This window comes from Miscanthus floridulus, chromosome 8 (assembly GCF_019320115.1).
Source record: "Miscanthus floridulus cultivar M001 chromosome 8, ASM1932011v1, whole genome shotgun sequence".
In the NCBI taxonomy this organism is placed as follows: Eukaryota; Viridiplantae; Streptophyta; class Magnoliopsida; order Poales; family Poaceae; genus Miscanthus; species Miscanthus floridulus.
In genome coordinates, this window is record NC_089587.1 from 223809878 (window position 1) to 223881093 (window position 71216).

A 71216-nucleotide genomic window follows, 5' to 3' on the forward strand; every position below is an offset into this window, starting at 1 on the left:
AGTTTTTATATTCATTCTACTTGGTACTAAAGAATAGAATAGCTGATATCTTGACACGAATGAAGTTTTAAAGGATAGAGTCACAATACAAGCAACTACAGATTTGCTAGTGTATTTCACAAAATCTGAATATGCCATCTTGCTTGACAGTATGGCACTAAACCATGTGGTGGAGATGGTAGTTAATGGGAGGGGTGAATTGGCACAAACATGTGTTCTAAATCAGGAGGGCTAATTTAGCATCTAGTTATGTGTAGTCATTTTAACAAACACATAGCATGTAGAATGTAGCTTACACTACACTTGGCCACAGCTCCGGTGTTCATATGAGCACATAAGGAACAATCTTTAGAAGTGCATCTGAAACTATCTGTGCACTATGGATAAAAATGCAAGCATGGTCACTGTCTAGTAGCAAGTATAATCTGTGCACCCCCAAAATAGCTAAACGAAACAACTAGATAAGCATGGTCAAGTAAATTCAGTAGCAACCTGATGCAGCAGCAGAGGTGTGTCCAAAAGCAATAGCTCCTGGAGCTTTCGAGCACCAGCTAAGTGTTGTGTTGTTGACTTAGTTGCTAAAAATGACTCTAGGTTGCAGAAGAACAAGTTATGACACGACCTTTCCATGGCATCATAGATTCCAGCAAGGTTAATGTACACACCAATAGTATCAAGATGAGAAGCACCGCACTCCTACTCCAGAACTGCTCTTGCCTCCTCCAACAACCGTGCAACCTCAACTACTGATAAACATAGGTGCTTATCAAAACCAGAAATCACAGCGGCGGCGACACTAAATGAAAACTTTTGAGATGTTGGAGATGCTGCTGCTGGTGCTCTATTTTTCCTAGAACAGAAGATAAGTACCGCTTCCTCAAAAAGTAAATAGAATAATAATAAAGGAAGTTGTATCGTGACCAGAGTTATTAAACATCGAAGCACCTCCATAAAATAAATTCTTAATCTAGAATATGTGCTTACTGATGCTGAATTCTGGTTTGATCAGCACTAAGCTATTCCATCTCCATGAGGTAGTATTTTTTTTCATGAACCAAAATCTTATTGTGTAGCGTCAAACAAATTTATAAAGCATCCAGCCAGACATCTTCTGAAACTAACTCACAAGTTTCATCTCAGAGAACTTTCTAATACAGTATGAGGCAACCTGGCATGCATCTTCAAATCTAAAACACATTATTTAGATGAAGATGGAGAGAGATTTGCTTTATTTTGCACACAGAGTTAGGAAAGTTCAGACCAGAAGTCTAATGATGCTAAATTAATGAATTAGCAAGAGTATATACATAGATGGTGAAATTACAGTTGAAATCTTATATGGTTGCATTTCCAAGACCATAAAATAAATTCTTAATCTAGAATATGTGCTCACTGATGCTGAATTCTGGTTTGATCAGCACTAAGCGATTCCATCTCCATGAGGTAGTATTTTTCTTTTTAGGAACTAAAATCTTATTGTATAGCGTCAAACAAATTCATAAAGCATCCAGCCAGACATCTTCTGAAACTAACTCACAAGTTTCATCTCAGAGAACTTCCCAATACAGTATGAGGCAACCTGGCAGGCATCTTCTAATCTAAAACACATTATTTAGATGAAGATGGAGAGAAATTTGCTTTATTTTGCACACTAAGTTAGGAAAGTTCAGACCATAAGTCCAATGATGCCAAATTAATTAATTAGCAAGAATACATACATAGATGGTGAAATTACAGTTGAAATCTTGTATGGTTGCATTTCCAAGACCATATCCTACCAAACCATATGGTTGCATCTATGGTGAATCCATGAAGAATATGATTTCTAAGATCAATGTAGGCTACCAAATATTAAAGAGGAGCATACATGCAGAGGGCCTCCATAGCCTCAACAAATATTCCGCATCACCAGCTGCAGATCCATTTTACAGGCAACCTAGAATTAGTTGGTACAAAATAACTAAATAGCCAACTGAAAGGTCCTAATGGCTAGAGGGGGGGTGAATAGCCTATTAAAATTTTCTACAACAACACTTAACAAACTGGTTAGACAATTATGAGGCGAAGCAAGTGTTGCGCTAGCCTACTAAAATAGCAAGCCACCTACCACAATTCTAGTTTATATAGTTTCTATCCACACAATAGCTATGACACTACACTAAGTTAGTGTGCTCTCAAAAGCTAACTAAAGAGCCACACTAACCAAACTAACAAGCTCTCACAACTAGCAACACTAAAAGAGCTTGACAACTAGTTTGCGGTAATGTAATGAGAGTGAGCAAGAAAGTTATACCGCCGAGTCGAGGAAGGAGCCAATCAATCACAAGAATGAATAACAATGAAGACCAATCACCTCGGAATCAAATGATGACACAATGATTTTTTACCGAGGTTCACTTGCTTGCCGGCAAGCTAGTCCTCGTTGTGGCGATTCACTCACTTGGAAGTTCACGCGCTAATTGGCATCACACGCCAAACCCTCAATAGGGTGCCGCACAACCAACACAAGATAAGGATCACACAAGCCACGAGCAATCCACTAGAGTACCTTTTGGCTCTCCGTCGGGGAAAGGTCAAGAACCCCTCACAATCACTATGATTAGAGCCAGAGACAATCACCAACCTCCGCTCGACGATCCTCACTGCTCTAAGCTGTCTAGGTGGTGGCAACCACCAAGAGTAACAAGTGAATCCCACAGCGAAACACGAACACCAAGTGCCTCTAGATGCAAACACTCAAGCAATGCACTTGGATTCTCTCCCAATCTCACAAAGATGATGAATCAATGATGGAGATGAGTGGGAGGGCTTTGGCTAAGCTCACAAGGTTGCTATGTCAATGTAAATGGCCAAGAGAGTGAGCTTGAGCCGGCCATGGGGCTTAAATAGAAGCCCCCATGAAATAGAGCCGTTGTACCCCTTCACTGGGCACAACACGGGGTGATCGAACGCTCTGGTCATATTGACCGGACGCTGGACCCCAGCGTCCGGTCGTGTGATGCACGCCACGTGTCCCCTCTCTTCAAATACTGAGCGCTCGATCTCAACGGTCAAGTGTTGACCGGACGCGCTGCTGTGAAGTGACCAGACGTTGGACCTCAGTGTTTGGTCATTTCTAGTAAGCATCCAAAAATGATTTTTCACGACCGGACGCGTCCGGTCATGCTCGACCGGACACACCCAGCGTCCGGTCACACGGCGACTCCCCTGTGCGCTGCCACGTTAGCAGGACCGGACGCACCCTATCAGCGTCGGTCACTAAGTGACCCAGCTTCCGGTCAGAGACCGACACTGTGCGCCCTCTGCTACCACTGACCGGACGTGCCAGTCCAACCGAGACCAGCGTCCGGTCACTTACAGTGACCTCCGTCTTTTCTATCTAGGACACTCCACCGGTGAAGTTCCTAACCCTTGCTCAAATATGCCAACCACCAAGTGTATCACCTTGTGCACATGTGTTATTATATTTCACAAACATTTTCAAGGGTGTTAGCACTCCACTAGATTCTAAATGCATATGCAATGAGTTAGAGCATCTAGTGGCACTTTGATAACCGCATTTCGATATGAGTTTCACCCCTCTTAATAGTACAGCTATCGTACCTAAATGTGATCACACTCTCTAAGTGTCTTGATCACCAAAATAAAAAGCTCCTACCATTTATACCTTTGCCTTGAGCCTTTTGTTTTTCTCTTTCTTTTTTTTAAGTCCAAGCACTTGATCATCACCATGGCATCACCATCATCATGTCATGATCTTCATTTGCTTCACCACTTGGAATGTGCTACCTATCTCATGATCACTTGATAAACTAGGTTATCACTTAGGGTTTCATCAATTCACCAAAACCAAACTAGAGCTTTCAATCTCTCTCTTTTTGGTAATTGATGACAACCCTTTCACAAATATATGAATTGAAATTCAATTGAATCCATGTTGATTGCCCAAGCATATTTACCATGTGCTAAAGGATATGGACAAGTTTCATGAACCTCAAATGGTAGCAATTGCTCCCCCTACATATGTGCTAAGAGTTTGGATTGTAGCTTGCACATATGCTTAGATAGGAAATATAGGAGACAATGTCTACCAAATAATGCTAAGGTATAAAAGATGGACCTTTGAAGTGTGATACCAATCAGAGTGCACCATTATACCATCCTTAGCACCATGGTTAGCTTGATACCACTTGGAAACACTCGGAAATGAAATCACTAGATAACCTATGCATGCTAGATTTTCATTTCATCATTCAAACCTACAACTAGCATACACCACATAAGCATGAATATTGAAATTTAAAACTTGTGCCATGCAAGCAAACATATGAAATGAACATTCAAATGCACCATACAAGTTCATGAGCAACGACGGGCGTGGGGTCCCGAGTTCCTCTCGGGGTGCGACAACGGTGTCCCCCTGCTGCTATGCTCCGCCATGGAGGTCCGTTGTGAGGCCCATCGCAGCGCGCCTCTGCGAGTGCTGAGCAAGATCCGAGTGTGAGAGGGAAGGAGAGAGAGAGAGAGGGAGGGAGAGGGAGGGGCGGCACGGGGGTGAAGCGGAGGGCGTGTGGTGGAGGTGGAGGACGGCGCGAGGGGAAGAGGAGGACGGTGCGCGATGGAGGCGAACGATGACATGAGGGATCAGATCGATCGCGAGAGGGAAGGAGAGAGAGGGAAAGGGAGGAGCGGCGCGGAGAGGGATCGCACGGGGGAAGTCGCGGTGGCTGGAGGGAAGTCGCGGTCGCAGGGGGTGAAGAAGCAGACCCAAAACAAATGTCGCACCAAAAAGTGTCCACGCTTTGTTCTTTTTAGTTATAGGAGATAGGAGATTTAGTTGTTGGAGAAGAGGCAAAATTTCAGCCCATTTTTTAGTTCATCCATTTTTTTTACCGTCTTCCTCTGACTAACTCAGTAAATATGGAAATTGTCTATCTGCACGTCTATCTATAGCTCGTGTTATATATATATGACATATGTATGGCATCTTTAAATAACTTGAATATAACTAGAATCCTAATCAAATACAAGATGTTTCGATCGGATTCCTTTTGTGTTTATTTTGGAAACAAGGCACCATGCACAGTATATGAACCAACTCGATCACGTTGCATCAAAACCTCTCACTTGTGCTTCTCCTTACCGATAAAAAATTATATATAGAAACCCATAAAATATACTGGCCTCTATAGGACACCCGTGCATACTCCTTGGCGACGTGTAGGACGACAAGGCTGGCCACGATCTGGGCATGTTCAAGGTGGCCTCGCTCGCGGCGTCGAAGAAGCCAAAGTCGCTGACGCCGACGCGTCGCGAATAGAGCGCTGCTCCTAGGAATCTCTCCTGAGGGAGGAGGTCATCCGGTGCCTGCGCGTGCTGTGACAACCAGTCATGCTCTTTGGCGAGGACAAAGTCGCCATGCCTTCGCCGTCTCTAGGACCTGTTCGAGGACCCCACCGCGATTGCCAACGATGACATGGGAGAGATAGGGGAGGGGCAGACCAACGGCTTCAACTTCCTCGTTCCTCCGCGACATCTAGGCGCTACTTGATCGGGCAACGGGCAGCCGGCACGCGCCAAGCACTTTGACCATGGCGGCGCACATGGATGTGCAAGGACCTTCCGTTGAAGCACATTGATGGTTAGTTTTTATTAGAAACAAAATCTATTCTTTTAAAACTTGGATCGGCCAATAGTCTAGCTAATCAAACCATCAACTAAAATATTGAGCACTTTAACAGACCAATACAATCTATAAATATTGTATTTTAATTCGATATAGGTTTAGTATTATGTGTGTCTTCACATCATAAAATAAAAAATTATTAAAATTTATAGAAAGGGTAATAAAGCATAAATAACTATATAGTATTCATGTCTTTGTTTCCCATAAGTATCTGACAATATTTTTTTTCTCCCGTTGCAACGTACGGACACTTTTGCTAGTATTTTAAAAAAAGAGAACATGTTAGAGGAAAGGCACTTTAGATCCCATTTGCGTGTCACAATTTTTTCATCAAATAGGAAAGTTAGATCATACATATATGTTAGATATAGATCCAATCGAAAGATATTTTCCTTACTTATCATATTACCTCATATGAGATATTTTCCTTCACAGACACCAACCCACCCCCTTCTCTCTATTAGGACTATAGTTTTTATGTGTAGTTTCTATAAGTATAGAACTATCTCATAGTTTTTGTGTTGGGAGCGACATTAGCTAACCAAACTAAGCCAACAAATAGAAGCCATCAAGGAATTTTTTAAAACAAAATAAGCGTTATTGGTGTGTGAAAAAAGAAACTAAATGTGGAGGTTGTGCGACGTGGGAGACGAGCCATCACTTAATACAACATTAACACAGAGGACCAAGACATCCACATGATCATAATGATCATCACTTAACATTATAAAATGAAACAATGCAATGAGAAAAGACAAAATAACAAGAAAGAGCAATAGCATTGTGTCGGTGGTATAAGTTCACCACGCCAACGTGAGGAAAAATAATAGGACACTGCGTACAACTCATTGAAACTAGTACAATCCATAGTCACAACAATGTGATGTTAATACCTAGAAAAATGAGTTAAAATTTTGATTTCACTAGCAAACTATAAGAATGAGTAGCTTAACTATCACAGTATATATGATTTACAAAATCTTGTGGCCTTTTGCCCTTTCCACGTTCTATACGTACTTTTGGTATGGATCTCACTACACAGATTTCAGATAGTGTCTTAGATAACATCCTCAATAGGAAAACAGATTTTAATAACGGATAACAACGATAGAATGATTTTGTATAGTGTCTCAGATAACATCCTCAGCAGGAAACACATTAGTAAAATAACATCGATAGAATGAGAATGATTAGGTAAGTTTGATATGACATCTTACCTTTATATAATTAACCACGCTGATTTGTCTTGCTCAGCCAAAATCATCTCAACAAGTAACAAAATATGATTTCAAAGATAGTTGGGAGAGTCCTTATTGATGAGGTTGTAAAGTTCGAATGCAATCAATCCTTAAACTTTTTTCTTAATGGTTTCCATCAACTTAATGGTTTTCGTCATTCCGCTAACATTTTTTCTTAATGGTTTTCGTCATTCCGCTAACAGATCTCATTTTTCTATCACTGATTGTACAGACTATTTTTCTTTTTATTGCGGTGATTTTTTGTACAGAATGAGAATGGTTAGGTAAGTTTGATATGATATCTTACCTTTATATAATTAACCACACTGATTTGTCTTGCTCAGCCAAAATCATCTCAACAAGTAACAAAATATGATTTCAAAGATAGTTGGGAGAGTCCTTATTGATGAGGTTGTAAAGTTCGAATGCAATCAATCCTTAAACTTTTTTCTTAATGGTTTTCATCAACTTAATGGTTTTCGTCATTCTGCTAACATTTTTTCTTAGAGCTCTTTTACAGTGGTTGGGGGTACTTCTTGGTTTCTCTTAGTTCCTAAGCAATTAATTAGCGCTAATTAATTTTATGAGTGGAAGGTTAATACGGTAATTGCGGCTCCCTCCCCCCGCTACCCCTCCCCCACGCGCGACCGAACCCGCACGCCTCGCCCAAGCAGTTCCGTGGACGCGAGGCTTCCCTGCCCTCGGCACCTCGCCATCGCGCGGCGCCGCCGCCACCGGCCTGCCCTCGCCACCACCGGTCGCTCCTCCCTCCTCCCCCCGGCACCCCTCGCCCACACGCACCGCCGCCACCAAGGACGCTCCTCTCCTGCTCCACGACTACAAGGCGGCGACGCACGAGCACAACTTTTTCTCGCTGTACGCCGCCGCCGCCGCCAAGGACGCGAGGCTGCGCACAAGACCTAGCCGCCGCCACCTCGCCCTCGCCATTGCCATTGCTTCGGGGACGCCATCGCTTAGCGCGGCGTCATCCGAGATCGATCCGAGCATGCCCCTGCCGCGCTCCGCCTCGGTTCAGTTCGGCCGAACCTCGTCGTCACCGGCCCGCTCGGCTCGATCGTGCTCTCACCGGACGCGATCGATTTGAAGGTGCGCGCATCCGTTGCTCCTCATTCGCCCTAGCACGTGTCGTGGTCGCCTCGTGATCGAATGCTTCTGTATTATGCTTGCATCTTTTGGGCTCCTGTCTACTGTCTAGTGCTGAATCCATGTCTTATATTTGTAATCTTGCCGTTACCGTGAATCCATGTAGCAAAGCAAATATTGACGCACAAGCAATACTCAGATCTAGGCAGTGCAATTTTGATTTGGGTAGGCACTTGGTGTTCCTCATAGGCTGCTGTGTTGCCAGATCGAAATTGGCCAGATCGGTTTGCCTTGTGTTAGATAGTTTACTCAATGTGTTAGTGGGGTCCCAAAAGTGCCAAATCGAAATTGACCGGATCGATTTGCCTTGTGTTAGATAGTTTACTCAATATGTTAGTGAAGTCCCAAACGATCTGGTCTACACTTTAGTAACCTACTCCGATCATATTAGATATTAGTTAGCTGTTTTCTACGAGTGCCACCTTGGCAACCTGCATTCTTGGATTCCAATTTTATTTTTAGTTCTCGCTATTCACGACTGAATACCCACCTTATAAAGTATCATAAATATTTAAACTGATACATAAAATAACTGTGTTGCTAAAGTGAAAGCAATAATCATACAGATAACCATAATTACAGCAGTGATGCCTTCCACTCCTTTGACCAATGTAAAGTATGTTGGCTTTGTTTCACCGAAGTACTGGCCCAGAGGAGCATACTTCTCATTTGATGAATGTATAAGCCGTGGAAAATCACACACAAGGTGGTTCCCTGCATGGAGGATTATACCAACAACGATTGCTGCTGCAATAGTCTGCCCATTAAAACAACAAAACAAATTATTTTATTAGTTTTCTTAGTCAAAGTCTCATATTTCATATGTTGCATCTAGTGAGTAGCTTTCCATGTAATTCAAATCCCTGTAGCCACTAAGTATAGGCCATCTTCTACTATGATAAAGCTATTCTTTGGTAGTTGGAGATGAGCAAGCATATTTTATCATTGAAGGCAAAAAAAAAAGAGAGGAAATACTAGATGTGTTTCTGTACAGAGAGGATGGATCACTTCATCAACCAGAATACATTTTGTGTTTTGCGTAATTGTTATGCTCTGCATATAATTCATAAATAAACTGTTACAGAATTAAGCATCCCACTGGACATGAGTAACTGAACATACTTTTTTTTAGATAAACTGAATAAATTTATTTGGCTCACAATGAATTGGTACAATAAGTACACACATAGAATAAAAGGTACAAGAAGGGCAAACACCTATATTCAGACTTCTACAGTGGGAGCCTCCCCTGCTGTATTTTCTGCTAAAAAAACACCTATATTCAGACTCACTAAGTACATGGTCTTTTTTTTTAGAAAAATAAGTTTAAGCACGTGAAAATAAAGTTGAATATCCTGCATCAACATGAACAGATGATGCAAATGCCCATTTACTTCCTTTCGGTCCTAAATTAACTGATTTAGGTATAAATTAACTCATTAACATGAAACTCTGAAACTATATTGGCAGGATAAAAAGAGGCACTGACAAACTAATGACTAACCTTGTGGAAGTTTATATTATCATCAAATGGTAATGCCCGTGCAGCCCTTGTATTTCTCAACCAAGTAATGGTGGTGTTACGGCATACTGGGAGGAGGATAATTGCCATGTTCAGTTTCAGGGTTTCAGCAGCGCCTTTTGCAGTGGTCACGCAGTAGCCCATCACATTAAAGACATACCTGTTGCGATACTGCATGAACTTCCAAGTGAACAGTCCGGCCATTATTCCAATCCATAATGCAAGTACACATAGGCGTTTCCAATTATCCTCCAAGTAGTAACTCAATGTAGTACTTATCTTGCGAATTGGACTCTTTTTCCTTAAGCCTGCTAGGTTCTGACTTAGTGCTTGGCTTGTGTAACTTAGCGCCTGACTGTAGTTCACAAAAATTCTTTTCAGGACTATTACAGCATGATCACACTCAAAAGTTTCATAAATATTTAAACTGATACATAAAAATTCTTTTCAGGACTATTACAGCATGATCACAAAAATTCTTTTGCACATCTCTTTTCTTGTTGGAATTTACTGTTCCCTGTTGCATAATATACAAGCATCTATACAGGAGGAAATGTCAGATCTTGAGTCTTTGCTGGAGTACAATGAAATTGTCAAGAAGTTATTTGCTAATGAAGAAGAAGAATTTCAGTTCTATAACAACTACGGTTTTGAGAAAGGATTTAGTGTGAGGAAAAGCTATTGTGAGTGGGACAATGGCCACAATGAGATGACTCTTCGGAAGTTCGTTTGCAGTCGTCAAGGTTTCCGTGATGAGAAGCAACTGAAGAGGGCGATTAAGAAGCGGAAGCCGCGGAATATTACCCGTGTTGGATGCCTTGCTAAATTTGTGATTGCACGAGATCAGATCACAGGGCACTGGTATGTGAAGGATTTCATCGATGTACACAACCATCTGATGGCGCCAGCAGAGCTTACTTGTCTGCTACGTTCACATAGAAGAATCAGCGATGAGCAGAAAGCTAAGATTGTGGATATGGAGAGTTCTGGGATCCGCAAATACAAGATAATGGATATTTTGGAAATGCAGTATGGTGGGTATGATAAGGTTGGGTGTACAACAAGGGACTTGTATAATTTCTGCCATCGCTATAAGGCGGAGACAATTGCTATCGGTGACGCTCAAACAGTCATCAGTTACCTGACGGAACTTCAGCGCAGAGATCCTGATTTCTTTTTCAAGTACATGGTTGATGGGGAAGGACATCTGAAGGGACTATTCTGGTGTGATAGTCAATGTCTGCTTGATTATGAAGCATTTGGTGATGTCGTTGTATTTGATAGCACCTACAAAACTAATCGGTACAACCTACCCCTTGTTTCTTTTGTTGGGGTGAATCACCATCGAAGCACAGTTATTTTTGGATGTGGAATTATTTCTCATGAGAATATTGAGTCATATGTGTGGTTGTTGAGTATATTTTCCGAGGCCATGATTTAGAAGCATCCGATCTCCGTGATCACTAATGGAGACCTTGCTAATCAGGCTGGTCTGGCCGAATTCATCGCATAGGCTCTGCATATGGCATATTGAGCAGAATATTGTGCGTAATCTTAAGGATGATGTTGTCAAGGATGAATTCAGGAGTTTTCTTTATGATTGTTGGTCCATAGAAGAGACCGAGAGAAAATGGTAGGAATTTTTGGATAAGCATAAGGTTACAAATAAGGAGTCATGGTTGTATCAGATGTATGATATGAGGGAAATCTGGTGTGCTTCGTATCATGCTGGTAAGTGCTACTTAGGACTGAGGAGCAACCAACGGAGTGAGAGCCTAAACTCTAGGCTTCATATGCGTCTAGATCGTAAAATGACACTGCTTGACATGGTAAAGCACGTGGAGCACTGCCTTTTAGGGCTGCGCACAAATGAGGCAAAGTTGGACACTGATGCATTGCAATCTGAGGCATGCATAGAACCAGATGCTTCAATTATTGAGATAGAAGCCGTGAAATCGTTCACTCCAACAGTTTTTGCCACGGTGCAGTTCAGCATAAAGGCAGCCAAGAAGTGTTTTTCGATTGACATTCTAGATGGCCATAATATGAGTGAGTATATTGTTGGCAGGAAGGATAAAGGAGACATGATGTACTATGTCAAATGTCAATTTTGTGATGAAGGCAATCTGAAGGGAATTTCTTGTTCTTGTGGTAAGTTACAATCGATTGGAACCCCCTGCTCACACATCTTCTTTGTATTGGGCGATCTGGATGAAGACAAGCTTCCAGACTGTTGTGTTTTGAAAAGGTGGACAATGGGGGCAAAGAGTGCATTTCCTCCGAAAAGGAAGAGCACCATGTATGACTATTCCGAAAGCCTACAGAGGTACCGTGAGCTACGCAATATCAGTCAAGCTGCAGCCTTCGCAACATCTCATTCACTTGAATCATATGAGCGGTTGAAACACGTTCTGCAGGATGAAGTTGCTATGAACCTGCCAAATGAAGGAGATAACAGAGGCAAGAGGTATGGTCCGGTGCTGCCACAAGCCCCGGATGTTGATTCTGTAGCGTTCAGTAATGTGCTGGATCCCTTGCATGTGCCTGGAAGAGGGGCCCCGAAGAAAAATTTGAAGTCAATTTCAAATACAAAGAAATCTAGGTCAAATGTAGCCTGTGTAAGGATAAGGGTCACAATCGGCGAACATGCTCCATGAGAAAAGAGATAGTTCATCTAAGTTGAAAACAGGCCATCTGCGAGGCATGTGTAGTTATGACTGATGTTTATCCTCTTCATTTGTAGGAATCAAAGCTCCCTGAAGATGTGCTTGATATATGATTTGCCAATGATGAGTTTGTTGTTGCCTATTGTTTATAGGTACGCTGGTGAACAACTTATGATTTTCCATCATCTTTGCAAATTGACATGCTGCTATAGTTAGGATAATACCAAATTTGTGTTATAAATATAGCGTTCGGTTTGTAACCAAGCCAAAATTGACTAGTTTGCAATAAATATATGCATGTTAGTGTCTACATATTTTCAGAACAAAGGAAAAAACTGATTTCTTTCATCTTGCTGTACCCTGCATGCATAAGTGATTTCATACCTTCCTGTATTAAATGTTTCTGAACTGCCTATTTTGTTTGATAGCAGCAATAGTCCTCTATGTTGCAACGCTTCAAGTTATTGCTGCATTAGGAGGGTTCTATGTGATGAGGCACCCAAGGTTCAGACATAGGTTGCCTTCAGTACCAGTAAACTTCTTCAGACGGTTGCCAGCAACGACCGACTCTATGCTATAAATAAGCCGCTATTTGGTGGTCTTATCATTGTAATCCCCAGAGAGGCTTCCTCTGTTACCGTAGTCTTCTTTACTTTGTTGCTATTTGTAACTGTGTTTGTTCAGGACTTGAGAGCCTGTTAATTGTACCAGTTGCTGAATTATGGGAATAATTGCCAGACCTAGTTTTTGTTTCTGTGTTGATCCTTTCTAAAATATCTAGTTATTCAATGTTTAGTAGCTCACTTGCTTTGTTTTGTGCCCTGTCCGCTCATCTACAGTCGTAAAATTGTATGTAGCTATGGATCTGCTATCTTGTAGTCAAAATTCCCTATAGCAATTACTGAACATTTCACACCCTGTTTTCTGCGATTAATTTCTTCTTTTTTAATAGCCTAGGATTGATGCATGAGATTAAAATTTAATTGTAATTCAGCTGTATGTATGGATAGGAAGAATGCTATCCTTTTTCACTACTGTTGCATGATTCAACATTTGGAAATCAGAATACATACTTAGCATCTATATGATGGCAGGTGCTGGCCATTTTAGGAATGACTTTCTTTTAGGCATATAATATTGTGAGTGTTTTTCATTTTATTATTATATCTGCCATTGAAATATTTGTGATACCTAAATAGCCCATTCAAATATCACAAGTTCTCTTTGTTTTTTTATGAGTAGTTCTTTTTGTGGTTGGTGTTAGCATCAATGGAAAACATCTGGACAGCAAAAAAGGCAGAATTCTTAAATGGGATTTTTGCTGAAATGCAGCAAGAAATTTCATGATAGGTACTTGCCAGTTGCCATAATTCTGCTTTTTTTCATGTTCCAAGCATTATCACTTCACTTTTCTTCTGCAATCCTTTCTCCAGTGCCTTGTCCAGGAAAACATACCAACATTTCTTGAAGCAGAGATGGGTGCAGCAGAGTCATCTTCCAAGCTCGCTAGCTCAGTCCATGGCTTTAGCGTCAAGGTCTAATCTTCCACCCTTAACTCATTCCTCTCAGACATCCTTTCTTTCTTATCAAACATGGCATAGTTTATATGTGAAACTTTGGAAAAAGTATTTTGATTTTTTTTTAAATGGATGCAATTGGAATATGAAGAAGAGAACTTTCAAATACTTGGGTTTCTTTTCAAAGTTATTGTATTTGAAATCTCTAATTCGACAATTTAATTTGCAGGATGCGAGAGGAAATGATGTGGAGTTGAGTAGATACAAGGGGAAGGTTCTGCTTATCGTGAATGTGGCTTCCCAATGGTTAAAATTCTTATAATCATTTCCCGATTCTTTAATGAATTTCTCCCTTCTTTTTATGTGTGTTTTCCTACCTGACTTGGTATCCTTGCAGTGGTCTGACAAATTCCAACTATACTGAGTTGGGATCACTCCACAAGAAATATGGCGAAAAAGGTACTTAATATACACCAGTTGCATACTTGCATGTGTTCTTCTACTTCGCTCAAAGTATCAATGGCAAATAAGCATTGATGTTTCCCATAGGTTTCTTGTAGTTTGAACAAATGTTGATTCAGTTGGTTTGGAGGTTTCTGAAGCAGTTACACGTAAACTGGTTAAACATTATTCCTTGATTGAGCTCCACTTTTTTAATAAGGCTTCATTGAGCATGTAGATACTGGTGTTGAGACCAAACGTCAATCTGATTGCATTCGAAGCAGCAACAGCATGCTAGTCAGCATTTGGTTATCTTTCTCATTTTAGAGAAGAATATATGTTGTTTTCGCTGCTTGATCTTGCAAGCTTTCTCAATTTCTTTGGCAGCTCTATTAAGTTATTCTTGTTCAGTTTTAAATAAGTTTAAGTTATGCTGTCCCTTGTACTTCTGTCCAATGTTGCACTGCATGGATCCTTTCGTTTTTCTTCATTCATGCTATTGTGTACACTCGAATCAAAAGAGCTGGCATTTAGTGGATGCCGCTGCTATTGTTTTTCCATGTTACACCATATCAATTGTTTCTTAAAACAAATTTACACCATACCTTTGTTTGGCTAAAATTGGTCCCTGCCAATAACCGAAGCTTTTGGCCTTCTGCTATCTTCAACTTCCATTTATCTATTATGTTTTCCGCACTTGTAAGGATTTGAAATACTGGCGTTCCCATGCAACCAGTTTGTTGGACAAGAGCCAGGTACCAATGAACAGATTGCTGAGTTTGCTTGCACCCGTTTCAAAGCAGAGTTTCCAATTTTTGGCAAGGTACATACATCCAAGGAAGAACCTTTCTGTAATGTGTTAGATTGGAACGAGACGGGCATTGTTCCGATCTAAATATACCTAGAGTTGTCAAACCAGGTTGATGTGAATGGCGGCAATGCTGCTCCGTTGTATAAGTTCCTGAAGTCAGAGAGAGGCGGTCTGTTTGGAGAACGCATCAAATGGAACTTCACCAAGTTTCTGGTTGACAAAGATGGGCACGTTGTGAGCAGATATGCACCAACCAGCTCCCCGTTGAGCATTGAGGTGACAATTTAGTATAAACTGCCTGCTCCTGCATGCTCATTTTCTTCACGAACACTGATATTCACCTGGTTGATGTGGCTTCTGCAGAATGACATTCAGAAGCTTTTGGAGGCCTAGAGCTCTGACAGAAGACCACAATACGCCTGTTGTCTGCTTTTTCGCTACTGCTTATTCATCTCTAGGCATATAACACTGTTATGACTTGCCAGTAATTTTTGCCCGTCTCATTGTAGTTGTACTCTCCGTCCAAAAAAGATGGATCAAGTCAAATTTTTTAAGCTTCACCAAGTTTATAAAAAAACCCTATCGATATTTATATCTCCAAATATGTTTATTATGATCTAATGATACTTATTTGATATCATAAGTGGTAGTATTTTTCTTGTATAGAATCATTCAAATTTAATATTTTTTGACTCTTCAAAAAGCGAGAGTAGTACTTTTTTTTAGGGTGGAGGGTGTACAATTACTGCCACTGCTTACATATTACATTGGTCTCTGGATTCCATGAAGAGAATAATAATTCGCAATGGCATATCACGCATGCAGAGAGGACGAAGGGATACTGTTGGAATGAAATATGCTAAGAATAACACAAGTCGCAACATTGAGCGATGCCTAGTGAATTCTATAAGAATTTATGCTTACTAAAAAAAACCGAATAAGCTATTTCGAAGTATGGTTTCGGGTATTCTTGTGCGAAAACAGAAAATTTCTCGAGAGCTGGAATTATCGACAAATGAGCTAGCCTCTAGATGAGTTGATATCAATGCTGGAACTTCTCGTGTCAAATATCCCGGGGGTGGGCCACCCTCCCGTCACGGAGGGCGGCGGCGTTAGATTTTGGTTGCGCCCGGAGCTGGGCGACGCCTCCTGGCCGCCTGTGAGCGAGTCGGAGCTGAAGGCCGCCGCCTGCTTCCCGGCTTTCTTGGACTTGGATGTCGACCCTCCCTGGTGAAAACTCCCCAGTACCACCTGCACAAACCACCCAGCCAGCCACAGTTTGTGAACACCACTCGTCTGAATATTCAGTCACCAACCATTTTTATCTTTACTACGTACAAAAGAAACATTTTTCTGTTCTGTCAACTTTTGGTTGAAAAGCTTAGCATAATAAACATTTACAAAATTGAGGTGAATACTCGAAGCAGAGGGAGGGAGGAGGGTGTTGTTATGTTACCTGCACGGTGCCTGCAGCTACCAGTGGGCCGCCCAAAACACCTCCGATCACATTCCTTTCAGGGCCGCAGAGCGTGACGCTGAGCCCGCCGCTCTGCTGGCCCTGTGCTTGTGATCCCTCGGCCAGATTGTACGAGCCTGTTAGACTCAGGATCTCATAGAACCCCTGCGATCATGGAACGAACGAACAAGTTCTATGTAAGTTGGAAAACATCAGGGGGGACTCTAGAGATGATATCGAATTTCGCTGAATTCCACCGGGTTCGTTTGATCAGTTGCTGCTGCATTGCCAATGTGCACGCACCTCGTAGATGGCAGGGTTGTTCTTGTACGGCTGCGGCGACGCGTGAACCCTCGCCATGGGAGAGCCATCGGCCGGGTGGCGGAGGACGGCCCTGGAGACGGAGCCCATCGCCGAGAGGACGCACACCGCCCTTGACGACTGGGTGGCGAACGCGACGATCTTCGCCGCCACGTCCTGGCGAAACCAATGGTGAACTTCAGTATGCCTGCGTGCCCAAATCGGAGCTGCATTCTGTTTCTTGGAACATTCAGGGGAGTGCACATACCTCTGAAGGAGACGCTGTGATGATGTGCGGAGTGAAACTTGTTCCAGCTGAACCGGCGAACGCATTGCCTGGAGCACAGAATGATCAGGCTACAGAATGTTAATCGTCTACGAATGCATTCAGTTCCTCAATGATAGGTTTGTTGGTTTCTGACTGACAAAACGTTGTTTTTAAGAAACCCTGTTGGTTTTGCAGACTGACAGAGCCGTGGACATTGAATGGACATTCTCTGTTCTGCATCGTCTAGCTAGCGAGCCATGGACATTGAATGGACATTCTCCGTCCTCTGCAAGCAACAAACATCTTGCTTTCACCACAACGCATGCAACTTGCATTGATAAAACGTGCAGTGCAGTGCAGGTGAGCGAAAATCACTGCAGGTTACCTACTCACCTTTAGCTTTGGCTTCAAGGATTCGATAGCAGTAGCAGCCCGTGCGTTGCCGCTATTTGCAGCTTGCTGAAGCAAAGCATTTCCATCAGAAAGCAGAGGTTGGTCCGCCCAGCAGTAGATAGTAATACCTTTGAAATCAGAGGCTTCTTAGGCACCATTCCACCAAACTTCTTCTCAACGAAAGCCTGCACCTCAAAGTATATTGCTGTTAAGCGTTATGTGCAGTGCAGTAACCAGTAACGTATAAAATTGAACGCTAGCTAACAAAACCCAAACCATATTCATATTCATATTCATATTCATATTCATATGGAATCCTGTATTTACACATTCTTATTACTTTCTTGATTGACACAAGGCTGCCTAATCATGAATGCAACAAGATAGTGCATGACCCAACAACGCAACTAACACAGGCAGGCAGGTTCATGAAAACAAGTCTGCAAAGTCTCCAAAAAAAATGCAAACAAGTCTGCACTCAGTGAAATCCCATCTTCTTCTTCTTCTTTTCCAGATACCAATCATTATTGTTTGCTTAATCATGGAGTCAACGTTGTTCTTCTTCATCATAGTAGCCCTGTTCTTCTTCCTCATTGTAGTCTGTTTCCATGTCTGACATGTCCTGTATTAAGTTGCTGTCATGTTATACATATATGTTTGTATGAAGTAGTTTTTTTTTTGTGGAGAGGAAGCAATACTCACGCCGTACAAATCGTCGTTACATCATTTCACTAGGTACAGATGACAAATTTTAGTCCCCTCTTTTTCATGAGCAAGCACCAATTCATTTACCTCTTCTTGTCCGTTAATCTGTACTAACCCAGTTGATGGCTGACTCCCAGGAGCAGGATTGAGGTAGTACAACTGTCCATCTCCTCTGTATCCAAAAGGTTTCAAAGCCCCCAACATCGTGACAAACTCAACAGAAGTGGCTGGTTTTACAATTGTAAACTGGCCTAATTCTTCTCGACTATCGTAGTACTTCTTCAGATCCGAATAAGGCTTACTATTACTCGAGATCTTTTTCAATCGACAACCATCCGTCAAACACGATCGAGCTTACGGCACGTAATTAGCACGTACGGAGTACATACGTACGATCATATACCTAGGTACGTAGTAGCTAGGCCCCAAGCTGTGCCCGTGAAACACTGGCACGTACACGTACACGTAGACGTACAGCGGTAGATATATAGTAGCAGGTGTTGATGATGTGCGTGCGTACACGTACACGTAGTAGCTAGGCCCCAAGCTGTGCCCGTGAAACACTAGCTTCTTTGTTCGTTCATGCGACGTACGACGACTGATGATGCTGTGCGTGCGTGCGTGCGTGCACGTGTTGACGAACGGGAGGTTCAGGAGCGTGAGGCACAGGGCGGTGCTGAACAGCGAGTCAGCGAGAAGTCCCATACCTTTGTTTGGCTAAAATTTACACCATACCTTTGTTTGGCTAAAATTGGTCCCTGCCAATAACCGAAGCTTTTGGCCTTCTGCTATCTTCAACTTCCATTTATCTATTCTGTTTTCCGCACTTGTAAGGATTTGAAATACTGGCGTTCCCATGCAACCAGTTTGTTGGACAAGAGCCAGGTACCAATGAACAGATTGCTGAGTTTGCTTGCACCAGCGAGCCACGTCGGCCCAATATGGCCCAATAGCAAACTAGCGATGGGCTTACCGTCTCTTCTCACCGTGGCCATTTCAGTTCCACTTTCCTAATTTATAGGATCTCAACGAACCACGTCCCTCTCTCCGTTCTTAGTTTCTTTCGGCGGCAATGGCTACACCACTCGGCACCATGGACAACACAGGAGAAAGAAGACGGCACAGTAATTCATCGCCTGGAAACGGCACTAGGATTGAAGGTAACTGATATACATCTCTCCTTCATATTCATTTGTGCCACATAAACATCATTGCAATTAGTACTAAGATCTACTGCTATTAGGCATGGCTTCTGATTTGTGAGGCTTAGGTTAATACATCTGGATCCATCACATGAACCCATCATACATCTCGTTTTCTCTCGCTGGCAATGACTATGGCAGAATATAGAGGCCAGCCGAGTCCATCGTCTGGAATCGTCACCGTGGATACGGCGGCAGATGGAGGCCAGCTCCGTACTCCAATCGGCAACCGGGTTCAAAATGAGTCAAAGGTTACAGGTAAGTGATGTATCCCTACTCCAGTGATTAGATGTATGAATTTGTGTTTGTTCACTTGAATGTGCAACACACAGAGGGTATCCACATCAAGACCTTTTACCTGCAGCGCAGAAATTCACATAATTAGCATAATACTATGAAAGCAAAGATAGGTCAGACAGAGCACAGTAGAATTGTAGACCTCAGCATTGCTCTCTGCACTCTTGAGAAGGTCTAGAATGAATCTAGCAGACTTGACAGGCCAGCGTCCCTGCCCATTTGAGTGGTGAGACTTAACCTGAGCAGGATGGCCTGCTTGTGGGCAATCACATCCTCAAGGTACCTCTTGGCCTTGGTGAGTGACAACTTCCTGAGGGCAAAAGCTGTTTCATTATGGATGAAAACAGAAATTATTACATCCATTATCACACCCTAGCTAAGAAATATGTGAAAAATCAAATGTGCCATCATTTACTAAACCAATTGACGGCAGCAACAAAGAATTCACCAAATAAACAAACAGGGCAAAATGGCATCATTTACTAATCTAATTGCAGCCAAGTTGCAACACCTGGTCCACCAAATAACAACAAAGCTGGCATTCTAAAGGTTTACTAGTATATGTAGGCACATTCTTTTGGCACCTGATGCCTTAAGCTGCCGCAATCATAGAGATTCACTAAAAGAAGAAACACAAGTAGACATCACTTACTAATCTAATTGGAATCAAGTTGTGAAACCTGGTCCACCTAATAACAATGAAGCTGGCATTCTTACCAGGATATGTAAGCACATTCTTTTGCCACCTGGTGCCTTAATCAAATAAGCTGCTGATCAAAGTATCACACCCTAGCTAAGAAATATGTGAAAAAATAGTAGAGCACTGTGCAATAATGATGATCATGGTGTTCCTAAAGTTTCCGGGGATACTGCCAATATATAGCACAGCATCCTGCTTTTTTCTTTAGGGTATTCAACTACAAAGACCAACACTACAACCAGGAATGTCACACAAAAACAGTAGAGCACTGTGGAGCTACGCTTAATGATATTATCAACGAGAAAATTTCATCAAAGGAAGTCTAATTTTCCTTTAGCACACAAACACAACCATTTACTTCAACATCTGATAGTTCATTTGGCAGCATATATCCCACAGAAGTGGGAAAATGCATGCCATTCAACCAGAGCAGCTTGCACGGCAGCAACAAAGAATTCACCAAATAAACAAACAGGGCAAAATGGCATCATTTACTAATCTAATTGTAGCCAAGTTGCAACACCTGGTCCACCAAATAACAACAAAGCTGACATTCTAAAGGTTTACCAGTATATGTAGGCACATTCTTTTGGCACCTAATGCCTTAAGCTGCCGCAATCATAGAGATTCACTAAAAGAAGAAACACAAGTAGACATCACTTACTAATCTAATTGGAATCAAGTTGTGAAACCTGGTCCACCTAATAACAATGAAGCTGGCATTCTTACCGGGATATGTAAGCACATTCTTTTGCCACCTGGTGCCTTAATCAAATAAGCTGCTGATCAAAGTATCACACCCTAGCTAAGAAATATGTGAAAAAAACAGTAGAGCACTGTGCAATAACGATGATCATGGTGTTCCTAAAGTTTCCGGGGATACTGCCAGTATATAGCACAACATCCTGCTTTTTTCTTTAGGGTATTCAACTACAGAGACCAACACTTTGTTGTTGGAGATCATAAATCCTTTCTGAGTTTGACAGTCTTAGTTTGCAATAGATCAGGAAACAGTAAAAGCAGGTATTAATCTTCTGGAAGCAAGTAAGGGGCATCAAACCTTAAAAACATAAATGAACCCTTTGTTGTTGGAGAAATCCCTTGCTTCTTTCAAGTTTACTACCTGTAAACATGGCACTGAAATCAGGCAATGGCAAATAAATCATTTAATAAATTAATTATAGTTCTTAAAATCACAATTGAGTGCCTACTATTTTTCATTTGTTGTGTACAATACAAGATCATGGAATGTGATTGCTGCTAGTGGTGGTGACCTGATAGTTAGAAGGATTAGCATTCCTTTTTCTAGGCACAAACACAGCAGCGAACTCTACTTGGTGAAATAAATTTAAGACAAACAAACAAGAACCAAGATATGCAAAGGAATATAATAAAAGGGCACCAAAATGCTGAAATATAGGTAAATACCATGTTGCTGAAATATAGACAAACAAACAAGATCCAAGATATGCAAAGGAATATAACCAGATTACAACTGCAGCATTCATTATTAACATTTCTTATTCACATCATTTGATGCAGTTGATAGTGGTACCATGGTTCCTACTGAAAAAGTGCAGGGAAGGACCAAGAAGCAGGTAATTTTCATATCCAATATCTAGTTCCTATTTTTGTGCAAGTTGCCTTTGCATTGTTAGCAACTTATCATCAACCAACTGGTTGCTGCAGAAATATATACATTTAATAAACTCAACGGTGAGTTTTGTAAACGCTGTAAAAGCCTTATCGAGCGACCACAAGGATGCTATTAAGTCTATGGGATTTGGGGGGCTGCTTCGTATGCCAGGGACGTGTCTCCGAAGATAAATGATTGACAAAATTGCAAATAGATACGAAATCAGCAACCAATGCTTCTTTATATGTGGTAAGAATGTTCCTATTTATCTAGAGGATGTTAGGGACATAATGGGACTCCGGATTGAAGGCATAGATGTTTTTAAACATGTAAACCAAGAGGAGGTCAAAGATGAAGACAAAAAAGTGGACATTGAATTGATGAAGATGTATGAAGATGCAGACCACCTTCTCACGATAAGCAAGTTGAAACAAATGATGATGAAATCAGGCACTCCGGATGATGACTTCAAAAGAATATTTGTCTTGTTCACAATTGGTGTCATTCTAGCACCAACTGTGAAGCCATATGTTAAAGCTAGTTATCTACCCGTGGTTAGAAAAGTATCAGACATTCCGAAATTCAATTGGGGCCAATTCACTCTGACCCATTTATTGACCTCATGTAATAATTACATAGTTAAGAAACGAGCCAACATACAGGGCAATTTGACTTTGCTGCAGGTTAGTTCTATAAGCTACATCCACCTATAAACAATGTTTACTTTTGGTCTTATGTATTTTTTGCATTGTGTTCATAGTTTTGGTACTAGGAGCGCGTCATTGCGTACACCAAGTACGGGATCAATTACAAGGCAATCCAACCACCACTGATGGCGAGGTGGACTAAAGACAATGCTGGTCTTCGATGGCATGCTTTTCATCAGGCCAGCCTAGATGGAGGAACTGTAAGTTTCGAAACATACCATCAATATGTTGCTGTTCATACGCATACATCCTAACTATCTTCTTAATTGTTTCCAGCTTATGACGCGCACTACTGGTCAGACCACCCTACAGCAGACCACCAAGCCAAAAAATATAAAGACAGAAACATCAATGTCAGAACAAGCGCCAATACGCGAGGAGGGTCTAAGCAACGAACAAGTATGTATGACACCTATTTATGTGCACAACCTCGTTTGTGTGCCTAATTCATTCTTTCCTATTTATGTAGAAGCAATTCCTTGAAGAATGGGCGGACGACAGCCAAACGGACATTGCACTAGTAATAGAAAAAAAAATTATGGATATAGATCACAAATATGATAGGAAAATATTATCACAAAACAAGAAGTTAGCTAAGATTAGAAAGGAGAAAAGGATGGACAACAAACTGGAAGCTAGGGTGAGCAAGATAGAAGACGATACTGTAGAAATGAAAATGGATATCAAGGTAACCAGCGTGAGTACTCATTTTCGGTTCCCACCAGTGCTTCATTGTCTAACACAATTTCTAAAAAAACAGAAAACACAACAGGTACAACAACAAATCCTTTAGCTACTGCAAAGTATTGTTGACCCATCTACGCCAACTTCTGCACAAGGTCAGCCATCTATGGCTACATCTTCGCAAGTTCGGTTATCTATGCCTACATCTGCACAAGTTCGGATATGCAAATGTGGCTTCAGTTGCTTTGTCTAATGTTGGATTTGATATTTTGGAATTTAACAAAAAATACCAACTACAGGAATCACCACAGATACTAGTCAAGAAGTCAGCACCAGGTGGCCCACTGCATTTCTCCCATGCATCGACGAGAATCAATGTAGAAGCACACACTGGAACAAAAGTTAAGATGGAAAAGAACACACAGCAGCAGAACAGCCCCTCTACACAACACCAAGGCGACGCCTCTACACACATCACACCAAGAAAGCCAATTGTCGACAATGATTACAAAGTGAGTCCAATAGACACAGAAGCCGGATGCTTCGTACTAATGAGTTACGACCATGCTAAGGTTGTACAAATAGGTGACCATGTTCTTACAGCCAAACAACTACGCCCTAATTTCACAGATGGCTTTATAGTAGATGAGGTAAACTAATTTCAGATCCTTTTTGTCCACAATAACATGCAAACACCTACTATGTACTAATAACTCCACCCTTTGCAGGTCATAAATGCCTATGTTGATTTCAGCAACGTGGAGACTGAAGAGGCATCATTCATAACAACTTTCCAAGCCAGGAAGTTGGCTACAGATAATCTGGGTGACCAACGCCTGACATTTAAGAAGTTAATTGCCGACAAATGTGTTCGAAGGCATTTGGTATGTAATACTAATTTTGTTTGGACACTTTTACTTGATATTTGCATTCAGGATAATATCCGTATTTATTTTTCAAAGTTTTGTCAATTAGGACAGTTTACTGTATTTCTGGTAATCTCTATTGCAATTATTATTTTCAGGTTTTTGTGCCTATGCATATAAACAAAAACCATTGGGCTCTACTAGTGCTAAATTTTATAAAGAAAGAGGTCCAGCTACTTAACTCCTTAGCCTCAACCCGAGATGAAAACCAAGAGAAGGCGTTGGTAAGTACAACGTAACACGTACCACCTATTGAATTATAATTACAGTTCGATCAAATTTAACATCTATCTCACCATCCACTAGGTGGAAAGCATACAAGAATGCATTGATTCTTCGGGCAATGATGGCTTGGTTAACTTGCGCGTCTGGAAACGAATTCCTTATCATAACATACCACAACAAACAGACGGGTACTCCTTTTCCCTTTTCTACATTAATGTTCTACTTCAATTACTAATTCTTATGGTCGTTGCAGTCATTCATGCGGGGCGTTCATAATATTTTATATGCTGTCATGGGATGGAGAAAAAATGGCCTTTCATTTCACAAACGTGAGTCTTACAATCTTTGTTAATTCTAAATATCTACAGACTCATTCAATAATTGTTCTATGACAGTGCACTATTTTTACTTGTATAGACACAAATGCAAGGATTTAAATGGAGAACCTGCACGAGGTTGCTCCTTTCTGATCGCAACATGAGACAACAACAATCGTACCAAAATCCTATCATCGTCTGAACTTTTAATTCATATTAAAAATAATCCAGATGCATCAACTTATACCAGACTGTACAAAATATGCTGGGTCTAACATTTTTCTTGATGATTCTTCGAAGGAAGAGTACTATGCAAACAATCCGGATGAACAATGCCAGCATGAACAGGCTGAAAATTCAAATGATGTTCAAATAATAGAGACTAAAACTCCAAACCCTGAGGCCAGCACGAAAGAAGGGAAAGGAACAAAAGGAGGGAAAGGAACGAAAGGAAAAGGATCTAAAAAAGAACAGGAGCTCAAAATAGGAAAAGAGGACGACCGCCAAAAAAAATTAGTTGTCAATACTCCTCCTACTGTCGCAGATGAATTTAGTAGCGAATCTATCGCTAAACGAGTTCAAAGGGCCAAGCATCCAGGGAAACAGCAGACCAGCCCTTTTAGGCCTTTTTAGAACTAATGTGTTGTCTATTTAGTAAGCTATATTTCATCTTTAGTTTGTCCAGATGGCTAGAACGATGTGTGTTCAGACCTAAACGATGTGCTGAACTAAATTCATGTGTGTTCAGGCGCAAATAGTTAGTCAAACATCTACCGGGAGACGCTGGCTTAAAAGAATCACACAGCATATGCAAAAAGTGTATCACATCATATCTTAATGGAATGAAGGCGGTCTGTTTGAGATGCAAAACCAAGGGCAAGGTCTCGAGGAAGCCCAGCAGCAACTCCACCATTAGCCATGGCCTCTTTTGCTAAGAATATGTATGTCAGGCCACTACCACTACATTAACATTAAAAAGATAGAAATTAGCTCACTCATGAACGTTGACACCTATTTTCAGTATCACAGTAATATAATAGCACTGAGATAGTAGAGCAGCTTAAATACTGACAGAGGTCAAAAGATTCCCCTAACTTTAGACGCCTAAAATATCATGCTTAACCTAAAAAAATAGCAGATGCATCTGATTCATCACTTGCTGAAAAGTGGAAGCAAGGGAAACCCCTAGCCCTCCACTGATGCAGGCCATATTGATGTATAGCAAATGATTCCCCACACCAAAACTATCTAAACATGAAAAAAAAACCTCTCTCCTGCATGCCAGTATCATGGATGTTAAGACGACACCCTATCTTAAAGTTGAGTTTTAGTAGCAGATAAAAAGATCAAATATCTTGAGTTAGAGTTTCATTTGATAAATCAGGAAAACAAATTGGTTATAGTACGGGATTTTTATCAACTGCATGTATGTTGCATAACAAATGATTCTCCAATAGTGTCATTATCAATCAAATCGTTCAAGCAAAGTTGGGATTCCTTCTCCCATAGTCCTTACTAAGCTGATTCATTTTCTAAATAATAAACTATGCAACATACATTTTTCAGCGAGTCTGCATCAATTCCTGTAATTCTAGAGGCTCTGGGCAAGGTAGCCTGACTCATTATATTTCTAGAAGATTAGGAGCACATTGCCACAAGAAATGCAGATATCATAATATTGAATGCACAATGACATGACAGCAACTTATGTGTAGTGTAACAAAACTGTGGCAATTATCAGTAGCAAGATGCAGTAGAAGACCAACCAAAGAGATACATATCGAACATCCCCAGGTAGAGGTAATCGTTGCCACTACCGTGCAGTCGAATCCAAAACTCTCATAAGAACTTCCCAGATAACCAAGCAAAAATCTTGCTACATGGCTTCACAGGAAGGGGGGAAAGGGGTACTGTAGGAGCACGCTTCTAAATATCTGATGGTTTTGTGCAAGGGCACACTTCTAAATGTGCAGCAAACATAAGAGGGGATAAACAAAACATATAGTCAAGTCCTTTCAACTTTACCCAAAAAAAGTAATCAACCCGAGCAAACACAATGCAGATAAACTACTGAGAAGAATGCCAGTGCATTTTGCTACAACGTGACAAACCAAATCAAAATAATCAAACAAGTGGAGGAGGAGAGGAAGGGGTGGGGGCGCCGGACCACGGCAGAGCCACGCCGGATCGCTGCGCCGTCCTCAATGTTGGCCGGCATGGGAAGAGGAAGCCGCCCAAGCGCTGCATCACCGAGGCCGACCGCTTCCCGGCTCGGCTGAAGTGCTCGGCCTGCCTTGCGCGCCGACGAGATCTAGCGACGCTGGGACCTCCCTAATCAAGCTTTTGACGAATGTCACCCTCTTGGTAGCTTTCTGAAATAAAAGGGCCAGGACAAAGATATAAGACCATGATGCTAAAAAATAAAAATAAGAAGTCATTAACAACCAGAAAACATTAAGAAAAACTAAGATAGCATCATGTCAAAATTCCATCAACTGATTCAGGAAGTTGCATTTAGCGAGATGTTTTAGAAACAAAATCAAATGTGACTTAGCTTATATGTCATGTCTCGCCCATAAATATCTGCCTCTAGAACTAGCAACATGAAGTAATGAAATCCTCCGATTGCCAAAGGTGAGATGAGACATGATGATCAGTATGAACTTTGGGGCTGCTTATTAGTTACAGTAATGATCCTGGTATCATTTCCACAAATGTTTTAAAACTATAGTTTTGCCATTCCAAAGCACCATGCCTAGCTTAGTAGACTGACCAATTCAAATCATTCAGCGGCAAACTCACATTATGCCTCAATTTTACAACCCAAACCAGTCATAATGTAAATTAGGTAAAACTTCTGCTTACGAATCATGTGCTAAAAAGGTGCATTTAGTGAGAAGTTTTAGAAACAAAATCATAATGTGACTAAGCTTCCACGTTATGTCTCACCAATTAATATCTGCCTCCAGGACTAGCAACTTGGAGTATTGGAAAATCTCCAGATTGCCAAAGGTGAGATGAGGCCAGAAACACAACAAAGCTGTTTAAAAAAGACTATTCAATGTACAAATGTTTCTACGCCCATAGTTTTTTCGTCCAAAAGCAACAGGCCTGTTTGACCTAACAATTTGGATTATTCAATCATCAAACCTCAATTATCTAACATTAATGATACACCAAAAGTAACATTGCAGTTCAAATACGCAAAACCAAGCAAGTCATCCACTAGAGTATGTAATCCAGCAGAATCCACCATACCAAAATGCCAATCTCTTACCAAGTCAAAAATAAAATTATTACACAAAACAGTTAGCGTTCTTTTATGTCCAATACACAAATCATAAATTCATAACCTGTAATTCAACTAAGATATATACAAGCACGGCACAAAATAGCAGGATTTTGGTCCTATAGGCTGGATTACACCTGCAATTGAGATCGTAAAGCAGTATTAAGAGATCAGAGGCTTCGGAACGGATATTCTTACCCCCTAGCGATCGGACGGGCGAAGCGGCAGCTCTCGCTTGGTGACGACGTGTCCCTTGTTTATGCCAACGAAGAGACCTGACTTGGCCTGCGTCGGTGCCATGGCCGGTCTCGTGCTAGCTGAGATGAAACGAACGCATTCGAAGAAACCAAATCGAATTAGACACAAAATTAAGCTGAGAGACTTGTAGCTTCGGGTGCAATTGGGATTGAAGACGACGCTTGAGGTTACCTGAGTGGGGTGCGAGCGAAACCCTAAACCGCCGGGCCCGGATCTCGCCTCCTCCACCGCCATCGCCGAATCTACGCGGTGCCGGTGTAGGAGCCCAACAACCCTCCTCATCCTCCTCCACGGTGTCGATCCCCGCCATGGCTGCTGCCCGGACCGCCGTGTCCGCGAGCGCACCTCGCCACCCGCACCCTCCCGCCAACGGGGACGGCCACCGCCACGGCGAAGGGGAGCACGGATGCCGCCGGGCCCGGATCTCGCCTCCTCCACCACCATCGCCGGATCTACGCGGTGCCGGTGTAGGAGCCCGACAACCCTCCTCGTCCTCCTCCACGGTGTCGATCCCCACCATGGCTGCTGCCCGGACCGCCGCGTCCGCGGGCGCACCTCGCCGCCCGCACCCTCCCGCCAGCGGGGACGGCCACCGCCGCCGCGAAGGGGAGCGCGGACGCCGCCGGGCCCGGATCTCGCCTCCTCCACCGCCATCGCCGGATCTATGTGGTGCCGCCGTTCGCCAAGGACTGGTGAGGAGGGATGGCATGCCCTGGAAGCTGCAGCCCTGCCCTCGCACTCGCCGCCGCAGCCACCGCCCTCGTCCTCACCCCGCCCTCGCACTCGCCGCCGCAGCACACAGAGAGAAAGAAGGGCCTGAGAAAGAACAGAGCGACTGAGAGAGAGGGGCCGGCCTGCGTTGGTCCGAAGAGAATAATACGTGAAAACACTGTAGTACTTCAATTATCATTTTTCTATCCTTGATTTACTGTTCTACCCTCAATTACGTAAAATAATTTCAAAAATAGAAAATTTCCCATTTTTTCATGTGCTGATCCGATCAATTTTAGTATGCACCCGGTGCGTATGGTCCCACCATTTAATATGCACCTGGTTCCTCCCAGTACCTCTTAAATTGGTTCCTCTTGGTTCCTTTGCCTTTTTAGCCATCGGATCGGTCCTCGTGAGCCGTTCATTTTATGACAACCATTGTAAAAATTCTCTTTTTCTTAATGGTTTTCGTCATTCTGCTAACAGATCTCATTTTTCTATCACTGATTGTACAGACTATTTTTCTTTTTATTGCGGTGATTTTTTGTAATAGTTTCATTTGGATATTGATGAGCTCCTTGTCAAATGCACTCAAACACTAGATAGCATCAGATTTTAGACAATGCTGTCGTTTGGAAGAGCTCGGTTTATCACTTATCATTTTGTGTATCTCAGGAGCTTTGTGAAGCAAATCTAGTCAAAAGGCCTAGTTTGGTATTGGTAATTGAGTGATAACCAGTGTACTAACCAAAATTTTTAACTGCTGATAAGCTAGGTTTAGTCCACACCGGGGGATGAGCAAAGTTGACTATATGTATGGTCTAGATGTTAGACTAGAGGGGGTGAATAGTCCATTCTAAAACTTAATCGTGCCAGCTAGCCAATATAAATGTGGAATTAAACTAAACGGTATAGGCAAGACTACACCGCACTATCTATGTAAGCGCTTTACAAAAGATCCTAAACAAGTTATGTCTAAGATATAGAGCCAATGAGAGTTCACCTAAACAAGTCTAGTAAGCTAGGTCATATAAACCTATAAAACTAGTGAACTAAGTACATCGGGGACTCCTACGTACACATGCTAGTGAGCAAAGCGCACAAAGCCTAAGCAACACTACCACTACACTATCACTACTAACTAGCAAAGCTACGCAAGCTAAACTAGAGAGCTACAACAACTTAACTGGAATGTAGGTTGCCGACGAGCAACCGAACCCAAGGATATATTTTGTGTCACTTGTAGTCGGTGGTTTGATCACCTCTACACTTGTGCTTTACCTTCTTGCACTTAAGCTTGTGTAGTAGTTGCCTGTTTAGTAGTTCTAGTGGTTGACTAGCTTAGCTCAGTTAGTCTCTTACTTGTTTAGCTCGACAAGCTAGTTAGCTTGCCTCCGTAGCTTGTATATGTGTTTTTAGTTGTCTAGGATTCTTGCTACTAGAATTGCTTAGAGAGCTTGTTTTATGGTGAAATAGGCTAATCAAAGTAGAAGCATCAGGATTATCTTTTGTACTAACCACCTTTGCCCAGTGTTTTTGTATCTGAAGGAGAATTTTTAATAGGCTATTCTATCCTCTACTTTAGCCATCTAGATCTTAACACTAGTCCAGAACATGCACTACAACTAGATCTTGTTTCATCAGAACATGTTTGATTTTTGAAACTGTAAAACGATGATACCCTATAGACTTTGTGCTAAGATCCAATGTTAAGCAGTTGGAAACCATGGGTAGCAAGACTCCCAATGATTTTACAGGACTCCTCTGCACACAGCATGATAAATCCATATATTACAAAACTAAACATGCTAAAGCAGGAGCAGCATGCCAGGTGCCATAAACAAAAAATAATGTGCAAAAAAATAGTAGCAGACTATCATTAGAATGAACAACTCATAGAGCAAAGACAATAAGGTGAATCCTATCTAGCACTGTCTGATACTCATCAAACATTAAAGGGGAAGAGAGTGTGTTTTTGCGTCTTTGTCTGGTTAATTAGATGACGATCCGTTAGTGAAGAGGAGACTAAAACTGGCTTCTCTGTCTTTACTGTCAATCAACTTACTTAATTTGGAGAATCAATTCATGAATGAAGAATAAAATAAGGTGTGTTCTATACGTTCAAAAAAAGAGGTGTGTTCTAGCTGTACAGCCCAGACCCCCTCCCTTATGCCATCTTTCTGTTAGTTGTGGCTGAAGAATCCTGCTGTAAAGGATTGATTCATGGTGTCAAGGTAATGTACTCCAAATCAGTCATCTTCCATGCCAAGGTGTCATATTGTCTGCCAAACATGGAAACACAGTCATCTTGCTGCTCTTCAGTCTTCTATTTTGTTTCTTCAGAGCCATTTTTTATTTCCCGACAAAATATGCAGAGATTGTTTCTTCTATGGTCATGTGCATAGATTATTTTTGCACTTCTATATCTTAGGTGCCTCGTTTTTTATTGTTGTTTAGGCAACAGGTAACTTTGTCATTGTTTGACTATAAAAAGATAGATTATCGAGTTGTTCTTTTAATTGTACCGATTGACTTTTGAAAATCAGGCACCTGAAATATAGCAATATAAATAGATTATTCAGTTTTTGTGTTTGATGAATTTCATAGGGTTGGATGCCATTGTGCTACAATGCTTTGACTCATCGTCAGTTCGTTCACAATCACGATTACTTTGATAGGCTCGCCCATAGCAGGCCGCAGCCCGGCATCAATCAATTCTGCTACCACGAAATCCGACTCTTCATTTGAGGAGGGCTTGGATTTGTGGGCCTGAAAGAAGACACATTGCAGTAGCAGGCTAGTTGTCTCTATTCCGTTCTGTACGTCCAGCTCATCTGCCAATATGTTTCAGTTCAGGTGTCTCTTGCCTGCAGCAGGCATTATTTTCCATTTGTATACCCTTGGTACAATAATCCATATTCACCATTCCTCCCAGGCTCATTCCTTGCACTGCAGTGTTCACCAGTTCATGCTACAAAATATATAGTCCAGTCCATGTTGCTTGTTAGTTGTCTTGCCGTTGCAGGAGCTCCCCCAAAGTCACAGAACGCATTTTTGAGCCACAAGCCCACAATCAAGTGATGCGAGCTTGAAAAGGATAGGTCCTCAGTTTTGATGCTCGCAGCTTTGTTATAGATGGAGGCAACAAGGCAGGAGAAAAGAACAAGAGCAAAATCATATATAATTAATTATTGGCTAAAAGGTAGCTCTACTAGTATAGAAGAAACCAAACAACACTTATCAATCCCTAAACATAGATGAACTGCAAAAAGAATTTTCAGAGTTCAGAACAAGCTCCAGATACAGACTATGATGGATGATGGCTGTCCCCCTCTTTTTAAGTTTGAAAATCCTCATGGATGATGATAGCTACTACCTGACCTCACCTGACAGAACCTCCCTTCTAATTAGCAAACCAACAAATTCCCCTTTCACTTGCTTAAAGCACCCTCCTTGTTTTCTTCTAAGTGACTGACTGACTGACTGACTAGCTGCAAAGTTTCCTCTCTAAATCTGTCTCCCTCTACTGCTGGTTTAGCTCTCCTTCTCACCTACCTAACTGCAAGCAACTGCAATTGCAATGCAGCAACCACTCTGATTCATCTATTTCTCCTGCCCCTCCTCTCACCCTCCTCTCTTTCTCTCTCTATACAAACAAAAAAACATTCAGGGGGAACCAATTAACCAATAGACAAAAAAGAAGAAAGGTAAAATAACACTAGCCCCCGATGAAAAGAAGACCCAATGAACTAAAAACGCCGGGATGCCCGGCGATGGACTGGGACTGGATGGATGCTGACAGAAACCAATGCATGTGATGATGGGTGGGATCCATGGCGGTGACTGGTGAAGTAGTGATGATGACCATGATGGACGACGACGACGACCGACGACTGATGAAGCAACCATGCATGCATACATGCTAATATGTATACATATATAGCTATATGGGGGGCGAGAACCACCGACGGACCGACCGACAGTCCGGCGACGCCGTGCCGGGACGTCAATCCCGGCGGCGGATGAACTGCAGGAGGTCGCACGACGGGTCGCCGCTCCGGACAGCCTTCTGGCGCATCTCCACCACCTTCTTGTGCGAGTTGGAGTGGATGGACTGCACGAAGGTGGGGCTCGCCGCGGGACGGTACTCTGGGAACAGACGGCCGGACTTGTAGCGCACGCCGCAGGCGTTGCAGAGCGTCTTGGGCCCCAGCGGCCCCGCGCGCCACTGCGGCGTCTTCTCGATCTGGCAATGCGTGCACCTCCTGACGGCGCCGCCCTGCGGCTCCGCGCGCTCGCCGCCTTCCTCGTAGTCGGCGTCGCCGTCATTGTCGTCGGAAGAGGCAGCAGGCGCGGGGGGCGCCGGCTTCTTAACCTTCTTCTTCTTCTTCATGGGCGGCGCCGGGTGTGGGCTGGACTCGGCGATGCTCTCGGGGTCCGAGTGGGACGACCCGGACGAGTACATGGGCGTCGGCACGAGGATGGTGGGCGCCTCCACCACCCCAGCGCGCGCGGCGGCGCCGGTGAACGCGGACGGGCGGGAGCGCTTGCTCCGCGCGCGCGCCGGTATGACGTGCACAGGCGGCGGCGGCGCCTGGCGCGGCGACACGGGCGCCGACCACGCGTGCCCTCCGCCGCTCCCGGTGCCGCTCCCGGAGAAGGACTCCGAGGAGGAGGACGCCGAGGACGAGGACGAGGACGCGGAGCCGCCGGCGCTGCCGCTGCCGCCGTTGGCGTTGTTGAAGCTGCCATGCTCCAGCACCGAGATGGGGCTGGAGCTGCGGAACAGCAGCGCTTCCTCCATCTTGTCCGGCGGCAGCAGCGCACCGGCCGCCATCGCGGAGCTCTTGATGATGGGCGCCGTGCAGGCCGCCGCCGCGCCCGCGAACGCCGGCTCGTGCGGGATGGAGGCGTCGTCGAAGAGCCCCGACAGCCACTCCAGCTGCGCCATGTCCATGTCCATGTCATCGCACTGCAACCAAAGGGAATCAGAATCATTAGTCGCCACGTCAGAACAGAATCATGCGACGCGCCAAGCACCGACACCGACACCGACACTGCCAGCTTTGCCGCTGCGGCTACTACTATCTCTATCTGCCATCTGCCATGAATGACGTCATCGTCTTCCCCCGCGGTCCTAATCTTTTTTTTTTTTTTTTTTGAACATCGCGGTCCTAATCTTACTTTAGTCAGTCATCGTGCTGCTCACATTACGTAGAGCAGTAATAAATCAGATTTGCACTGCAAAGCAATCGTGGACGAACGGGCCAGGCCGGGATGGGCCCCCGGTTTAATTTTGGTTGCGTAGAACATAGGGAAAAAAAAATGGTACCAGCAGCAGGTACAGCACTAGGGGATTAGTTGCTGGGCTGGCGAGCTACCAAGAAAAGCGACGGGCCCTCCGACGACGTAACACGTACCCGGCCGTAATATCCAGGTCCAACCAACAAACCAAACAGCGGCCGGGCGGTGGTAACTCCGATCACGATCTCACCGGCCACCGACACCGCCTGCTCCTCCTCCTCTCCCCCAACCACCCACCGCGCCGCGCACGGACACACGACAATAGATCATCACGCCCCGCGCGCAAGGCGCCAGGTCGTGGCCGACGCCGACGCGCGTGGCGTGTCCCCTGACGCCCGCGGCGTGGGGGCGGGCGTTGGCGCCCAGCTATTTTGAACTCCGTTCCGTTCCGTTTCACGAGGAATCGCCCGCACAATACGAGTTGCACGACCGATACGGGCAATGCGCGACGGAGGACAGGACATGGAGGGGGCGGGGGGACTCCAGACTCACCGAGCCGATGTGTGCGCCGACGACGTCCTTGGGGTCGAAGACGTCGGGCCCCGCGGCGGCGAAGAAGGCGTTGGCGGAGGCGTCGTGCTGCGCGGGGGGCGGCGGTGCCAGCGCGGGGGGAGCGGGCGGGGCGAGCGCATTGCCGGCGCGGCCGACGTCGATGATGCGCGCCGACAGTGGGCTACCCGGCGCCGGCGCGTCCAGGAGGAGCACGTCGGCGGCGGAGTCCTCCTTGGGGAAGTCGAGGAGGTCGTCGATGTGGTCGAAGAGGTCGCCGCACGTCGCCTCCAGGAGGCTCTGCTCCCTCATCATCTCCTCCACGAATCCGCCGCCTGCCATCTGCCTGCTTCGATCGATCGAACAATACAATTCGGTCAGTGAGTCGCCTCCGGGCTGCTCTGGATATATATTTATATTTATAATAAAGAAGGGAAACCCCGGACGCGGAATAGATAGATGACGATGAATATCCTCCATATTAATGCGAGAATACAAATCAGGCTGGATATGCATGCATTGATCACACAAATGGAATGAAATTAAGGCAACGCCGATTATATTTCACCTGCTATTTACTTATTCCAAAGATACGCCGACTGCATATGGAGGGCAGGGAGGATGAAACCGGCGGCGAATGAATTCGTATTTTTGGCAGAAGTAGACGTTGCCCAAATCCTTCCCTTTCAAAGAAAGATGGGCGGCCTGCTAATCTACGACTCCTACCCCCTTTATTATAGCAGTAATCAAAATGTGATCTTTTGATGAGCTGTAAACAAACAAACAAACAGAGGGGGAGCGGAACAACAGGGCTGGAGTTGGAGTAGGAGGACGTGGAGGGTTTTTTTTTCCCTTCCCAAATTCAATTGAACTCAAAGTGACGGCAGGGCGGGCTCCATGGCCATATATGTATGCGGTGCATGATGATGCGGGCCGGGCGCGGGGCCCACCCACCATGTGAGCAGCGCATGTGACGGGTCCATTTTCCTCGCCCTTTCTTTATTCGGAAGCAAGCATACGCGACCAGATGGAAGCACAGTACATGCACGATACGGTAAATTTTAAATATATATTAAATAATATACGGCTAGTAGTAAAATAATACGAACAAACGAGGGTGGAAAAATCGGAGCGTTTGATTGATTCACCACCAAGGAGGTGTTGAGTACCAGCGTAAAAGTCAAAGCGGCCAGAACAAGGAATTTGTCAAAAAGCAGGTGCGCTGACGCGGCGTGCCGCCATTGGTCTCGACGCGTCACTGGGGCTGCCACCTGCCCGGCGGCTCCTGCTTCGGGCCGAAGCGGCTTCCACCCTCGGTAAAGCGGCTAATTATTTCCGAGTCCTCGGGTGAAACCCCCGAGGAATTCTAGTCACCCGTTTTTCTTCTTTTTTATTTACTATACTGCTACTTTTATTTTTATAATTAACCAATTTGCGTTGATCCGATCCCTCTGGTTGCAAATAATGGAAGGAATCGAATCTTCATGTCTTTTACTATAGGCATTTTATCTTTTTACCCCATCAAATCCAGCCAAGAATGAGCAACTATTGGATTTGGACATTTTTTTTGCACTGTCTGCCTGTCCCCTCTGCTTTGCTTCCAGAGAATCCATCCAGACTGGAAGGAAGGATGGAAGCGTATATCTGTAAAAGCACAGGGGGACGCATGCAAAGGTACAGACAAGGACGCTGTAGAAAAACAAGCCAAGGCTGCTGCTGGGAAGGGAAGGAATTGGAATGCCGTGTGACCCTGAGCAGCATATCTCCCTTCACCCAGTCAATTCCAATTCCACCAATTCATACGCGTCTATCCATTTACCAGGACAAGGCCAGCAACAGCACATACAAAGACGTCCTTGTAATTGGGAAGCTTCTGCCTCCCTCCCTAGAGTCCCTTTCCCTTGGCAAGCAATTTTGTGCAGTCTTGGAATTCAATTCAGAAACAACAGTCCAAATTTGAGCCCTCTTTTGTCTTGTCCTTTTTTAATTTTTTTCCCCAGGAATTGAATTTGAAGATGCCTGAATGAGCTGTGCAACTACAGATATGCATGGGAATCAGGGAACGGGATGAAGAACCAACCGGAAATGGCAATGAAGAAGCCGGCTGGCGACAATTGGACGCCAGCCGAGCCAGGCCGGCCGGCTATCAGAAAATGGCAACTCAGGGAAGCAAAAGACAAGAGAAAAAGAAGAGGCCAGAAACGGGCACACAAAATGGAAGAACATGCAATTCTTGCTCCTGCCTGCGATCAATCCTTGCTTGCTACTGTATTTTGGAGGTGAAAATGGCTAGTTTTTGCACATGATAAGCACCGTCGGCGATCGACTGATGACTCACCTGTGAGTTCGCCGGAAACGATCGACTGATGACTCACTCCTCCCTTCCTCTCCCTGGCCTGGGTTGCTTGGTGCACGCACACAAAAAAGAAGCCCCCTTTGTTTCTCTAGCTGCCAGCGACCTCTTCTGCCCGGCCCGTTGCACTCTCTCAAGCTGAGGAGTAGCTGTTGGTGATCAGGAACGCCTGTAAATAAGCTAAGGGACAGTGGTGGGTGGAATCAGGGTGGTGCTATCTCTCTCTCTCTCTCTCTCTCTCTCTCTCTCTCTCTCCTCTCTGGTTGTACTCTTACTCCTCCTGCATGGCTAAGCTTGGTGGTAAACAAGCTGCTGTGTCGATGGACAGAGAGAGGGAGGACTGAAGAAGAAAGTTGCTGGGTGGCTTGTACAACTCCAATTATAAGGAGAGCTGTGTACTCCTAACAAGAGAGGGGAGGACCGGGGAATTATGGAGAGCTATATAGGTGGAGGTAAATGGAAAGGGGTGGGGTGGTGGTGGTGGTGACCTAGAGGTGCGTGGGTCGGTGGAATTCAATTCCTGCCTCTCCCTATCTCTCTCCTCCTGTGCCTTCTCCTTCCTCCGGACTGGCCTCCTCTTGAGAGAGAGGAGCAAGAGGTAGAAGAGAGATGTATGCACGTAGAGAGAAGAGAACAAGATTGGGAGACTGTATTATACTAGCCAGGCCACAGGGTGAGCCCAGAGTGGAAAATATAATCGAGCGAGGGATTATTAATATAATAAATAAAATTAATAAACTATGGGTGGCAGAACGTGAAGGAAGGTAACTGATGAGTGAGGCCTACAGCTACAGCTATAGCTACAGCTGCTGCTTTGTTATCAAGTGCCTGTTTAGTTTTCAAAATTTTGTAAATTTTTTTAAAATTCTTCGTCACATCAAATCTTTGGACGCATGCATGAAGCATTAAATATAAATAAAAAATAAAACTAATTACACAGTTTAGACGAAATTCACGAGACGAATCTTTTAAGCCTAATTAGACTATGATTGGATACTAATTGCCAAATAACAACGAAAGTGCTACAGTACCATTTCTCAAAAATTTCGCCAACTAAACAAGGTCCAAGATGAGGAGAAAAAGAAAAAAAAATAGCTGGATAGCTCCTGGGTTTTGAATTTTTTTTTTTTTGACAAGGCTGGGTTTTGAACGTTGGCGTTGGAGGACAGGCAGGCAGGTTGAAGTGACGGAAGTGGCGATCCACACCTCTCCCTTTCTGGTGGTGTCTGGACACGCGGACTAAAATTTAGAAGGTGTATGGAAAAGATGTTATATGAAATATTTGGATATTAATAAAAAAATAAATTATATAATTCATCAGTACTTCACGAGACGAATTTTTAAGACTAAGTAATCAGTTATTAGCACATGTTTACTGTAGCATCACGTTGTCAAATCATGAATCAATTAGGCTTACAAGATTAGTCTCGCAAATTAGTCGCAAACTATATAATTAATTTAGTAATTAATTCATATCTAATACTCCATGCATATGTGATAGGACCACGACCGCGTCAGGACGACGATGAGGAAGAAGACAGCTGCAGCGCATGGTGCAATCAGCCAAGCCGTCGCTGGTATAACTAGGCCGGAGTACCAGCAGTACGTACTCACGCTGCGGTTAATGTTAATGGATCCAGCAGCCTGCCGGATATTTTACTGGCGCCACGTCGTACGCGCGATCGAGCAATCAATTAGTGGCGGTCATTGTATTAGCACCACCAAAGCACGCAACCACAAGTTGTTGCTGCACCGCACCACCACTAGTGAGCGAGCAAAGCAACGGGAGCTACAAGACTACAGGAGACGGGCCGGAGAGAGAAAACTATCATCAGGCTAGAGAGAGAGAGAGAGGAAGACAGTAGTGTGTATGTTTTGTGTGAGGGAGGACAAACGGTAGGTAAGCCGGCCTCCCTCACTGCTATACTTGGCTAAACGGGCCGTCCGACACCTGTGCCTGATAATGCCGCCATGCCCAAACACAGCACTATGATGCCTTAGGCGTGCCGTGCCGTGCCGTGCCGGCACGGGCACTATAAGTGCCTGACAACTTAGTGAACTCAGAACAACAAGAGGAAGAACATATACTTCACAAAATATGTCAATTTATTCATAGTTGAGATCAAACTTACATTCAAAATCAGATAACTTCACATAATCACATCTCACAGATTGACAGATGACACAAAGTCACAAACACAGGAAGAGATAACAAAATAACTATTTATTAAGAGCTTTAGTGCCTCTCCTCGTTGGCGCCGACCTCAACCATTTCGTCGGCGGAGCCGGCCATCGTCACTCGCCGGCGTCCCAGTTCCTCAACAGCTTCACAAAAACACTGAGTCAGCACAGATCTAGGGTTAGGGTTAGCAAGTTAGGGTTAGGGTTAGGGTTACCTTCGCAACCGGAGCACCAGAATCGCCGGCGATGTCGACGAAACACAGATCCACCCCCTGGTTCCTCAACGGATTTGAATCCGGAGCACCAGAGCAGTCGGCATCCGGTGAGGTCAACGAAGACGACGATGAGGACGACAAGGAGAGGACGAGTGTAACACCCTCGGTGTTACATTGTACAGTTTTTGCTAAAACACTGCATGAGCATCACCCTTGTGTGTAAATGTGTGTAATATGGGGTATAAATCAAGGTACGACACTTGAAACATTCATCTGAAACAAGAAACAAATACTACATTTCATGTCACTTTATATCATTTAGTATTCTAAGTGATTTTTTATCGAACAAAAATGCTATAGAACCATTATGTGAAACTTTGATAAAGTTCATAGTACGAACTTCATAGGCGACGATGAAATACGTACAGTCGAGGACAGGGTTCGCTAGCTAGTGTATCAAGTAGCTCGGGAGGGAATTCGACACGAAACCGTTTGAAGCTTCGTCAATTCTCGTAAGTCTGAAAGTGGGTCGACGAAGCTAGGTTCGACAATTTTTAGGGGCTAAACGGGTAAAGTAGGGGCATGATCTTAGGGTTTGTTTTAGAAGCCTGATGTACCATCTCTAACGTAAAATAGCTGGTTTAGCTACGGGATCATCGGGTAGGATTTTTTAACATCTTTAAAAAAGCGTGCAAGTCACCTATTTTGAACGGGGCCAGCGCTGACCGCGGTCACCCTCCTCGGCACTCGGCGTTGCCGCACTGGCCGCCAGCGTGCATGCACGCCCACGCGCGTGGCTCCGTGCTGCTGGCCACGGCCAGCTGCTACTGCGCCCTGGCGCATGCATGCACGCGCACTACACCCATGGGCCTGGTTCCTTCTGCCCACCGTCGCGTCCGCCTGCGCTTTTTTGCTCGCTGTCGCCTCATCGTACTGGTGTCGCCGATCCCAGGTGCGTTCACGTGCACCCCCTGCATGGCCACTATTGCCGTTTACGCCTCGTGGCTGCACGCGCATGGGACGGCTGCCAAATTCCCCATCACATCTGTGTCCGCTGCCACGCTACGCCGTTGTCTTCCCTAACCTGCCATCCTCAGGGCTGAGCCGCCGTCGGCTTATGTGCTGGGCAGTGCGACCAACGTCTTATGCACGCCTCATTGTTCCCCATCGTCGTGCGCACTTGTGATTTGCATTGACGGCCACGACAGCGCCGAGCCAAGCCGTGCCTAACTTCCCTGTTCCTCAGTCGCCATGTCGCCAGGACCGCTCCTCCGAATTCACCGTAGTGGAGCCACCGTAGTGCAATTAACACCTTCCTTGGCTCCGCTGTGTAGCCAGCCACCCAACCGACCCCACCGTGCAGCGAACCTCGCCTTGCTGTGCTCCAATTTGGAGCTGCCGCTCCGCCGGGTCCTTAAGACCGGGTTGGCGTGCGCCATCGACCAACCCCTTATCTCAAGCATCTCTTGGCATTTCCTTGCACCACCGACCTCGTCTCCACCTGCTAAGCACCCTGCGCACCTCGCCCGAAGCGCTACCATAGCCCAGCTTTCCCTGACACAGCTATGCCATCGCCGTGCGCCGTCGTACCGTTTGTGCGCACATGGCTAGCTCGGCTCGGGCCGTCTCCGATTGAACCGCTGCCTCGGTGAGTTCCGTGGTGAGTGCCTTGAGATCACTGGCTAGCCCTATTTCTCTAGCTTTGTTGTGACTCACCGGAATGCCACCGTCGTGGTTGCAGGATCTCCGTCGCCATAGTTCGACCTCGCTACAGTGTCCCCGCTCGTGTTTCCTTCGCCCAGCGCTTCGCGTTCACTCCTAGGTAAGGGTCGGCTCTATAGTTAGGGCGGGGAAGGTATGATGTGGCCGGCGTAGCCGTCGGAGCACATGCGGGGGTGTCGGGGGTGTCGTCGTTGTGAAGGTAGGAGTTTCTAAGGGTGTAGCTGTAAGATAGTAGACTTGCGGAAGAGTGCGCTTAGCGCTCGTGGGATTACGGAGTAGTCCGAGGGCATTTTTGCTTATTGACCGGTGCGCGCGCGGGTCCTTCCCACCGCGGGCCGCACCGTGCGCACGCGCGTTGCGCCAAGTTGGGCCGAGCCGCTCGTGTTGGGCCACGAGATAGAAATCAGTTTCATTTTTCCAGTAAATTCGTGAATGTTTATTTAATATTAGTTGAGCTGAACTTTGATAAATTGTAGTAAATCTTGTAAATGTCCGAAAATAGTGAGACCAAGTTTGTTAGGTTCACAAAAATACCATCTACATGTTAGTATAATTAGATTATAGTTATCTGTGACAATGGTAGGTTCATAAATTCAAACTAGAGAGCTTAGTATTATGTAGATTAATAGTTGTAGAAATTTTTGTGGCAATTTGGTGATAGATATGGCTATGAGATTTTTACAGTAGGTTCATTAGGTTATTATGTACTTGCTATAAATTTTGTAGCCCTAGAGTAGGTTGATAAATAGAGTAGCTATTATCCTTGTTTTATCATATATAGAGTAAATCAGTATTAGGAGTAAGAATACCGTTAGTTGCTATGGTAAGGTATGCCATGCTTCATACTTATTAGTATTAGCAGTAGGTAGCTAGCACTTTAGTTGGTAGAACTCACTTAGTAGTTTGATAGATGTATTCTTATTTTAATAGTTGCTGTTGTCATATTACCAAGTGTTGCATCATCATTTCATGCATATAGATCACGAGTTGGTAGAGTTCATGCCGGTGGACGAACAGGAGTACGAGGAGATCATCGAGGAGTACAAGGAGGAGATCCTCATGCAAGAGGGAGCCCCAGAGCCTTTTGGTGCTGACTTTGTTGACCCATCGCCTGCCCAAGGCAAGCCCCGGTGCATAATCCCTATTTTATGACACACACACACACACACACACACACACACACACACACACACACACACATATATATATATATATATATATATATATATATATATATATATATATATATATATATATATATATATATATATATATATATATATATATATGATATGCATTTAAGTTACAGGAATTTTATGGAGACTACTTGCATAAATATATCTACCTATGAGTCCTACTAGTATAGGTCGAGTAGCTGCTATGCTCAGGATATCGGTAGCGTGAGTAACATGCCGTTACTCGCAAATATGTGATAAATATGATCACTCGTGATAAAATGGTGGAAAAGAAAATGGTGACTGGACAGGGATATGGATTGGGTACTGGTAGGTGTAAGGGGTTGTGTCCTGCGGCCAACAGGGCATAGCTCGGTTATACTTGTTCCCTGTCTGTGTCAATTAAGGACCAGTCATTGCATAAGGCATCGTGGGCAAGTCATAAATTTATTATCCCAAGCACATACTTAGGTATGAGCGTAGGGAAGCGGCATGTGTGTTTGGATGGGGACCTGGACACCCAGGATAGGAGGGTGATGGGTTAGTCCTGCTTGTGCCTAGGGTGCAAGCGGCATGTGTGTTTTTGGGGTACCCAGCTGGGGGCATTGATTCGCGAATTGTCAGGCGATCTGGTATGGCTTGTTTCGTGTCTAGCACTATAGTAAGAACTGAAAGATGAAGGGTGATGAGATGGAACTGATTGCTCAACTATGGGGGTATGGCCCCCGGTATCCACAAGACAAGACATGGGCCACACCATTAGAGGTGGCCCAGCCCACAAGATCAAGGCGTGCACGACGCTGCTCGGCGTGCACCACAAGCTATTGTATACTACCAAATAGGATACTTTCCTTGTAACCCTGCTTCTCCAGACTATATAAGGAGAGGCAGGGGTCCCCTAGTGGACACGATCGATACATCTTAATGCAATACATCAGAACACAAGATGTAGGTATTACGTCATACTGACGGTCGAACCTGTCTAAATCTTATGTCTTGGTGCTTGTATTACCATCTCGCTCCTGATCTCGCTCACCTCTACGACAAATCTACCATCGTGGGATACCCCTCGGTGGACTGCCGAGCATCTTTTGTCGATAGTTGGCGCGCTAGGTAGGGGTGTGCACTTGATCCATGGCGAGCCAGATGGACCTCAAATCAACAGCGCATTCTCGTCATCAATCTCGTGGAGATCCATGCCGGTCCACGATGACGATTCATCGCTGGCTACGCCAGCCCCCGTGACAGCAGATCCGATCTCAGAACCACCTCCGAGGTCGCCTTCATCAACAACTCGCCGCCCACTTCCTCGCTACCAGAGGAGGCAGATCAACAATGATGATTTGATCGCATCCATCGATTAGATCTATTGGAGGCTGCTCGGGAAACTCCAGGGGTTACGACCCTACCTTTTGGGTTCACCAACGTCGCCGCCACCATCCAAGATGCCCTAAGGGGCAAATTCATCAACCAGGTTGAAGACGTCCATCCTCTCGCTGACTAGATAGCGCCATACACCGCTGACCAGACTTTCTGTCTAAAGCTAAGTCACGCTTCAATATTTTCTAAATATTCTTCAATCTCCATATATCGCCGCAATATTTCTCCGAACTGTTTTCTCCATGTTTGCTCTCCAAACGATTTTTCGAACCCCCGAACAGTCCTGTTGATGCTCGAACGCCTCCAGAGACGGCCCTATCTCTGGCTCCTCCCTACACGTGCACGAGTGTCTGCCCTCTATGTTATAGGTGATCGGCAACGGCTCCTTAGCGACGTTTGTTCCTCCTACACGTGCACGGGCTCCGCGCTCCGCGTTATGGTTAACAGGCTAGCTAGGGCTAGAGACTCAGCTATACACTAACTGTTTGGGCGATTTATATTAAATACATCCTCGCTCCAACTGATCGCCAAGCTACATACGCTATTTTTCTCTAGAGTTCATATATCTTTACATCATGTACTACCCGTTCTACATGTTTGTATTGTAGGATCATCGTCCAGGTGATCGGATCACCTGGTGCTCGGGCTTCTCCACCGATCAACTGGTCGGACCGCTCGGTTCATGGACTCTGTCGCCGACTAGTTGATCAGACTGTTCATCGGTCGCTTCTACTCAATGCTCACTTCGCCGCCGACTAGTTGACCAGACTGTTCGTCGCTCGTGCTTCATCGCCAGCTACGTCGGGGACTCCTCGGCGCTCGATTTCTTCATGCTCGAGGAGTAAGTGGGCACACTTCACCGCACGGACGTCACCAGCTACGCCGGGGACTCTTCGATGCTCGTACCTCGCCAGCTTTGCCTAGGACTCCTCGGTGCTCGAACATCGCCGCCTACGCCGGGGACTCCTCGATGCTTGGTCATCGCTAGCGATGCCGAGGACTCCTCGCTCCTCGGTGCTCGGACCTCGCCAGCTTCACCGGGGACTCCTTGGTGCTCGGACATCGCCGCCTACACTGGGGACTCCTCAGTGCTCGGTCATCGCCAGCGACGCCGGGGACTCCTCGCTCCTCGATGCTCGGACATCACTAGCGATGTTGGGGACTCCTCTCTCCTCAGTGCTCGATCATCGCCAATGACGCCAGGGACTCCTCGCTCCTCGGTGCTCGGTCATCGCCAGCGACGTCGAGACTCCTCGCTCCTCGGTGCTCGGACATCACCAGCGACACCAGAAACTCCTCGCTCCTCGGTGCTCGGTCATCGCCAGGGACTCCTCGCTCCTTGATGTTCAGTCATCGCCAGCGACATCCGGACTCCTCGCTCCTCGGTGCTCGGTCGTCACCAGCGACGTCGGGGACTTCTCGCTTTTCGACGCTCGGACCTCGCTAGCTTCGTCGAGAACTCCTCGGTGCTCAGACATCGTCAGTTACGCCGGGGACTCCTCGGTGCTCGATCATCGCCAGCAACGCCGGGGACTCCTCGCTCCTCGGTGCTCGGACATCGCCAGCGACGCCGGGGACTCCTCGCTCCTCGGTGCTCGGTCATCGCCAGCGACGCCGGGGACTCCTCACTCCTTGGTGCTCGGACATCGCCAGCGACGCCGGGGACTCCTCGCTCCTTGGTGCTCGATCATCGCCAGCGATGCCAGGGACTCCTCGCTCCTCGATGCTCAGTCATCGCTAGCGACGTTGGGACTCCTCGCCCCTCGGTGCTCGGTCATCACCAGCGACGCTGGGGACTCCTCGCTCCTCGGTGCTTGGACATCGCCAGCAACATCGGGGACTCCTCGCTCTTCGGTGCTCGGTCATCGCTAGCGACGCTGGGACTCCTCGCTTATCGGTGCTCGGACAACGCCAGCGACACCGAGGACTCCCTTGCTGCTCGAATCTTGCTACGTCTCATCGGTGTGCTATCAAGCTGCTCCATGCTGTTCGGATCAGGGTGCTGATCTTGGGCAGCACGTCTGGGGTCTTGATACACGCATGTCAGACGACGTAGGCAAGCTTTCATACTTCTTTTCCTTTGACCAGGCTAGGGTGTGTGCTTATGCAAGATGGGCGTGTAATAGCTTATGCTTCGCGCCAACTGAAAAAGCACGAGGTGAATTACCCCACTCATGACTTAGAGCTGGCTGCTGTGGTCCACGCTCTAAAGATTTGGAGACATTATTTGTTGGGCAATAAAGTGCATATTTTTATATATCACAAGAGCCTCAAGTATATTTCACTCAGTCTGAGCTGAATACGAGGCAAAGGAGATGGTTAGAATTGATAAAGGATTATAACTTGGAAGTCTATTATCACCCAGGAAAAGCCAATGTAGTGGCTGATGCTTTGAGCCGAAAGTCACACTAGGTTGAGGAAACACCTTTGTCTCTCAACCATGCAGAGGTGTTGGCTCACCTTGCATTGATCTTAGAATTGCTGGAGCAGATTATTTGAGAGCAAAAGGAAGACCCCAAAGAAATTCCCCACATCATAAAATTGATTGCCAAAGGGCATGGCCCTCATTTTAGTATTGATGAGTAGGGTGTAGTGAGATACAAGGATAGACCGGTGGTTCCATTCAGTGAGGAGTTGAGGAGGAAGATTTTGAGTGAAGCCCATCATTCAAAGTTGTCTATTCATCTTGGCAGCAACAAGATGTATCATGATCTGTGCCACTTGTACTGGTGGTCCAACATGAAGCAGGACATCACCCGGCACGTAGCGGAGTGCAACACTTGTGGTAGAGTTAAGGCAGATCATATGCGTACTCTAGGATATTTGTAGCCCTTGCCCATTCCGGTGTAGAAATGAAAAGATATTTTTATGGATTTCATTATGGGTTTACCCCGCACAACCAAGGGCTATAACTCTATCTGGGTCATTGTGGACCATCTCACTAAGTCTGCTCATTTTATCCTGGTGAATGTTTCATATACAGCTAAGAAGTATGCTGAGATATATTTTTATCGGATTGTGACCCTACACGGAGTTCCCCTTACTATCATCTCTGATAGGGGGACCAGTTTTTGTCTCTCGCTTCTAGGAGCAACTCCAGGAGTATCTTGGGACTAGTCCCCTCCGTAGTTCAGCCTATCACCCCCAGACTGATGGCAAAACAGAAAGGGTGAACCAGGTGCTAGAGGACATGTTGAGAGCTTGTGCCATTTCTTTTCCTGAGAAGTGGGATGCATGCCTAAAGTTAGTTAAATTCTCTTACAATAATAGCTACCAAGAAAGCATCTGTATGGCACCTTTTAAAAGCTCTATATGAAAGAAAGTGTAGGACACCACTCAACTAGGTTGAAGTGGGAGATCGTGGGCACTTTGGGCCTGAGTTCATCAAAGAGGCTCGAGAGCAAGTAGGCATTATTCGGAGTCATTTGAAGGCAGCTCAAAGCCGACAGAAAGCTTATGCAGACAAGCGAAGAAGGCCCTTGGAGTTTGAAGTTGGGAATTATGTGTACCTCAAGGTGTCTCCTATAAGAGGGGCACATCAGTTTGGTATCCATGGCAAGCTAGCCCCTCGATATGTGGGTCCTTTTCAAGTGTTGGAGCAGTGTGGCCCAGTTGCTTATCAACTCTAGCTCCCCGATATTTTATCTGTGGTACACAATGTATTTCATGTATCGCAATTGAAGAGATGCTTACGGGTTCTGGATGAAGTTGTGGAAATTGAAGGGCTCACCCTCCAGCCAGATTTGACTTATGTTGAGCACCATGTTAAAATCCTGGATGAGAAAGAAAGAGTGACGAGGAGCCGTGTGGTAAAGTTCTACAAGGTGCAATGACAAAACCATTCAGAGGATGAGGCCACGTGGAAACAAGAGAGTTACCTATTGAAGCATTACCCCCACCTCCTCTTTGGTTCTGATAGTTAGTTGCTGCGTCGAAATGTAATTCCTATCACCTTCTCACACTAGGCACATGAAATCTCGGGTCGAGATTTTGTTTTAGGGGGTAGATTTGTAACACCCCCGGTGTTACATTATACAGTTTTTGTTAAAATGCTGCATGAGCATCACACTTGTGTGTAAATGTGGGTAATATAGGGTATAAATCAAGGTACGACACTTGAAACGTTCATCTGAAACAAGAAACAAATACTACATTTCATGTCACTTTATATCGTTTAGTATTCTAAGTGAATTTTTATCGAACAAAAATGCTATAGAACCCTTATGCGAAACTTTGATAAAGTTCATAGTACGAACTTCGTAGGTGACGATGAAATATGTACGGTCGAGGACGGGGTTCGCTATCTAGTGTATCAAGCAGCTCAGGAAGAGAATTTGACGCGAAACCGTTTGAAGCTTCGTCAATTCTCGTAAGTCTGAAAATGGATCGACGAAGCTAGGTTCGACAATTTTTATGGGCAAAACGGGTTAAGTAGGGGCATGATCTTAGGGTTTGTTTTAGAAGCCTGATGTACCATCTCTAACGTAAAATAGTTGGTTTAGCTACGGGATCACCGGGTAGGATTTTTTAATAGCTTTAAAAAGCGTGCAAGTCACCTATTTTGAACAGAGCCAGCGCTGGCCGCAGTCACCCTGCTCGGCACACGGCGTTGCCGCACCGGTCGCCAGCGTGCATGCATGCCCGTGCGTGTGGCTCCATGCTGCTGGCCACGGCCAGCTGCTACTGCGCCTTAGCGCACGCATGCACGTGCACTGCACCGATGGGCCTGGTTGGTTCTACCACAGTCGCGTCCGCCTCGCCAAACTGATGTCGTCGCTCGCCAGGCGCGCTCACGCGCACCCCCTGCACGGCCACTATTGCCGTTGACGCCTCGTGGCTGCACACGCATGGGATGGCTTCCAAACTTTGCCATCACATCCGTGTCCGCTGCCACGCTACGCCGCTGTCTTCCCTGACCTGCTATCCTCTGTGGCGCTAAGTGCCGAGCCACCGTCGGCTTGTGTGCTGGGCAGTGGGACCAACGTCTTGTGCACGCCTTGTTGTTCCCCATCGCCGTGCGTACTTGTGCTTTGCGTTGACGGCCACGACAACGCCGAGCCAAGTCGTGCCTAACTTCCCTATTCCTCAGTCGTCATGTCGCCGGGACTGCTCCTCCAAATTCGTCGTAGTGGAGTCACTACAGTGTAATTAACTCCTTCGCTCTGCTGTGTAGCCAGGCACCCAATTGACCCCACCGTGTAGCAAACCTCACCTTGCAGTGCTCCAATTTGGAGCTACTGCTCCACCGGGTCCTTAAGACTGGGTTGGCATGCGTCGTTGGCCAGTCGCTTATCCAGAGCATCTCTTAGTAATTCCTTGCACCACCGACCTTGTCTCCGCCTGCTAAGCAACCTACGCACCTCGGCCGAAGTGCTACCATAGCCCAGCTTTCCCTGACGCGGCCGTGCCATCACCGTACGTAGCCGTACTGTTCGTGCGCATGCAGCCAGCTTGGCTCGGGCTATCTCCGATCGAACCGCCGCCTCGGTGAGTTCTGTGGTGAGTCCCTTGAGCTCACTGGCTAGCCCTATTCCTCCGGCTTTGTTGTGACTCACCGAAACACCACCACTGTGGTTGCAGGATCTCCGTCGCTGTGGTCTGACCTCGCTGTAGCATCTCCGCTCATGTTTCCTTCGCCCAGCGCTTCGCGTTCACTCCTAGGTAAGGGTCGGCTCTGTAGTTAGGGTGGGGAAGGTCTGATGTGGCCGGCGTAGCCGCCAGTGCCAGCGCCGCCGCGCCAGAGCGCGCGCGCGGGTGTCGGTGGTGTCGCCGTTGTGAAGGTAGGAGTTTCTGAGGGTGTAGCTGTAAGATAGTAGACTGGTGGAACAGTGCGCTTAGCGCTCGTGGGATTGTGGAGTAGTCCAAGGGTGTTTCTGCTTATTGACCGACACGCGTGGGTCCTTCCTGCCGCGGGCCATCGTCGTCCGGCTAGGCCGCGCCGTGCACGCGCGCGTTGCGCCAGGTTGGGGCGAGCCGCTTACGTTGGGCCGTGAGATAGAAATCAGTTTTCCTTTTTTTAGTAAATTCGTGAATGTTTATTCAATATTAGTTGAGCTTAACTTTGATAAATTATAGTAAATCTTGTAGATGTCTAAAAATAGTGAGACCAAATTTGTTAGGTTCACAAAAATACCATCTACATGTTAGTGTAGTAAGATTACAATTATCTATGACAATGGTAGGTTCATAAATTCAAACTAGAGAGCTTAGTATTATGTAGATTAATAGTTGTAGGAATTTTTATGGCAAATTGGTGATAGATATAGCTATGAGATTTTTACAGTGGGTTCATTAGATTATTATGTACTTGCTGTAAATTTTGTAGCCCTAGAGTAGGTTGATAAATAGAGTAGCTATTATCCTTATTTTATTGTATATAGAGTAAATCAATATTAGGAGTAAGAATACCATTAGTTGCTATGGTAAGATATGTCATGCTTCATACTTGTTAGTGGTAGGAGTAGGTAGCTTAGCACTTTAGTTTGTAGAACTCACTTAGTAGTTTGATAGATGTATTCTTATTTTAAGAGTTGTTGTTGCCATATTACTAAGTGTTGCATCATCATTTCATGCATATAGATCATGAGTTGGTAGAGTTCGTGCCGGTGGACGAACAGGAGTATGAGGAGGTCATCGAGGAGTACGAGGAGGAGATCCTCGTGCAGGAGGGAGCCCCAGAGCCTTTTGGTGCTGACTTTGCTGATCCGTCGCCTACCTAAGGCAAGCCCCGGTGTATAACCCCTATTTTATGATCACTGAACATATATATGTATATATATATATGATGTGCATTTAAGTTACAGGCATTTTATGGAGACTACTTACATAAATATATCTACCTATGAGTTCTACTAGTATAGGTCGAGTAGCTGCTATGCTCAGGATATCGGTAGCGTGAGTAATCTGCTGTTACTCGTAAATAGATGATAAATATGACCACTCATGATAAAATGGTGGAAAAAATGGTGACCGGGCAGAGATATGGTTTGGGTACTGGTGGGTGTAAGGGTTGTGTCCTGCGGCCAACAGGGCATAGCCCGATTACACTTGTTCCCGTCTGTGTCAATTAAGGACCGATCGTTGCATAAGGCATCGTGGGCAAGTCATAGATTTGTTATCCCGAGCACATACTTGGGTATGGGCGCAGGGAAGACTTGTTGCTCTCTTGTTGTGGATCCGGCTCTTTCCAGACCGACTGATTGGAGGCGGGGATGGTGGAGGTCCTTGCACCGCACTAGGTCTGGGACTCAGGTGTGGGGGCTTAGAGTCTAAGTTTAGACGGTGACCTGAACACCTAGGACAGGAGGGTGATGGGTTAGTCTGGCTTGTGCCTAGGGTGCAAGCAGGACATGTGTTTTCAGTGTATCCAGCTGGGGGCATTGATTCGCGAATCGCCGGGCGATCCGGTACGGCTTGTTTCGTGTCTAGCACCGTAGTAAGACTTGAAAGATGAAAGGTGATAAAAATGGAACTGATTGCTCAACTCTTGCTTAAAAGTAGAACGGGTGCTTATATAGACTGGATAGATAATAACTTAATACGGCTGATAATAATAACATAAATAAGGACTCACTATTAGTATTGCTTTCTGCTAAAAGAAAACCAGCAAACCATAAAACTATTCATGTTCCTTGGAGTCGGGAAATTATTCCCACTAGTCGGATAAGTCTTGCGAGTACATTGTGTACTCAGGGTTTATTTACCCCTGTTGCAGGTAATGCATGAGAAGTACCGCTGTGTGGAGGATTCTTCTGATGGGCTCCGATAGATCCTCGTTCTTATCGCTAGATGTTTATTTTAAATTCCGTTGTTTATCATTCCGCACTCTGACATTTGGTAATGTAATAATGTAATATTTTTAAGAAACTCTGATGTATGAAATGGACAAGTATTGTAACTCGTTCTTATTATTGGATCCTTGAAAAAAATGTGGATCTTTGGGTTCTCCCTTGGGGTGTACCCGACGGATACCGTCCGCTGTAGCTTGCTTTCGGGGTGCTTAGTGTCTGGTGGAAGACGAGCACCCCCGTAAGTGTGTTATTTCGGACGGTTCTGCCACAACGAGGCTACATCGACAATGCGAGATCAAGAAGAGGGGTGTACTATGTCGTGCCGTGTGCCAGTGCCAGCCACCGATGGCTCAAGAGGCCACCGGAGGGGGTGAAGAAGAGAGGAGTGGAGATTCGTCGTCGCAGCGGAGAGACGAGAGAGAGAGAGAGACAAGAGAGAGAGCGACGATGAAAATGAATTAGGGTTAGTGTGCGATACCTCCCCGGAGGCGAGGCGGTTTATATAGCCCTCTCCCTCCAACGGGCAAATTCAACGGTCAAATGGAGCAGGGGAGGGGGGTCCAACGGCTCTGAGGGGAGGAGCTGTGCTGTAGCCAAGCCGGCTTGTTCAGTCGTGCCGTGCATGGACCAGCACTGCAGGCCAACTTAGCGGCCCAGGCACGGCACTACGATCGGGCTGTGCCAGGCACGGGCGCGGTGCTAGCCAGGCCAGACTGTGCCTGGGCCGGCTGTAGTGCCAAATAGAAAAATATACTCACTGCTAGCTGCCGCCCCCCCCCCCCCCCCCCCCCCCCCCCCCCGCCTGTTGAGGGTTCCTCCTCTCTTCTCTCTCCACTTTTTTTCCCACGTAAACAACCGCCAAAAAAAATCGGGGGAAAAGAAAGCACAGCTCAGATGGGTTCCCCAGTACACATGGCACGTGAGGGAGGCGCGAGGCCGACGACGAGAGATACTCCCCCCTGCTACTGCTCCACCACCACCACCAGCCCTTTCCTTCCCCACGCCGTGAACTAACCGACAGCCACCGCTCGAGCCTGGGATCCTCTGCGTCCACCGCGGGAGCGGGAGGAACCATCCGTCGCGCCCATCACGCTACCGTCCGCGCCCGTCGCGGTTACCGCGCCACCTCCCCACCTCCAGTCCACGGACGGAACCATCCGCCCGCCCGCCAGCCTAAAAATCGCGGGCCGCCCGCGTGCGCCTCATTGACCAGCTCGCCGCAGCTGGGCTCGTGTCGCCCCGTCGGCTGGGTCCGCGGGGCCTCCTCCGCCTCGGCCTTGCGTCCGCGGTCCGCTGACCCGTATCCTGTACACACGCACGCCCCCGGCAAACAAGTCGCGGCAAGACAGCGAGCGGGCGTCTCGGCGACTCGGCCGCAGCCTGTTGCCTGCCTGCCGGCTGGGTCGCCGCGGCCGCGCGCGCAGCGGGGCGGGATTGACTTGGTGATTGAGAGGGACGCGGACCGGCCTTGCGTCGATCGCGTGCTGTGCTCGTACGCATCGTTAAAATTTTCCTCGGTCCGACGACGCGCGGCGCGGAACGTATCTAACTCGCCCGCCTCCGCTTCGTCGTCCACGTCCGCCCGTGGTGGCCGCCTGCCTAACCTCACCTCACTTCCGTTCGTTCGTTCTGGCCTGTGACCCAACCCATGTTGTACGAGTACAAGCATGTTTACCGAACTTATTACTGCCTGCGTCCAAAGTAATGCGTTTGGTCGAATTAAACCCGATCAATCGATCGATGGAAGGATGTACTACAGACCTTTGATTATATTTATATACACACACATATCTTATGCTAGCATTGGCAGTGCCACCGACTGCCGGTGGTGGATCGCATCGGCACCGAACGAGCGATCCGGACGGGGCGATGGACAATAACCGAGCCCGGCCGTCTGAATGGCATCATGGCAGAGTATTCATTCGTTCAGTATACGATGCGTGCAGCCACGCAAGCTCGCTCCCGGATGACCTGCCCCTGCCTTGCCCTGCCCATGTGACAGGGGTACTAGAAGCTGTTGGAGCAGGAGACGGGGACGGCTCGCGATCGCACGGAAAAAAATAGATACTAGCAGCGCACCGCACACTGCTTAAACTGACGAAAAGGAAAAAGGAAAGGTGCTGCGTGTGCTGTGCTGGCTGCTGGGGAAATTAAAAGCGAGGGACGGAGAGGAGAGGACTAGTACAGGAGGAGTAAAGTGACCGCGCACCCGATGGTGGTTCGAGCGGGGCTCCCAGTCCCAGCAAGACAAACGCAAATCATGCGATCGGGTCCGGAGGAATCGGCGGTGAAGAGGGGGGGCCCGCCGCCTGCTTTTTGCGCTTTGCAGCGTTAACTTGCACTCCTTGCATCCATGCCTTGAGCTTTACTACTCCCCCTTTCACTCACTCACACTCGCTCTCGCTCTGGTCATGGTCACTGATCAGTGATCACCACACGACGACCCATAGCCAGCTGGCAGGCAGCCAGCATGTCCAGTCCACGGCGAGGCGGGCGCCCATCGAATCCATTCCATCCATCATGCACTGTAACACCCGAACCTGAACCCAGTCGTCGTCTTCTTTTCGCGCGCGGATCGCCCTTTTCAGTAGTTGCGGTTGCCGCTGCCGTTTTCGGTGGCCAGATCAGGCCCCAGGGCGCAGGATGCCAGGCAAAGGCTCGGGGGCGGGGCTGCCTGATGACAAGGCCGAAAATCTCGGCCTTTTATTTATTTTTTCGTTTCGCGCGCGGCAGGAACGCATGCGTGATATGTTGGCCACCGACGGCGAGACGACGCAGCGCCGCAGCGGCAGAGGCAGGTTAACATCAGGTGGGCGCCACCAACCCGCGCTGACGTCTGTTGCGTTCGTTCGTGCCAATGCTATCGCTATGCTATGCTGCTGCTGAGACTGTCTGGGTTCTGGACAGGATTACCGACGATGGCTGTCTGGCTAGGTACGGCCTCAATTTGTTGGTGTCGGATCACTCATCAGCCATCAGCATGTACCACGCGCAGGCCGAGTCCATTGGCAGGCCAAGCTGGCCTGGCATCCATCCAATTGCCGCTGGCATCTAGATGGACAGACAGATCGTCGCTTTCACTCCCAGCAAGCAAGCAACACGACCGCAACCACCCAACCCAAGACCTGAAAGCCGCTCGCCTTCCCCCCCACCCTTTGCTGCTACCCTGCAACAGTGTCCGGACACGACGGAGAACCTACTTGCCCTGCCCTGCCCTGCCGCATTACTAGCAGCACGGCACGCGCCCGAGCTCGATCGGCCGGACACGGGCGCAACGGCGATTTATGACTGGCGGTTGGTCGCGTCGCGTTCTTAGCCGAGATCAATCGATCGGACCAACTCGATCGATGCACCAGCAAGGCTAGGCCAAGGCCCCGGTCACGGGACCAATCCGTTGGTCTGTCGGTCGGCACGGGCGGTTAACTGCCCGATCCATCGTTTGGTGCGCGCTCTGGGAGTGTTGGCAGCCAGCGGCGAGCCGAGCCGAGCGCCCCAGGGCACCGCACGACTTCCTCGCTCACGTTCACGGGAGGCGACCGGATGAGGAGGCGGTCGATCGAGCGGGACGCGCCCACGAGCCCACCAAGTTGTCACGGGAGGGAGAAGCAGAGCACTCTGTTTAGCCGGCCACGGCCAGGTAGATTGGGTTTAGTGAGATGCTTGCTGCGGTAACAGCCTAGTACAGTAATCCATTGGCATTTGGCAGGATAAACACGGAAAAGCAGGCAGCGGCCGATCTCTGACAGCGCTGGCATATAGAACTCGCCGCGCCGATCCCGAGGCCGAGGCGACTATGATTGCTCAACGTGCTTGGCTGCCTCTTGTAGTCTCTCTCTCTCTCTCTGTCTGCTGACAGTGCGCTCTGCTTGCTTACTGGTGGGAAAAAAAACAAAACAAATATCCAAAAGGCTGTTACAGTTACAGCAGGCCAATCATTCAGACGTACCGCCCGGCAAGTACAAATTACCTACGGACGCAGTAGTATTATTCAATTGCAAAGGTGGATCAGCGGGAGATTCTCCCCTCTAATTATTAAGTGAAAAAGGAGTGAAAAGAAACTTAGGACCTGTTTGATCCAAATTGCTAATTGTTAGCTGCTAGTTGGAAAAAATAATAGCTTTTCAATAGCTAGGCTATTAGCCGACATATTAGCAGGTCTGTTTAAATTCGTTCGCATAGAGAGTTGAACTTAGGAACTAAAGTGCTACTCAAGCTCCTGTAACCATTCGACTAGCTAATAACTAGTTCGTTTGAACTATTAGCTGGATTATTATTAGCTGAACTGAAAGCATGTATACGCGGGCCCAACGGGACAGCGCCATGTGTGCCGTACATATAATACGGTGTGTGGTGAACTGCATGAACTGGCGGTGGGCGATCGATCGATCCACCCGTCACCAATGACCGTGATCCGCCCAACCACCGGGCGACGACCGCAACGGCAGCGCGCCCTCGCTGGAGGGAGGGAGCCGAGCGTGCCCCGGTAACATGCACGCGTCGTGTCCTGTTTGCCCGTGCGATCGCGAGTTGCTACTTTGCTAGTGGGGGGTAGTGGTAAATGCGAGCACAGGACAACACACAAAGGCACCGCATCATGCATGTTGGGCATGATTGGTAGCGCCGATGGAACCCCATGTCATGCGCTATTTTTGTGTTTGGTTTTCTATGCCAAACGAAATCGATGCACCGAACCGTGCATTTGAGGCCCTGGTGCAGGCTCGCAGCGTACGCAGAAATCGAGCTTCCCATGCGAGCCGGGATGGTGTGGTGCGACGCATGGCCCAGAACCCATGTGTGATACACTCAAAATTCACATCCATGCATGTATCAATAACAAAGACAACAAAACACGACTGAGTGCACGATTTGAACATGTATCTCACCATTCTAGACCGGCTCTCCATCCCGGCTCCCCCTCACCAAAGCAACCAATCACGCCCGTTGTGCATCTCCTCTGTGTTCCCTGCATGCATGGTGTGGTAACAGGCGCGAATCACGGATTAGTCTATGATGACAGCGTCAAAAAAAAATCAGAACACGTATATGAGCATCTATGATCTACTATTTCACATTGGGAACAGTTTATCCAAAGAAGCTGTGGGGGCGGCTACATCAGTGTTCCTATACTAGGTGCATTTTGTAAAAAGAATTGGTAAACACAAAAAATGGAAAGACATTAAGAAAAAAATCGTGAAAAACTAGCTTGAACGCATGCGGAAAAAAAAATATTTTTAGTATATGCAGTGTGGAAAAAACTGTTAAAAAATGCAGTCTGTTTGGAGAAATAAAAAGATTGTCAAGTTACAGGCTACAAAAATCTTGCTTCGAATGATTCTGAGGTTAAATTAAAGGCACCCGGACCCAAGGTAAGCAAGTGTGAGACGAAAGCAAGCACATGCACCGTAGAAAAGCTGTTTCGAAAAAAAAAAATTTGCGGCCTCTTCAGTTATTATACGTATGTAGTTACAAACCACGGAAATCTTGCTTAGAATAATTTCGAGGTTAAAAGAAAGGCACCCCGAGTCTAAGCAAGTGTGAGAGGAAAGCAGCAAGCACATGGCTGGGATCGGAGCTGAAAGACAGGGCGTCCCAAATTTAATTTATGGTTAGATTAGATCGCCCAATCGTTTGCGCCTGGATGTAATAATAATAACCATACCCAGTGGCGGATCCAGGATGAGATCAAGGAGGGGGCTAAGTAATGGACATGTTGATTGATAATGAAGATTTAATGATGATTTATGCCTGACGCTACAGTAATTCAACAAGTAATTAAGGCTCACGGGGGGGCTGCAGCCCCCCAGCCCCCCCTGGATCCGCCAATGACCATACCATAATAAACAAAACAAATATAATAAACAAAGCGTGCAGTGGATCAACCCCCTAGCGGCCTCGATGTGTAGTAGTAACACCGATCATCAGCTTGACGCCGATGGATCGAGGCCTCGTGTAATTATTAACAATGCAACCACCATGGAGCTAGAGAGAGCTGGGGGTGAAACCACCACACTTGGAATTATTGATCAACAAGCTAATTAATTATAAAGTAGGAGTAGTACACTGTAACATACTAGTGCTAGTGATGGGTCAGCAGTAGTGAGGCGAGTCATGTGCGTGTGTGTGTGATCCACCGGTGCGACGACGTACGGTGCCCCCACCGGACGACGACGACGACGCCACGCATGTGGCTGCAAGCTCACCTGGGGCTGGCCGGGCCTCGCCGTCGGTTGCCCGGTCGCTACCTGCTGCTGCCGCTGCTCATGCGCCTGCACCTGCACCGGCGTGCGTGCATGGATGGCAGCGCATGAATATACATGCGCAACGTTATACTCTGTCTCCGATATATATATATATATATATATATATATATATATATATATATATATATATATATATATATATATAACTACTACCTTATAGCTGGCTACAAAATAACTTATTCTGTAGCCACTTTGAGTTACGATAATTACTATGTTAATTTACGAGATTACAGTAACTCCTTACTAAGCTCCATGTGTTATAGTAACCCAACTATCGTAAATATGTATTGACATTATCGTAAATTAGTATATAAAAGGGAAATTTTGCTGTGGCACACTCCAGTTATGTGAAATTTGCTGTGGAACATTGAAATATTTTTTCTTTGCTGTGGGACACTAATTTCTTTGCTGTGGCACACCGCCCAGTGTGTCTAGAGCAAAGAAAAAAAATACAGTGTCCCACAGCAATTTCACAAAATATTAGTGTCCTATAGCAAAATCTCCCTATATAAAATTATCGTAAATGAAGGTGGCTATATAGGGAGAGTATATTCAGTACCCAGCTACAAAATAAGTTATTCTGTTCTGTAGCCACCTCCATTTACGATAATTTTATATACTAATTTACGATAATGTCAATACATATTTACGATAGTTGGGTTACTATAACACATGAGGATATTTACCATAACGTTATAGTAAACCACTTAGTAAGGAGTTGCTATAATCTCATAAATTAACATAGTAATTATCATAGCTCAAAGTGGCTACAGAATAAGTTATTTTGTAGCAAGCTCTCTCTCTCTCTCTCTCTCTCTCTATATATATATATATATATATATATATATATATATATATATATATATATATATATATATATATATATATATATATATATATATATATATATATATATATATATACCCCTGGGAGTAACTACTCCCTCCTCCTAGCAGGTACATAGGGAAGACGGCTCCATACATGGCACATTTGAATGCCACCAACGAGAAAATATCGGTACAGCGGATTGGAGTACGTGTACTCCCTTTAAAATATAGTATTTATACATAGTACTTTTTAAAATGGAATATCTGTACATAGTTTTTAGGATAGAGTATTTATACATACCTTTTAGAATGGAGTATCTGTACATACTTTTTTAGAAGAATGGAGTATGTGTACATACTTTTTGAATTAGAGTATTTATACATACTTGCAAACATACACAAAGATTTAGATAGTACAAGTGCATACTAAACCACACGATCAGAGTATGTGCATACATTCACGTATGGAGATATACAAAACAACGAGAGTATGTATTCATACTTATTTTGAGAAAAAAATATGTGCATACTTTTGTAAGAAGGGAGTATGTGTATATACTTTTCGCAACAAAATTACACCAATGTAATACTCACATGCCAAAATCAAATCGTCAATACTAAAAATTCAGAGATAATTGAATCAGCCTTCACTGCCTATGCCTGCACCGTATCCCGCATAGAGCTGTCAGTGTTTTGAGTAAGCACGAACGAGTAAATTTGTATTATTGCGCTTCTGGCTCGGATGGTGTCCTAAGAGGACACGAGGTTTATACTGGTTCGGATTGAATGTCCCTACGTCCAATTCGTTGTGCTGCTCGTGTTACTAGCACTAAAAAGTTCGTAGTAGGGGTTATAAACGGGCGAGAGAGGGACTGGTCCCAAGTCTCTGGTGGTGTGTTGTTTGTGATGAGGTGCGGTGAACCGATGCTATGTGATGCACTTGTTCAATGAAATGCCCCCTAGTAGGACGCCATGTTTTTCCTTTTATAGCCCAAGGAAAAGCAGGGGTTACAGCCGAAGGGAAGAGGGAAAAAGAAAGAGGAATAAGGCTCCCGGAGGTGTGTCATCCTCCTCTTCGTGTGGGTCCTGCAGACCCTGTAGATCGTGGTGGCAGCGGCGTCACACTGGTGTCCTATTGGCCGTTGTAGCATACGTGTAGGAGTCGTGCGCCGTTCTTGTCTTCCGTCCCATCCGAGCGGACGGAATGGTCAAAGGGTCCCCTGACAGAGGCCATACGGGGGGCTGGCGGTACTGTGCCAGTCAAGCGACGCCGATTGATTGACGTTGGACGGTGGTCAGGCAGGGAGTTGGCAGCACAGTGCTGGCCTATTGACGCGGTGGGTGACATGAATCTCCCAGCATGGCCTGATGCGACCGCCAGTCGCATCAGGACGCGTCCGAGACGTGCTCCCAGGCGTGCGCCTCCATGTCATAGTGGTTGAAGCGGTTTGGGTCCCACCCTGGGGCTACTGTTTTTGTCCGATAGCAAATCCGACCCCCAGGGAACGGGCGAGGCGGAAATCTCGCCCTGGGGGCTGAGCGAGATGGAATCTGATCCTCGGGGGTCAGACGAGGTGGAGCCCTCCCTAGGGGACCAGATGAGTTAGAGCCCACGCCTTAGGGTCGGACGAGGCGCGGCCCGGCCCCTGGGGGTCGGACGAGGCGGAAACCTCATCCTCGAAGTTGGACGAGGCGGGGTCCGATCCCTAGGGGTCGGACGAGATGGAAACCTCGTCCTCGGAGTTGGACGAGGCGTGGCTCGACCCCTAGGGGCCGGACGAGGCCGCAGTTGCGTCTTTAACCATCGGATGAGGCGACGTGACGCTCATTAATCCTTTGGCTCCGATACCTAGGTATAGATATTCGACAGGAGCCGTCGGTGGAGCAACAACTCATGCGGGCAGGATTGCACGAACCAAATCCCACGACAACGACGGGCAGCGGATGCCGATCGGAGTAGCTTCATGCGGACGGAAGCTCTGATGATCTGTAGTCTCACGTTGAAGTCCGATCTGAAACCTATGGTGGAAAAAATCAATGCTTAAAAATCCAAATGAAATCTGAATCCATCAGATGCGAGGACCCAAGAATCAAAAAATGAGGCATCCGTTCAAGGAGGCATAGCGAGAAAAGAAAACGATAACCGATGCTTGGATCTGGATCAAGAGAGGCACCATGGGAGACGGGCGCCGTCGTCGGCCAGATGCAGGCTCCTCAACCGTTGCCAGTCGCAGTTATGGAGCGAGCGCCGCCGGATCCACAAGGGCAGGGGAGTGTCGCCGGATCAACTGACCTAGATCTGGTAGCTGTCGTGGGGCGTCGTGCGGGTTGGGCCACCGCCGCCGCTAGGGACGCCTACCGCACGGGCTGGCGGTGTCGTGCGCGCGGGGAGGGCCGTCGACGCAACCAGGAGGGTCAGGGCCGCCGCCGTCACGGTTTGGTGGGGTGAGAGCGCCGGGATGGCGCATAGACTTTGGCACGGAACTGCTCGGCGGGGACGGAGCTTGGACACCGGTGGGCTCGTGTAGCCCGGCATGCCCGCTGGACGATGGTGGCGCTCACATCTCCGACAGGGCCGTGGAAGAGAGGAGGAAGGGAAGAGGACGACGGTGACTACGAGATGCGTCGGGTGGGGCTCCGGCCTGAGATGCTTGTGGATCTTTCTATATATATCAGATTAACGGGTCTGTTTTTTAAACCTGCTAACGTTCCACGGGTGTATATGTGTGTGTCAGTGTGTAATTAAGAGCAGGGAGTAACTACTCCCAGGGAGTAGGAAAAATTTCCCTATATATGTGTGTATATATATAGGGTGCATTTTATATACTCCCGGGAGTAGTTACTCCCATAATCAATAAATCACGTTGTGTATGTGTACATACTCATTTATCAGTTTGAGTATGTTGACATACTAATATTAAGATACTCCATATCTTTACTATGTGATTTTTTTTTCAAAAGAGCACATATTTTTTAATATATTATATAATACTATGATAGTAGTATATAAAACAAGTATAACCATATACTCTAAGTATACATACATACTTGTCATACATAGTACCCTAGATGGTCTAGTATAATGATATACTTCATCTACATACACTTCGTTGGGCTATATACACCCTAAATCTAGAGATATACACATAGGAGTAACTACTCCCTGGGAGTAAAAAATAATTTCCATATACACACACACACACACACACACACACACACACACAATTCTCATTTTTTTAGAGTCAAATGATTTTAAATTTAACTAAAATCTAGTATTAAAAATTGCAAATACTTATGATATGGAATAATATCATTTACATTAGATATGAAATATTTATTTTTTGTTGTAAATATATTGGGAGAAAATGTTGATAATGTTTTGTAATTGGTTCAAATATAGAATTGTAATTGTATATGTACGGAGTGGGTACAGTTACAGTCGCTGTTATCATCTCATGTTCATGTGCATCGATGGGTCGCCTCTATTATAGTATCCTACGACCACTACTACGCACAGTGCGTGTACCAGTGACAGTGATTGTCTGATTGATGATGCCGTGCTGGTTACATTGACCTGATCACGATCTTGGTTTGCCGATAGGAGTACCTAGCCTGATGCCATATGCATGCCAGCCTGCAGAGATCGCCAATTGCTGCTTGCCTTGGGCTAACGACCCAGTCCGAACTCTGAAGTTGCATGCGTCATGCGTGCAATGGATTACCCAGTCAACGTGCTATTTACATTTACTGCAGTGGGGTTAACTTCCTAAGACTGGAGAGTAGTACGTAATTTACTAGCCTGCTGCGGTCACTGAATCTTCTTGTTTGTTGACAAGCGACAGTGAGTCTGACCGTCCTAGGTAATAACATACTGCCTGCAGCCGACTGGTTCCCTCCCTTTTCACTTTCACCCTACCCCGCTGGTTGTAGACTTGTAGTGCTCCGTCAAAATGCTTTTTCCCCCCCTTGTCAGACGTAATTAAGACGTTGAAGTAGTATTGTACCATTTGGGGACTACTGGTGAACCTGTCAAGTTTTACTGGATTGATCGATTCTTCTTCCAAGTTCCAACGTGTGTGCGTGAGTGCACAGCATTCCTCGCTTTTTTCTGTCTCCTTTTGTTTTTTGTTCTTTTATTTGTTGCAAGGATGATGATCGCTTTATTGTTTCTTGCCTTTAAGTTTTCTTGAGGGGCGAACCTGTTCTAGATTTTCAATGGTATACCTTGACTGGACAGATTTCTAACGATACAGCTCAGGTACAGACTTTCTTCTTTTTTGGTGTTTCTAGATTGCGCTGCTGCGATTTGCATCTAACAATAAATAAACAGAGGAGAAATTAAAAGAGGATAATGAATCTGAAATACACCCTCAAGTACATACAAGTCTACAACGATCATGTCAGAGGTTACAAAGTTATACCAACCTCCTATCCGTTTCACAGTACCTGGCAATTTTGGCTTCATTGTTTTTTTTCTTCTTTGGAACAGCTAGCTTCATTGTTTAGCGTTTGACCGCTCGCCATTTATGTGCATCATGTCTAAAGTACTTTTAATAACAAAGCCAATAGTATATTTCTCACTTTACTTGATTATAAATGCTAAAACAAATATTGACACTCAAAGTGCGGAAATGAAAAGTCAAAGTCACAAAGTATTTTAAAATGGAGGTTCATGACACAGAATCATGCCTCGGGTTTATGTTAGGTTTTTTTTTTAAATGGTTGGCAGGAGATCTGCTGAACTTGTATTAACCTAGGAGGGGGAAAACACTATAAAAAAGGAGATCCCGAATTAAACAAAACAACAACAGCAACATAAAAGTTAAAAAAAACTAAGCCCTCGGAAGACAAAGGTAGGGATGATCTCACTAGGTTTTTTAGCTCCTGCTGCACACTGGGTTTATGTTATGTTATTGACCTAAGAACCATTTGCAATCGCCAGCTAAGCTTAAAGGAGATTTTGGGGGTGTTTGGTTCTTTAGGCGCTCCTAAAATTTATGTCACATCGAATGTTTAGAGGCTAATAAGGAGCATTAAATATAAATTAATTATAAAACTAATTACATAGATGGAGGCTAATTTCCGAGACGAATTTTTTAAGCCTAATTAATCTATCATTAGCGCATGTTTACTGTAGCACCACGTTGTCAAATCATGGACTAATTAGGCTTAAAAGATTCGTCTCGCAAATTAGTCGCAAGTTGTGCAATTAATTTCGTAATTAGTCTATATTTAATACTCCATGCATGTGTCCAAACATTCGATGTGACAGGAATTTTAGGAGGAGGGGAAGGAACCAAACATCCCCTTTCTCATGTTAGTTACTATTTCTAGAAAGAAAGGCAATATTTGAGTGTATATAAATGTTCAATTAGATGTAACTGAAACTTTTATCCAGATTATTATCTAGGACAAAATCTCAACCAACATAGCAAGAACTTAAAGTTTCTTATATTAAAATGTAATGGTCTAGATCCAATAAAAGACACAAAAAATAAATAAATGGATACTCCAATATACATAGAACAATTATGAAAATAGAAAATAGTGCAAAATACAAAAAATCAAAGAAACCATATGAAATGTGTAACACCTCTGGTGTTACGGGCTCGCTAAGCACTGAGATTATGGCCTAAGAGATAGATCTAATAATAAAGTGAGTTCGTTTACTTAACGTAAAGAGGTGGTGATGAAAACTCCTAACAAAAATAATAGAATGAGTTGTGTTAATTGTTGGTATGAAAACAATTTCTATGAACAACGACCAATTATAATTGGAGTATAGTGTGGAAATAAAGATTTGAGGGCAAGTTACGTAGGTGGGCATGCAATTTTAAATCTTAGAGAATAATAATATCAGCTAGTATTTTTGGGAAGCTCGGAAATCAAATTGAAATTAAATCCACTCTTCACGGTTAAGTCGGCAAACAAATGATTTAAGTTTAAATTGCTATCTTTGGTAAATTATATAGTGGATCATACTTAAATAGTGCTTTAATAATTTGTTCCTACGAGTTAGTACGAAGTATGGACTAGGTCATGGTATGTTAGTTAGTTGAAATTAACATGGTTTAGACCTTTTGGAAATTATGGCAAAAATGTTAAAAATTGCATATCAAACTAAACCCTTAATTTTTCTAAGTGGGAAATGATAGACAATGTCATTTTTGGCGGTTAAATTCCAACAAAAACGGAGTAAGCAGTATGTCTATGTTTTTGCACGATCAATTGCACCACGACGAGTACATCAGCGTAGTATGAGTAGTTGTGGTGTGGGTAGAACGTTGTTCTCACAAAAATTAACCGAAACTCGTCAGAACGCGCTGTGAACTACGTCGTGGTCGTTCTGTCCGTGAACCCGTGATCGGGCGGCGAGCTCATGTTGATGGGCTTGTATCTTCATCTCTAGTTGCTCTTGGGGCATAGGGATTACTTCGCTGGCTAGCGACAGTCCCGGTTACGAGTTGGGATAGCTGGTCGATCTCGGGTCGGGTTAGGCATAGTTTTTCGTTCGCTTTAAAACTCGTGCACTGTCACCCTTGTCACTTTCCTGTCCGGGCTCACGGTCACCGTGTGCACGCGTGTGGCGGGCGCCTGGCTCGGCTGTTGCCGGTCGCGGCTTTCTCCTCGGGCATGTGCGTGTGTCGTTGCCGCATGTCGGCCGACGCCGCGGCGCGCCCCTCGCCGTCCTGCTCCCTCATGTTGTCCTGGCTACGCCGTGCCACTGTGCCGCGCGCAGGGATGGGCCAGTGCCTTGGCGGCCACCGTCGGATCGACGTGGCGCTCTTCTCGCCATCCAATCTAGCTACTATCGAGTCGCTAGTGGTCTTCCCTGCCTCGTCACGTGCATGTCCTTGTCGGGATGTCGTCGCTCCTCTCGCGTCACGCCGCGCCTTGACTCCACGCAACGGCTTGCGCTTGGCTCTGTTTCACTGCCGCAGACATTGTCCACACGGATGAGCCGTCCCATCCCGATAGCTCGCAATTGCTCCCTCCGAGCCACGCCATGAGCTTGTCCTCGCGTATTTATCATGGCCTTGGCCGGGTTCTGCTGGGTCAAGCATAGCTATCGCTGCCTGCCTTGATCAGTAGAGCCACGCCATTTTCACCTTGCTCGTGGTCTGTTGCACACCACCCTAGATCAGCGCTCCAGCAGCTAATTAAGAGCGACCGTTTGCAGGCCAACTCGTATCAGGGCACAGGTGCGCCTCGTAGGCGGCCAATTTGGCCGTCGGCCATAGGCGCCGACGCAGCCATAGGTTTGGGGTAAGTCTCACTCCGTGGGAAAAGAATCAAATTGAGGGTGTTTCTAAGCTCGTGTTAACTTCCTCTATCCAGTGTTCGTTTTTGTTTGGCCATGGCGTGCGTCGTCGTCGTGCTGACGCCACCTTGTCCGCATTGAAGCACCGCCGCGCTCGCGCGGGCGCACGTGGCTAGCTCGGCTCACAGCACGAACAGTGGTGAGCTCCTGATGCCTCCCAGCCATCTCGACCGCCTTGTTCGAGCTCTAGATCGTCAGAACAGTAGCGCCGTCATGCGATTCTACCCACCGTTGCAGATAGCATTCGGTGGTGCACCATGGAGCTCTGTTTCGCTCCTTATCGTTGCGTGTTGGCTCGTAGTTCCCCGTCGGCCCGCTTATTGTGCTGAGTCAGTCCCTGGGTGGACGGCGTGGCCGCACAGCGCCGTCCGGAGCGGCGTCGACGAGCAGCGGGTGTCTCGAGGATCGGCTCAGTGTGAGGATGGGTTTGTTGGGGGTGCTAGATGAAAAATGCGCCTCTTGTGCAATAGTGAGCAAAGGCGCCGAGAAATAACCACGTAGTATGGTGACTTTTCTGCAAAAGCGCTGGCACGCGCGTGGGCTCCCCGCCATGGGCCGCTTGCTTGGCCAGCTTGCTATGCGCATGGCCGCTCCATGTGGGCCGCGTTGGACTGCTGGGCCAAAGTGGTTGCCACCGGCCCATTTCGAATTCTAAAACATTTTCTAATTTAGTTTCTAAGGCAAATTGTAAATTCAATATAAATTTATGTAGTGGACCAAAAATTGTGAAACTAATCTTGTTAGGTTCCTAAAATCATGCTCCATCCGCTAGTATATCTTATCCACAAAGTTCTATAATATTTGCAGGAGTTCTTAAATTAAACTAAGATGCTTAAGATGCAAATATGTGGGAATTTTTGTGATAGAATGATGGTAGTGTTAGCTTTGAAAATTTTACAGTAGCTCCATAGTATTATTATGTGCCATATGTAATTTTTGTAGCTTCAGAATAATTAGTTTACTAAGGTAACTAATGAGCCCTGGTTTATATATATAGTAAATAAAAGGAAATAAAGAAACACCTTGGGATTTTATAACTAAAACATTGTGGGAAATTAACGCCTAGTTCGATAACTTGGATACGTGGTCTAGTACGTTAGTCGTCAGAGCTAGCTAGTTGGTTTGTAGATTTTTAATAGGCTATTCACCCCCCCTGTAGCCATATTAGGACCTTTCATACATGAGGTATCATTATCCGTCATTCAATAATACCTCAGATCTCTACTTGGGGATTCATTCATTGCCCGTGTGCTGAATACATCTTTGAGGAAGATTCCAGATATTAGGGGGAGATACTTACCACACATAGAATGCTAGGAATAAAAAAGAGAATATCATTATTGACATTCGATCCTCATATTCACGTACCAAAGAATCTGAACCAACAGTTCAGAATATCTTATATTTGCAACACACTGCAAATAGTCTGTCAAACGCATTTACTTGACATAAAGTTGTCACCAAATTCGATTCCCGTTGAATGTGCTAGAAAGAGTGGAGGTACCTAACAAAGCCACTCAACTCCTGAATCTGAATAAGAGGGGGAGAAGTATGGCCACATAGGGATATAGCTTCTTGCAAGCATTCTCGAACTAGGGGAAGAGAATTCTCCAAGACAGTACATGCATATCAACATCAAGTTGATACACACTTTATGGATATTTACTATCCAAAGCCTATGGATGTTTAACATCCAAATGCCCAGCATAACTTATGCACAAATTTAGGCATTGGGTCATTGGAACGTCATAACTCTGTTATTATGGAAAATGGCATGGAGTTCAAAGGGTAAACATTTCCACATGCTTAATTGGTTCCACTGAATTAATCATACAAAAGTCTACAAATTGTCGACATATACTCTCCAAAATTGACATACACCTTATCTGAATCTAGACCACAAGTTCTTGGCAGAGTATTCATACACTCATATTGGGTCAACCAAAGGTGGCAATTAAGGAGAATTGCTTTCACTCAACAGTGAGAAGTCATTACCTCTTAAATGACTTCTCCTCACAATGCGTTCCCTATGGAAGCATTATGGATTTTTCGAATCCATAAGGTGGTGAAACAGTGAGAGCTTGTAGCACATGGTTTCATGCAGAAACCTAGCATAACATACCCATTGGTATGTGTGTAAATTATGTTCCTATATCGATAACTGGCAGATCAAAATTTGATTTGGATAGATTTGGATTATAAGTCCCAAATGGACTTTGTATTTTGAATCAAAACATAAACTGCAACATATATTTGTGTACAAATCAAGTCACTCCATGACTTTAGATAGTCAAATTGATTGTGGTACAACTGACTATAGGTGAGTTCATTCCACAAAAGGATATCTCCTATCTTGATGATTTGACCTGTGTGATCATAATAAAATCCTAATTGGATTTTATACATCTCATATGACACATATCAAGCAGGTACTCATCATATAAGATGGAATTTGAGATGTAACATTTGGATAAAACCAAATTACGCTTAAGTCTATAGCTTAAGCATGCACATCAGTCATCCAATATTCAATTGATATTATCTACCAATATCCAACTAATATTGGACAATTGTACTTCCAACACTAATGGTCGTTCAATCCCTAAATATGGATCAATATCCATTCAGACCCTGGGATGACAACCTTAGTGCCACAAAGCGCTTATGTATCTTGCATGTCGCAACAGGCCTGATATTGCATCTGTAGATACTTGCTATAACTTGAAATAGCGTAACTTCTATAACACCAAAAGATGAGAGTCAAAGAGGATATCCACAGATATCTATATGGCACAAATGATCTTGATTTATTATTATATGAATTAAGATATGATCAAAGTTGGGTATAGAGATATTGGCTATTTAATCCCCATATAGCTAGATCACATACTGATGTTATAGTGGTAAAGTTCTCATAGGAGTCATCAAACTTGACTCTAGTGGCTACTTCCACATTCTGAAGTATTACATGAACATGTATGACTTTATTGAATGGTCACTTTCGATTCCATCGAATCATTAGCCATTATATTCAAAGATAATGCAACTTGTGTTGCTTGGATGTAAACAAGTAATATATGAGCAATATCACTATATTGTCTTATATAAATGTGTTATTCTCACGGAAGTGAGGAGATAAACACCTTGCAAACTAAATCAAGTGATAACTCTATGAGATTTATTCACAAAGTCCCTATCAATTTTCCTATTTCACAATGTGTTATTGAGATTGGTATGCGATGGCTTTGAGAGTTGCAAGGCTCAGGGAGAGACTCTTCTTGGAATTATAACCTGTTCAAAACATCATATTGTACTCCTTTCCTCTATGAGTTTTTCCTCACACATGTTTCTCAAAGAAGGTTTTTAATGAGGCAATATCAATACAAGTTTATATGTCATATTTCTTATTTTCTCCACCGGGATTTTTATATGAGGTATCTTAGACGTATATATGTCATATCTTCTGTTTTTCTCCATAGGGGTTTTTGAGAGGGTATTAAAGAATATAATTTCAATTATGGTCATCAGATCATATTTATTGTTCTCTAAACTTAGTATGTGTTTTTTCTTCCGAGGTTTCCCACATAAGTTTACAATAAGACAATAATCAACATATGTTATATCATTTTCTCCTTATTTTTCCACTAGGTTTTAAGGAGTTTTAATAGCATATCCACGCATATTTCTCTACATTTTTTCCCACAGGGTTTTTGGAGAAATTATCTAATACATTGATCTAAGTGATGAATTATGCTATTGATCAAGGGGGAATGTTATGATTCACTTTATTAGTGATCAACCGCTCTCTAAGAAGACACTCCTTCAGAAGTTGTTCCTTCATATGTGTGTGTGTGTGTATATATATATATATATATATATATATATATATATATATATATATATATATATATATATATATATATATATATATATATATACACACACAATGAAGAACAAGAGTTTCCACTCTCATTTGTCTCATAAGTCCCTTGCTTTACATCAGAGCACTCTACGCTAAACATGGACGACACGATCGACACAACGGGTGAGTGACAGGTGGCGCCATCATGCATGCGCGTCCGCATCATACCGGGAGGGGTGGGGGCACACGACAGTCCTACAGCTACAATCCACCACAGGCAGCGTTGCCTTCCAAGGAAGGATTCGTTCATCCTCCAGAGGTTTTTTTTAATCTTTTTTAAAAACAATTTCTAAATCTAACATAGTTGCTTTTTTATTTTTAAATCTAACCCATTTGACCGCGCCTACGCGGCCAAAACACGCTGTCGCGTCACATACATCGGCACGGTACGATCTGTCACGCTGGCGCGGCAGTACTGTAGCGCTACGCCAACTAAACTGGTGCGGCAAGACGTAACTTAGAAAAATTGTATCTTTTTCATAAGATCTTGGATGAAGATGATCTTTATATGAAAATTATAGCTCTCAACGAGATCTACAATTTTCTAGTTTTGAGATTTTTTTTCATTTGGGGTCGTTAAGATGCTCAAAAAAATTAAACAAAGTTTCAGCTATATATTAATCGCGTACGATCGCTTGTCGCATTGGAAAAATCATATCTTTCTTATATGATGTCAAATGGAGATACTTTCTATATGAAAGTTGTAGCTTTCGATGGGATCTACAAATTTATAGTTTTGAGTTTTTGCATTTGAGGTCGTTAAGATGCTAAAAAAATAAACAAAATTTCAGCAGTATATTAGTCGCGTAAAAGCGCTTGTCGCATTGGAAAAATCATATCTTTCTTATATGGTGTCAAATGGAGATACTTTCTGTATGAAAGTTGTTGCTCTCGATGGGATCTACAAATTTATGGTTTTGAGTTTTTGCATTTGAGATCATTAAGATGCGAAAAAACAATATAAGGTTTGAGCATCATATTAATTGCGTACAAGCTCTTGTCGCCTGAAAAAATCTTATATTTTTTGTACAGTGTCAAATAAAGATACTTTTTATATAAAAGTTTGTATCTCTTGATGGGATCTACAACTTTATAGTTTTAAGTTTTTTTATTTGAGGTCATGATATGCGACACTGCCGCGGTACCTGACCAGCTCGA

General features: G+C 45.2%; 4 protein-coding genes and 3 pseudogenes across 7 annotated transcripts; 3 read left to right on the forward strand and 4 right to left on the reverse strand.

The window, feature by feature from the left end:
* Positions 1-10163: 10163 nt before the first annotated feature.
* Positions 10164-12389, forward strand: LOC136470709 (protein FAR1-RELATED SEQUENCE 5-like; annotated as a pseudogene).
* A 1268-nt stretch (positions 12390-13657) lies between these two features.
* LOC136475134 (probable phospholipid hydroperoxide glutathione peroxidase) lies at positions 13658-15633 on the forward strand. Its single transcript, XM_066472688.1, has 6 exons — positions 13658-13811; positions 14023-14099; positions 14191-14252; positions 14939-15057; positions 15154-15321; positions 15409-15633. The coding sequence occupies exons 1-6, from the start codon at positions 13752-13754 to the stop codon at positions 15436-15438; spliced, it is 516 nt and encodes a 171-aa protein (XP_066328785.1). The 5' UTR covers positions 13658-13751; the 3' UTR covers positions 15439-15633.
* Positions 15634-15831: 198 nt separating this feature from the next.
* LOC136475136 (AT-hook motif nuclear-localized protein 14-like) lies at positions 15832-17304 on the reverse strand. Its single transcript, XM_066472689.1, has 4 exons — positions 17070-17304; positions 16805-16978; positions 16502-16666; positions 15832-16296 (listed from the first exon to the last, which is right to left on the reverse strand). Exons 2-4 carry the CDS (start codon positions 16910-16912, stop codon positions 16066-16068), a joined length of 504 nt encoding a protein of 167 aa, XP_066328786.1. The 5' UTR covers positions 16913-16978; positions 17070-17304; the 3' UTR covers positions 15832-16065.
* Positions 17305-20441: 3137 nt separating this feature from the next.
* Positions 20442-20568, reverse strand: LOC136478903 (small nucleolar RNA snoR74; annotated as a pseudogene).
* Positions 20569-21153: 585 nt separating this feature from the next.
* Positions 21154-21281, reverse strand: LOC136478904 (small nucleolar RNA snoR74; annotated as a pseudogene).
* A 2305-nt stretch (positions 21282-23586) lies between these two features.
* LOC136470710 (ubiquitin-like-specific protease ESD4) lies at positions 23587-25063 on the forward strand. The gene is made up of 6 exons (XM_066468457.1): positions 23587-24043; positions 24122-24277; positions 24418-24543; positions 24626-24732; positions 24798-24873; positions 24962-25063. Exons 1-6 carry the CDS (start codon positions 23801-23803, stop codon positions 25061-25063), a joined length of 810 nt encoding a protein of 269 aa, XP_066324554.1. The 5' UTR covers positions 23587-23800.
* Positions 25064-32276: 7213 nt separating this feature from the next.
* Positions 32277-37909, reverse strand: LOC136478311 (GATA transcription factor 10-like). 4 transcript variants are annotated; one of them, XM_066476713.1, is made up of 3 exons: positions 37251-37909; positions 34916-35261; positions 32277-34091 (listed from the first exon to the last, which is right to left on the reverse strand). In XM_066476713.1, exons 2-3 carry the CDS (start codon positions 35252-35254, stop codon positions 33126-33128), a joined length of 1305 nt encoding a protein of 434 aa, XP_066332810.1. In that variant the 5' UTR covers positions 35255-35261; positions 37251-37909; the 3' UTR covers positions 32277-33125. The 4 variants fall into 4 exon arrangements, with proteins under 4 accessions (XP_066332810.1, XP_066332809.1, XP_066332811.1 ...); XM_066476712.1 differs by having other exon boundaries at positions 34916-35258; positions 37251-37905; XM_066476714.1 differs by lacking the exon at positions 37251-37909 and adding an exon at positions 35481-37242 and having other exon boundaries at positions 34916-35258.
* Between the last annotated feature and the right edge of the window lie 33307 nt (positions 37910-71216).

Excerpts from the sequence above, each read along its gene's own strand:
- LOC136475134 (XM_066472688.1), top strand. The coding sequence starts at position 13,752 with ATGGGTGCAGCAGAGTCATCTTCCAAGCTCGCTAGCTCAGTCCATGGC. Across the intron at positions 14,253-14,938 it reads CAAGAAATATGGCGAAAAAG|GATTTGAAATACTGGCGTTC; the intron begins GTACTTAATATA and ends CGCACTTGTAAG. Across the intron at positions 15,322-15,408 it reads GCTCCCCGTTGAGCATTGAG|AATGACATTCAGAAGCTTTT; the intron begins GTGACAATTTAG and ends TGGCTTCTGCAG.
- LOC136475136 (XM_066472689.1), bottom strand. The coding sequence starts at position 16,912 with ATGGGCTCCGTCTCCAGGGCCGTCCTCCGCCACCCGGCCGATGGCTCT. Across the intron at positions 16,667-16,804 it reads ACAACCCTGCCATCTACGAG|GGGTTCTATGAGATCCTGAG; the intron begins GTGCGTGCACAT and ends CCATGATCGCAG. Across the intron at positions 16,297-16,501 it reads TAGCTGCAGGCACCGTGCAG|GTGGTACTGGGGAGTTTTCA; the intron begins GTAACATAACAA and ends TGGTTTGTGCAG.
- LOC136470710 (XM_066468457.1), top strand. The coding sequence starts at position 23,801 with ATGGAAAAGAACACACAGCAGCAGAACAGCCCCTCTACACAACACCAA. Across the intron at positions 24,278-24,417 it reads AATGTGTTCGAAGGCATTTG|GTTTTTGTGCCTATGCATAT; the intron begins GTATGTAATACT and ends TATTATTTTCAG. Across the intron at positions 24,733-24,797 it reads ATACCACAACAAACAGACGG|TCATTCATGCGGGGCGTTCA; the intron begins GTACTCCTTTTC and ends TGGTCGTTGCAG.
- LOC136478311 (XM_066476713.1), bottom strand. The coding sequence starts at position 35,254 with ATGGCAGGCGGCGGATTCGTGGAGGAGATGATGAGGGAGCAGAGCCTC. Across the intron at positions 34,092-34,915 it reads TCGGCGCACACATCGGCTCG|TGCGATGACATGGACATGGA; the intron begins GTGAGTCTGGAG and ends CTTTGGTTGCAG.